General features: G+C 35.5%; 7 protein-coding genes and 5 long non-coding RNA genes across 17 annotated transcripts; 7 read left to right on the top strand and 5 right to left on the bottom strand.

The window, feature by feature from the left end:
- The first annotated feature begins 1,549 nt into the window (after positions 1–1,549).
- On the top strand, positions 1,550–5,299 carry LOC130591549 (uncharacterized). 2 transcript variants are annotated; one of them, XR_008969311.1, is made up of 3 exons: positions 1,550–2,075; positions 2,383–2,440; positions 5,049–5,299. It is a non-coding gene; the product is annotated as an uncharacterized LOC130591549 (long non-coding RNA). The 2 variants fall into 2 exon arrangements; XR_008969310.1 differs by having other exon boundaries at positions 1,552–1,741.
- A 913-nt stretch (positions 5,300–6,212) lies between these two features.
- On the top strand, positions 6,213–7,000 carry LOC130591675 (uncharacterized). The gene is made up of 2 exons (XM_057395351.1): positions 6,213–6,681; positions 6,771–7,000. Exons 1-2 carry the CDS (start codon positions 6,213–6,215, stop codon positions 6,998–7,000), a joined length of 699 nt encoding a protein of 232 aa, XP_057251334.1.
- Positions 7,001–10,145: 3,145 nt separating this feature from the next.
- On the top strand, positions 10,146–14,632 carry LOC125497363 (uncharacterized). Its single transcript, XR_007273994.2, has 4 exons — positions 10,146–10,415; positions 11,262–11,295; positions 11,833–11,890; positions 14,296–14,632. It is a non-coding gene; the product is annotated as an uncharacterized LOC125497363 (long non-coding RNA).
- A 3,482-nt stretch (positions 14,633–18,114) lies between these two features.
- On the top strand, positions 18,115–20,643 carry LOC104892396 (probable sugar phosphate/phosphate translocator At1g12500). The gene is made up of 2 exons (XM_010678320.4): positions 18,115–19,327; positions 19,818–20,643. Exons 1-2 carry the CDS (start codon positions 18,705–18,707, stop codon positions 20,281–20,283), a joined length of 1,089 nt encoding a protein of 362 aa, XP_010676622.1. The 5' UTR covers positions 18,115–18,704; the 3' UTR covers positions 20,284–20,643.
- A 14,228-nt stretch (positions 20,644–34,871) lies between these two features.
- LOC104883218 (uncharacterized) lies at positions 34,872–35,714 on the bottom strand. Its single transcript, XM_010667699.3, has one exon. It carries the CDS (start codon positions 35,712–35,714, stop codon positions 34,872–34,874), a length of 843 nt encoding a protein of 280 aa, XP_010666001.3.
- A 2,300-nt stretch (positions 35,715–38,014) lies between these two features.
- LOC104885200 (hypothetical protein) lies at positions 38,015–47,488 on the top strand. Of its 4 annotated transcripts, XM_048645102.2 has the most exons (9): positions 38,015–38,324; positions 38,433–40,133; positions 40,281–40,431; positions 40,535–40,682; positions 40,775–41,023; positions 41,614–43,518; positions 43,601–43,714; positions 46,941–47,078; positions 47,182–47,488. In XM_048645102.2, exons 2-6 carry the CDS (start codon positions 38,450–38,452, stop codon positions 41,866–41,868), a joined length of 2,487 nt encoding a protein of 828 aa, XP_048501059.1. In that variant the 5' UTR covers positions 38,015–38,324; positions 38,433–38,449; the 3' UTR covers positions 41,869–43,518; positions 43,601–43,714; positions 46,941–47,078; positions 47,182–47,488. The 4 variants fall into 4 exon arrangements, with proteins under 4 accessions (XP_048501059.1, XP_048501060.1, XP_057250895.1 ...); XM_048645103.2 differs by lacking the exon at positions 46,941–47,078; XM_048645104.2 differs by lacking the exons at positions 46,941–47,078; positions 47,182–47,488 and having other exon boundaries at positions 38,016–38,324; positions 38,433–38,732; positions 39,054–40,133; positions 43,601–43,926.
- Positions 47,489–48,473: 985 nt separating this feature from the next.
- Positions 48,474–49,610, top strand: LOC109134354 (uncharacterized). The gene is made up of 2 exons (XR_007274623.2): positions 48,474–48,869; positions 48,951–49,610. It is a non-coding gene; the product is annotated as an uncharacterized LOC109134354 (long non-coding RNA).
- Positions 49,611–50,005: 395 nt separating this feature from the next.
- LOC130589371 (uncharacterized) lies at positions 50,006–51,541 on the bottom strand. Its single transcript, XM_057394910.1, has 2 exons — positions 51,146–51,541; positions 50,006–51,043 (listed from the first exon to the last, which is right to left on the bottom strand). The coding sequence occupies exons 1-2, from the start codon at positions 51,341–51,343 to the stop codon at positions 50,816–50,818; spliced, it is 426 nt and encodes a 141-aa protein (XP_057250893.1). The 5' UTR covers positions 51,344–51,541; the 3' UTR covers positions 50,006–50,815.
- A 50-nt stretch (positions 51,542–51,591) lies between these two features.
- Positions 51,592–55,683, bottom strand: LOC109133877 (uncharacterized). The gene is made up of 3 exons (XR_008969681.1): positions 55,394–55,683; positions 52,331–52,644; positions 51,592–52,250 (listed from the first exon to the last, which is right to left on the bottom strand). It is a non-coding gene; the product is annotated as an uncharacterized LOC109133877 (long non-coding RNA).
- Positions 55,684–56,326: 643 nt separating this feature from the next.
- LOC104906878 (hypothetical protein) lies at positions 56,327–60,353 on the bottom strand. The gene is made up of 6 exons (XM_048645109.2): positions 60,072–60,353; positions 59,927–59,986; positions 58,741–59,067; positions 57,248–58,635; positions 56,919–57,150; positions 56,327–56,811 (listed from the first exon to the last, which is right to left on the bottom strand). The coding sequence occupies exons 4-6, from the start codon at positions 57,746–57,748 to the stop codon at positions 56,342–56,344; spliced, it is 1,203 nt and encodes a 400-aa protein (XP_048501066.1). The 5' UTR covers positions 57,749–58,635; positions 58,741–59,067; positions 59,927–59,986; positions 60,072–60,353; the 3' UTR covers positions 56,327–56,341.
- Positions 57,947–59,067, bottom strand: LOC125497952 (uncharacterized). The gene is made up of 2 exons (XM_057395350.1): positions 58,741–59,067; positions 57,947–58,603 (listed from the first exon to the last, which is right to left on the bottom strand). The coding sequence occupies exons 1-2, from the start codon at positions 59,065–59,067 to the stop codon at positions 57,947–57,949; spliced, it is 984 nt and encodes a 327-aa protein (XP_057251333.1).
- Positions 60,354–63,754: 3,401 nt separating the features above from the next.
- Positions 63,755–70,286, top strand: LOC104892395 (uncharacterized). 2 transcript variants are annotated; one of them, XR_008969309.1, is made up of 3 exons: positions 63,755–63,969; positions 67,434–67,743; positions 69,838–70,286. It is a non-coding gene; the product is annotated as an uncharacterized LOC104892395 (long non-coding RNA). The 2 variants fall into 2 exon arrangements; XR_789922.4 differs by having other exon boundaries at positions 63,763–63,969; positions 67,465–67,743.
- The last annotated feature ends 288 nt before the right edge of the window (positions 70,287–70,574 follow it).

Raw genomic sequence — 70,574 nt, 5'->3', positions numbered from 1 at the left:
TGCCTTCCTCCATGGTCATCTGCAGGAGACTGTTTATATGCATCAACCGCCTGGCTTCCGGGACTCTACTCATCCTGATTATGTCTGTCGGCTCTGGAAGTCTCTCTATGGCCTCAAACAAGCCCCCCGGGCTTTGTATCAGCGGTTTGCCACCTATCTCTCCTCCATTGGTTTTCATCACAGTCAGTTTGATCACTCTCTGTTCATATATCATAACGGTTCTGAGCTGGCTTATTTACTTCTATATGTGGATGATATTATTCTCACTGCCTCATCAGCCACCCTTCGTGCTGATATCATGTCTCGTCTCAATACTGAATTTGCTATGACTGATCTGGGACAGTTGAGCTATTTTCTTGGGATTTCTGTCACTAAATTTGCAGGTGGTCTATTTATCTCTTAACGCAAATATGCCAAGGAGATTCTTGCACGTGCTAATATGTCCTCCTGCAAACCATCAGCTACTCTATTGACACTCAGGCCAAACTCAGCACCTCATCTGGCCCTCCAGTAGCTGATCCTTCCCTTTATCGGAGTCTGGCAGGTGCTCTTCAGTACCTCACTTTCACGAGGCCTGACCTCTCATATGCAGTACAATAGATTTGCCTCTTTATGCATGATCCCAGGGAGCCTCATTATCATGCCCTCAAACGCATTATTCGTTATGTTCAGGGCACTCTTGATCTGGGTCTACATCTCTATGCTTCTACCTCCACTAGACTTGTCTCCTACCCTGATGCTGACTGGGGTGGTTGCCCCGACACTCGTCGCTCTACATCCGGCTACTGTGTCTTCCTTGGTGATAATCTGCTATCTTGGTCGTCTAAACGACAAGCTACTCTCTCTCGCTCCAGTGCCGAATCAGAATATCGAGGGGTAGCAAATGTTGTAGCCGAAACATGTTGGATCCGCAATCTTCTATTGGAACTGCATTGTCCCCTGCGCACATCTACCTTGGTTTACTGTGATAATGTCAGTGCGGTCTATCTTTCTGGGAATCCGGTCCAACATCAGCGCACTCAACATGTTGAGATGGACATACACTTTGTTCGTGAAATGGTTGCGCAAGGGCTCGTTCGCGTGCTCCATGTTCCTTCTCGCTACCAATATGCCGACATTTTTACCAAGGGTCTTCCCCGACCTCTCTTTGAGGATTTTCGCTCCAGTCTCAGCGTCCTCCCTTCTCCCGCTTCGACTACGGGGGTGTGATAGAATATGTGAATATTCTAGAGTAGTCTACTGTATAATATATTTGTATAATATGTTGTGTTAGTTTCCTATTTTATAGGATCTCTTGACTTATGTATATAAACTCTTGTGTATTGTATTTTGGGAGGTTAAGGAATGAATCATTTCTGTAATCCCCCATATTTTTAAGATATTTAATTAAATAGTTTTAATCATTTTAATTATTAAAGCTATTTAATTTCAGTATTTAAGAGCAGAAGGGTATTTTGGTCATTTTACCAAAAGAGTATTTGAGTATTCCACAAAGAAGTATTTTAGTATTTTCAAGAAAGTATTTTATTAATATTAGTAGGAAGATTATTTTGGAAATTTATCATCAAATGTATTTTGGCAATTTGATGAGTAAGGGCATTTTGGTCTTTTACCCCAAATTGACTACCACTATAAAAGGGGGAAACCCTAAGTTTTCCATCTTTCTCCATCATTTTCACTAGCCACCTTTTCAAAAGAAAGAGTAAGATGGGTTTTTGCTCTCAAATTCTTTCTTCCTCAAGTAAGTTTTCTTTAAGTAATTTCTTCAATAATTCTAGCTTCTAATCTAGTTTTGTTTTTCAAAATTATAGGAAGATCTTGCAAATATCAAAGGGAAGCAAAGAGATAATGATTTTTCTGAAATTTTTGGGGTTTTCTTCCATATTTTTCTCTCTCTTCTCGCCCCTCCCTTTGCTTGCGAATTCCGGCCACCACGGTGGTGCTTCGCCGGCGAGCTCCGTCGGGAGTAGCGGCCACTGCCGGCCAGCAGTAAGTGACCGGCGACTGGGCACGAGCGCCGCTGCCACCGTCGCGTCAGTGGTGGTGCGGGTGGTGCTTGTGGTGGCGCCGGTTGGGTTAGTTTTTGAGATTTGTGGTTTTGAACCACTTGTAAAAAAAAAAAGAAATTGTTATTATTATTTTAATAATTTACAGCAGTAATTTATTAAGTAAATTAGTAGTTTTTATGAAGTTTTAAGTATTAGTTTGTAGTGGGTTTTGCCTACTAGTAAAGGTTTTCAAGTTATGACTTTAAAATATTTTTTTTAAAGCATTTGTAAGAAAAATCAGCTTTATTAGTATATTTAAAATGCTGATTTTAATTATTAAGTAGCTTTGAATTGTTGTTGGAAGTACTAATTGATAGTACTTTATTGTTGGTAGGTTTCAAGAATAATTAAAGCCAGTCAAACTTTTGACTGTTGATTTTTGTGTAATCAAGGTACATACACTTTGACCTTGACTTTAGTAGTTTCAAATGATATATATATATTTTATTGAGCATGGGGAGTAAGGAGAGACTTATGCCTTGAAATTGTTTGAGTATATGTTGAGAACTTAGAAAGGGGATTAGGAATGGAACTTTTGAGTTATTCCTATATTTGAAAAGCATGTTGTTGATGTTAATTGCTTTTGAGCATGATTAAAGTTATTAAAGTTATTCTTGAAGCTAGGGCTTGCCTGAGAATATTTTATTGAGCATGGTCTCATTAGAAGTTATATATTTTATTGAGCATGGTCTCATTAGAAGTTATATATTTATTGAGCAAGGTCTCACAAGTTATCAAGTTATTGAGCAAGGTCTCATAAGTTAAAGTTATTGAGCAAGGTCTCACAAGTAGTTTAATCATTGAGCAATGACTCAATTGATTGGATCATGGATCCTTAAGAAAGTAAGAAAAGGACTCATGGATTCATTAAAGTAATAAGATGAGCAAGGTCTCAAAGAATTTAGAATTGAGTTAATTATGGTGTTTGTTGCATTCACTTGTTAAAGAAAGATAAGAAATTAATTTATGTGCTAGATGTATTATTGTGATTGTGTCTCACATAATGGGCTTTGGCAATAAAACTCTTGGGATCACTAGTACAGAAAAGGCAATTTGCGTCGGATGTGAGGCGCCTATTTGCGTCGGACTATGGTGCGACGCCAAAACCCTCGACGCAAATGACTCAAAAACGATCTGCGTCGTATGCGAAAACGACGCAGATTAGTTAACTATTTGCGTCGCACGTTGTATACGGTGCGACGCAAATGGCTACCCAGCCCAACAGCACCAAGCTCAAAGGGTAATGTGCGTCGCATATTGCCTAAGGTGCGACGCAGATGAGTGATTTGCGTCACACCTTGGGCTACGTGCGACGCAACTTGCAAATTTTTTTAAAAAAAAAAAATTTTTTTTTTAATTAAAAAAACTTGAAATGGTACAACAAACAGAGATCCAACAACTCAAAAACTTGAAATGGTACAACAACAGAGATCCAGAAATACTGATAATGAATTTGTACGAATCATACAACTAAAAAATCATTCAAACGAACAGAAATAAAAAATTCATATCAAAAATCATACAACAAATAAAATCATATCAAAAGTATACAATATACTGATGATGAATCTGTACGAATAGTAATGAATCTGTAATACAATATCTCAAAAATCATATCAAAAATAAAAAATTCAGATCTAACATACAACAAAAAAACGAAATTAAAAAACTAAACCTAAAAAAAACCATATCTAACAAACAGAAATTTCACTAAATATATTTAAAAAAAATTACAAATCGCGAAATGGAACGAACAAATTCGCCAAAAACCAGATCTCGTTCTTCTCAAATCTCGTTCTTCAATCTCATTCTTCAAATCTCTTTCTTCAAATCGCTAAAAATCAGATCTAACAGAAAGAAATCTCGTTCTTCAAATTTAAAAAATAAACATAAATATGACAAAACAAAGAAATTCAGAATAAAATTTGAACTAAAAAATACCTAAGAAAATAACGGATCTGATGTCGTTGGTGGTGTTTGCAGGCGGTGTTCGACGGAGATTTGGCTTTTGCAACAAAGAGAGAGAGACGGAGGTCGTGTTCGACGCGGTGTTCGACGGAGATTTGGATTTGGCTTTTGCAACGAAGAGAGAGAGACGGAGGTCGTGTTCGACGCGGTGTTCGACGGAGATTTGGATTTGGCTTTTGCAACGAAGAGAGAGAGACGGACGCGGTGTTCGACGCGGTGTTCGACGGAGATTTGGATTTGGCGTTCGTTCAGCACTCGAATTCGATGAAATGGATTTGGTGTTTGAGAAGAGAGAATTTAGAATTGAGTTAATTAAAGTAATAAGATGAGCAAGGTCTCAAAGAATTTAGAATTGAGTTAATTATGGTGTTTGTTGCATTCACTTGTTAAAGAAAGATAAGAAATTAATTTATGTGTTAGATGTATTATTGTGATTGTGTCTCACATAATGGGCTTTGGCAATAAAACTCTTGGGATGGATCCCCCATGAGTATTGAACATAAGGGGGGAGTTAGTGTGAAACTATACTCCTGCATATAGCTTAGCATGACGATGCTTAATGTTTTATTTTATCAAGCAAGTTTATGGAATTCCAATTATCAAGATCTTTGAGTGGACTGTGTCACTCGTATTCTTTATCTCTGAGATGTTGAGTCTAGAGGCTCACTCTCACCCTCGTTCATTACTAACAAGCTTAAATTTCTCGAGTCAAGTTATTTAAAGTTCATGGAACTTTAGTAAGAGGTGTGGGATCTCTTACACAAGTAATAGTAGCCCGTATGACTCCAAGAGGAGGACGTGCCCGTTCATTGCCAAATAATAATAAAAGAAAGTATTTAGTAAGTTCAGTTATATGCTTGTCGCATGTAGAGTCGTAAGAAGAGCAAGCCGAAGTGATTGAGGATTGCATGCATTATTATTCGCATTAGTTAGTTGTGTTATGTACTCAGCGTTGCTGATGTATGTGTTTCTTTGTTTCTTTTGGTTGTTGTTTTTCCTCAACAACCCTGTGATGATCCATTTGGTGAGCAGAGTTTAGAGAAGAAGTTGCAGGTACAAGTTCTTGATGTGCATGGAAATCATAAGCATCCGGATGGGAGTTTTAGTACACGAGTACTTTCTTATTTAAGTTATCTTGAATTTTATATTTGACTTTACTTGACCAATGGGGTCAAGGTTTGACTTTTGAAATGGGACTAGTATGGGATAGTCTCGGAGTTTGTAATTCATTTACATACTTTCTTATTTCCGTTGTATTAAAGTATTTTCAGTTTATTTTAAAAGACTTCCGCTGTATTATCTGATTAGCCTTACGTATTATCATGCGTGGCATAACAACTCCCGCAATTTCTCCTAGTTTATAAAAGGAGGAGTCGTGGGGGTGTTACAAAGTGGTATCAGAGCTCCAAGGTTTATATTACCTTATTTTACAAAAGTTTTCGAACTTAAAAGTATTTCAAAGTCGAATTGCAAAAAGGGAAGGGAATTGCATATGCATATGTATGTTGCGTCGCATTAGTCACTAAGTCTTTATGTGTCTTAGAGCATATGTACATTGCATCGCATTAGTCACTAAGTCTTTATGTGTCTTAGATTAGTAAGTGCTCTAAGTTCTAGTAGCACTTTTGATGTGTTTTATGTGACTAAGTGTTTGATTGCAACGTGATTGGCATTTTCTACTTGCATGGAGTCCAGTTTGGACTTAAAGGTGTAGTATGACTACAAAGTAGTGCTAGTTTTGCTTTAATCTACTACTCTAGTAAGAGAGTTAGTATAAAAATTCCTTAGATAGGAGATTGCGAATTAAATGTCAGCGTGGCATTTGCTTAGTATTTTGACCTATATTGAGGGTCAATAAGCGATTTTTGAGTCAAATTTTTTTTTCTTTGGCAGATCAATGGCCGATAGAAACGCTAGAATTGATGCTCAGTTGAGGAATTTGGTCCGAGTGACTACGAATTTAGCTAGAAGGGTCCTTCGAAGAAGAAGTCTGTTGATTGGTTTAAGAGGGTTAGTGATAGTAAACCGCCTTCTTATGATGGGAAGGGTGATCCTGTTAAGCTTGAGAACTGGGTTAGGGATTTCGAGAAGCTATTCGATGCTATCCAATGTCCAGATAATAGGAAAGTAGCTATAGCTGCATATTACCTCAAGGAGGAAGCTGACTTTTGGTGGTCGCAGCATAAGGAGACGTTAATGGCAAGGCCTGACTTTGATTGGAAGGCTTTCGGAGTAGCTATGAAGGAGAAATTTTATCCCAATTTCTTGAGGAGGCAAAAGGCCACTGAGTTTGATGAGTTGAAGCAAGGTGACATGACTGTGGAGCAGTACTATGAGAAGTTTGTAGGATTGATGAAGTTTGCTCCAGAGTTAGTACCTACTGAGGAAAGAAAGGCAATTAGGTTCGAGACTGGACTTAGTCTTGAGGTGAAGCTTGGGCTAGGAGGTTCAACTTTCAGGACCTTAGAGGAAGTGTATGATAGAGCTGCTCATTTAGGTTCCTATTTGAAACAAGCTGGAGTTGAGAGCTCAAACAACAAGAGGAAGGAGAATCCTAGTCAGAATTTCCAGAGGAACGACAAGAAGTTCAAGCCTCAAAATAACTTTCACCAAGGAGGACAATCTAATGGCCAAAGAAATGGAGGCCAATATCAACCACAGAAGGGTGGAAATTTCTAATAAGGGAAAGAAAGGAGACGAACGCGTGTATTTGCAAGAGGTGCCCATACAATCATCCTGGAAAGGATTGTGAAGGAAAGCTGGTGGAGTGTAACTATTGCCACAAATTGGGTCATCGAGAGTATGGGTGCTTCTCCAAGAATCCTGAGTTGAAGACCGACAAGGGCAAGAGCGGAAACCAGTTTGGTCAGGGTAATCGAAACCAGTCAGGAGGCAACAACTATCAAGGTGGGAACAAGCAAAATGGGAACAACAAGACTGTTTTGAGTGGAGCTGGGCCTAGTGTGCCTGCAGTGGCAAGTTGAATGTCATAAGTGCTGAGAAGCTGAGACGTCCAAGGACGTAGTTATGGGTAATGTTTCTATTAATTCCACTTTTGTTAAAGCTTTATTTGATTCAGGAGCCGAACGTTCATTTGTTTCAAAGTTAGTTGTTCAAAATATGGCTTAGGAAACCCTAGAGATGTTGAAATTCCTATTATGTTACCATCTGGGGAAGTAGTAACTTGCTCAAGAGTATATGAAAACGTCCTTGTGAGAATTGGGGATGTAGACTTTGAAACAACCTCATAGAGTTTCCATTGGAAGACTTGGAGATTATTTTAGGGATGGATTGGCTTAAGGAGTATAAAGCCGAGATTCTTTGTGGAGAACAAAAAGTGAGATTGAGGAATAAGAATGGGAAAAAGGTGACTTTCAAGACTAAACCACAAGAAGGTAGAATTAAGATCATTTCAGCCCTAAGTTTGGTAAAGCAAGTGCAGAAGGGAGCTCCGTTATTCTTGTGTAATGTGCAGAGGTTGGAAGAAGAGAAGCTTAAGATAGAGCATGTGAAAGTGGTGAATGAGTTTCCAGACGTATTTTCGGAAGATATACTGGGAATGCCACCTCAGAGGGAGTTAGAATTCACCATAGACTTAGTTCTTGGAACTGCCCCTATATCAAAAGCACCCTATAGAATGGCTCCAGCAGAGATGAAGGAGCTCAATAAGCAACTAGAGGAATTACTCGAGAAAGGGTACATTAGACCTAGTTATTCCCCATGGGGAGCGCCTGTTTTGTTCGTGAAGAAGAAGGATGGAAGCTTGAGGCTATGTATCGATTATAGAGATCTCAATAAGGTGACTATTAAGAATAAGTATCCGTTACCGAGGATTGATGACCTATTCGATCAATTAAGAGGAGCTGGAATATTTTCAAAGATAGACTTGAGGTCAGGGTATCACCAATTGCAGATTAGGGAGAAGGACATACCAAAGACTGCCTTTAGGACGAGGTATGGTCACTATGAGTTCACCGTGATGCCATTTGGTTTAACCAATGCACCAGCGATGTTTATGGACCTCATGAATAGAGTGTTTCGAGAGTATTTGGACAAATTTGTAGTCGTATTCATCGATGATATCCTTATCTATTCGAAGAACAAGGAGGAGCATGAAGAGCACTTGAGGTCAGTATTGTCTACACTTAGGGAGAATCAGCTTTACGCAAAGTTCTCGAATGTGAATTTTGGATGGAAGAAGTGGCATTTCTTGGCCACATTGTGTCAAGAAGGGAATTTCCGTAGATCCGTCGAAGATAACCGCAGTGAGCGAATGGCCTACAACCTAGGAATGTTACTGATATAAGGAGTTTCTTGGGTCTAGCTGGCTACTATAGACGTTTTGTGAAGGACTTTTCGAGGGTAGCTAAACCAATGACTAGTCTTATGAAGAAGGATACGAAGTTCATATGGACCGAGGAGTGTGAGAAAGCCTTTAAGAAGCTTAAGGAGTTGTTGACTACAGCTCCGATTTTGACGTTACCAGAGGAGAATGCTGAGTTGGAGGTATATAGTGACGCTTCGAAAAATGGTTTAGGGTGTGTATTGATGCAAAATCGAAAGGTTATAGCCTACGCTTCTAGGCAATTGAAACCGTACGAAGTGAATTACCCAACCCATGATCTAGAATTAGCCGCAATAGTGTTTGCTTTGAAGATTTGGCGACACTACTTATATGGAGTGAAGGTGAAGTTGTATACAGATCACAAGAGTCTGAAGTATTTGTATACTCAGAAAGATTTGAATATGAGCAGAGAAGATGGTTAGAGTTGGTGAATGACTATGACTTGAGATCTTATACCATGAAGGAAAGGCAAACGTCGTTGCCGACGCGTTAAGTCGTAAGTCTAGCCATAGTTTAAGTACTTTGGTACTTCCAGAGAAGTTGTGTGACGAGTTTAGGAAGCTCAACATTGAAGTTGTTGGGAGTAGTGGAGTGGAAGCATGCTTAAATGCCATTTCAATCCAGTCAGAATTGAATGAAGAAATTTTAAAGGCTCAAGAAGGGAATGAGGAAATGGAGAAGATAAAGAAGCTCATCGAGGAGAAAAAGACAAAGGAGTTTAGTATCCATGATGATGGAAGTGTCCGATTCAATGGAAGATGGTGCATACCGTCAGTTGCACCGAGTTGAAAGAAAAAGTGATGAAAGAAGGGCACAACACGACTTATTCTATCCACCCTGGAGGGGATAAATTATATAAGGACTTGAAGCTAATGTTCTGGTGGAACAATATGAAAAGAGAAGTAGCTGAATTTGTTGCTAGGTGTTTGACTTGTCAGAAGGTGAAGAGCGAACACAAGAGACCTCAAGGGACGATTCAACCGTTACCAGTGCCTGAGTGGAAATGGGATGACATAGCAATGGATTTCGTTGTAGGTCTTCCCTAAGACAGCGAAAGGATTCACCAAAGTGTGGGTGATGTAGATAGACTAACTAAGGTAGCAAAATTTGTTCCAATGAAGGACAATTGGTCGATGGAACAGTGTGGTAAAGTATATGTGGACCAAGTGGTGAGGCATCATGGAGTTCCTTCCACTATTGTGTCTGATAGAGATTCAAGATTCTTTCTCATTTTTGGGAGGCATTACAGAAAGCTTTTGGGACCGATGTGCTTAAGTACAGCTTTTCATCCAGCAACTGATGGTCAATCGGAAAGAACCATTCAGACTCTCGAGATATGTTGAGGGCGTGTGCCTTAGATTACCCTAAGACTTGGGATGAGATGTTGGCTTTAATAGAATTCTCATACAACAATAGCTACCATTCTAGCATTAAGATGGCTCCTTTTGAAGCTCTATACGGCCGGAAATGTCGTAGTCCATTGTGCTGGAACGATATTAGCGAGACGGTTACTTTGGGACCGCAAATGATTGAAGATACCGTGAATCAAGTAAGATATATTCGTGAGAAGATGAGGGCGGCCCAGGATCGTCAAAAGGCCTATGCAGATCAGAATAGAAGAGATAGCGAATATCAAGTAGGCGAGAAAGTCTTACTAAAGGTGTCACCTATGAAAGGGGTGATGCGTTTTGGGCAAAAAGGAAAGCTTAGCCCGAAGTTTATAGGTCCGTATGACATCATTGAAAGAATTGGAAGATTGGCTTATCGTTTACTTTGCCAAATAACTTGGGAAAGGTGCATAATGTGTTCCATGTATCCCAACTAAAGAGATATGTGCCCGATAAGTCTCACGTATTAGATCCCGAGATTATAGAAGTGGATGAGACGCTTTCTTTTGAAGAGAGACCAGTAAAGATCTTGGACTCTAAGGTGAGGAGTACAAGAAATAAAGATATAAAATACTCAAGGTTTTGTGGTCTAACCAGCGTACCGAAGAGGCTACCTGGGAGGCTGAAGACGAGATGAGAAAGAAGTATCCTGAGCTCTTCGACTAGGTGAGTTGAGTTCCGGGACGTAACTCCTTTAAGGGGGGTAGAGTGCGTGCGCGCATTTTGCTAGAAATTAGTAAGAATTTGTTGCATTTGTGCACTATTTTTAGAGTTTTCAAGGAAAAACTTTTCAAGCAAAGTAAGTATTTCATAGTTTGAATATTCAAGGCAAAAGTTTTATTCAGTAGCGTATTATTTGGCTACTTGTTTTATTCAGTAGCGTATTATTTGGCTACTTGTTTTACTCAGTAGCGTATTATTTGGCTACTTGTTTTACTTAGTAGCGTATTATTTGACTACTTCTTAAGAAAGAACTATTTTATTGCGTAATGCTCGTAAATTTTCAAATTTGAAAGTTGGATTAGAGAGGAGGGTTTTGTTAAGTTTCGGGACGAAACTTCTTTTCAGTATTTTTAAGATATTTAATTAAATAGTTTTAATCATTTTAATTATTAAAGCTATTTAATTTCAGTATTTAAGAGCAGAAGGGTATTTTGGTCATTTTACCAAAAGAGTATTTGAGTATTCCACAAAGAAGTATTTTAGTATTTTCAAGAAAGTATTTTATTAATATTAGTAGGAAGATTATTTTGGAAATTTATCATCAAATGTATTTTGGCAATTTGATGAGTAAGGACATTTTGGTCTTTTATCCCAAATTGACTACCACTATAAAAGGGGGGAAACCCTAAGTTTTCCATCTTTCTCCATCATTTTCACTAGCCACCTTTTCAAAAGAAAGAGTAAGATGGGTTTTTGCTCTCAAATTCTTTCTTCCTCAAATAAGTTTTCTTTAAGTAATTTCTTCAATAATTCTAGCTTCTAATCTAGTTTTGTTTTTCAAAATTATAGGAAGATCTTGCAAATATCAAAGGGAAGCAAAGAGGTAATGATTTTTCTGAAATTTTTGGGGTTTTCTTCCATATTTTTTCTCTCTTCTCGCCCCTCCCTTTGCTTGCGAATTCCGGCCACCACGGTGGTGCTTCGCCGGCGAGCTCCGTCGGGAGTAGCGGCCACTGCCGGCCAGCAGTAAGTGACCGGCGACTGGGCACGAGCGCCGCTGCCACCGTCGCGTCAGTGGTGGTGCGGGTGGTGCTTGTGGTGGCGCCGGTTGGGTTAGTTTTTGAGATTTGTGGTTTTGAACCACTTGTAAAAAAAAAAAGAAATTGTTATTATTATTTTAATAATTTACAGCAGTAATTTATTAAGTAAATTAGTAGTTTTTATGAAGTTTTAAGTATTAGTTTGTAGTGGGTTTTGCCTACTAGTAAAGGTTTTCAAGTTATGACTTTAAAATAGTTTTTTTTAAAGCATTTGTAAGAAAAATCAGCTTTATTAGTATATTTAAAATGCTGATTTTAATTATTAAGTAGCTTTGAATTGTTGTTGGAAGTACTAATTGATAGTACTTTATTGTTGGTAGGTTTCAAGAATAATTAAAGCCAGTCAAACTTTTGACTGTTGATTTTTGTGTAATCAAGGTACATACACTTTGACCTTGACTTTAGTAGTTTCAAATGATATATATATATTTTATTGAGCATGGGGAGTAAGGAGAGACTTATGCCTTGAAATTGTTTGAGTATATGTTGAGAACTTAGAAAGGGGATTAGGAATGGAACTTTTGAGTTATTCCTATATTTGAAAAGCATGTTGTTGATGTTAATTGCTTTTGAGCATGATTAAAGTTATTAAAGTTATTCTTGAAGCTAGGGCTTGCCTGAGAATATTTTATTGAGCATGGTCTCATTAGAAGTTATATATTTTATTGAGCATGGTCTCATTAGAAGTTATATATATTATTGAGCAAGGTCTCACAAGTTATCAAGTTATTGAGCAAGGTCTCATAAGTTAAAGTTATTGAGCAAGGTCTCACAAGTAGTTTAATCATTGAGCAATGACTCAATTGATTGGATCATGGATCCTTAAGAAAGTAAGAAAAGGACTCATGGATTCATTAAAGTAATAAGATGAGCAAGGTCTCAAAGAATTTAGAATTGAGTTAATTATGGTGTTTGTTGCATTCACTTGTTAAAGAAAGATAAGAAATTAATTTATGTGCTAGATGTATTATTGTGATTGTGTCTCACATAATGGGCTTTGGCAATAAAACTCTTGGGATCACTAGTACAGAAAAGGCAATTTGCGTCGGATGTGAGGCGCCTATTTGCGTCGGACTATGGTGCGACGCCAAAACCCTCGACGCAAATGACTCAAAAACGATCTGCGTCGTATGCGAAAACGACGCAGATTAGTTAACTATTTGCGTCGCACGTTGTATACGGTGCGACGCAAATGGCTACCCAGCCCAACAGCACCAAGCTCAAAGGGTAATGTGCGTCGCATATTGCCTAAGGTGCGACGCAGATGAGTGATTTGCGTCACACCTTGGGCTACGTGCGACGCAACTTGCAAATTTTTTTTAAAAAAAAAATTTTTTTTTTTAATTAAAAAAACTTGAAATGGTACAACAAACAGAGATCCAACAACTCAAAAACTTGAAATGGTACAACAACAGAGATCCAGAAATACTGATAATGAATTTGTACGAATCATACAACTAAAAAATCATTCAAACGAACAGAAATAAAAAATTCATATCAAAAATCATACAACAAATAAAATCATATCAAAAGTATACAATATACTGATGATGAATCTGTACGAATAGTGATGAATCTGTAATACAATATCTCAAAAATCATATCAAAAATAAAAAATTCAGATCTAACATACAACAAAAAAACGAAATTAAAAAACTAAACCTAAAAAAAACCATATCTAACAAACAGAAATTTCACTAAATATATTTAAAAAAAATTACAAATCGCGAAATGGAACGAACAAATTCGCCAAAAACCAGATCTCGTTCTTCTCAAATCTCGTTCTTCAATCTCATTCTTCAAATCTCTTTCTTCAAATCGCTAAAAACAGATCTAACAGAAAGAAATCTCGTTCTTCAAATTTAAAAAATAAACATAAATATGACAAAACAAAGAAATTCAGAATAAAATTTGAACTAAAAAATACCTGAGAAAATAACGGATCTGATGTCGTTGGTGGTGTTTGCAGGCGGTGTTCGACGGAGATTTGGCTTTTGCAACAAAGAGAGAGAGACGGAGGTCGTGTTCGACGCGGTGTTCGACGGAGATTTGGATTTGGCTTTTGCAACGAAGAGAGAGAGACGGAGGTCGTGTTCGACGCGGTGTTCGACGGAGATTTGGATTTGGCTTTTGCAACGAAGAGAGAGAGACGGACGCGGTGTTCGACGCGGTGTTCGACGGAGATTTGGATTTGGCGTTCGTTCAGCACTCGAATTCGATGAAATGGATCCCCCATGAGTATTGAACATAAGGGGGGAGTTAGTGTGAAACTATACTCCTGCATATAGCTTAGCATGACGATGCTTATGGTTTTATTTTATCAAGCAAGTTTATGGAATTCCAATTATCAAGATCTTTGAGTGGACTAGGTGTCACTCGTATTCTTTATCTTTGAGATGTTGAGTCTAGAGGCTCACTCTCACCCTCGTTCATTACTAACAAGCTTAAATTTCTCGAGTCAAGTTATTTAAAGTTCATGGAACTTTAGTAAGAGGTGTGGGATCTCTTACACAAGTAATAGTAGCCCGTATGACTCCAAGAGGAGGACGCTGCCCGTTCATTGCCAAATAATAATAAAAGAAAGGATTTAGTAAGTTCAGTTATATGCTTGTCGCATGTAGAGTCGTAAGAAGAGCAAGCCGAAGTGATTGAGGATTGCATGCATTATTATTCGCATTAGTTAGTTGTGTTATGTACTCAGCGTTGCTGATGTATGTGTTTCTTTGTTTCTTTTGGTTGTTGTTTTTCCTCAACAACCCTGTGATGATCCATTTGGTGAGCAGAGTTTAGAGAAGAAGTTTCAGGTACAAGTTCTTGATGTGCATGGAAATCATAAGCATCCGGATGGGAGTTTTAGTACACGAGTACTTTCTTATTTAAGTTATCTTGAATTTTATATTTGACTTTACTTGACCAATGGGGTCAAGGTTTGACTTTTGAATATGGGACTAGTATGGGATAGTCTCGGAATTTGTAATTCATTTACATACTTTCTTATTTCCGTTGTATTAAAGTATTTTCAGTTTATCTTAAAAGACTTCCGCTGTATTATCTGATTAGCCTTACGTATTATCATGCGTGGCATAACAACTCCCGCAATTTCTCCTAGTTTATAAAAGGAGGAGTCGTGGGGGTGTTACAATTTCCAATACAAAGATATTATACAGTAGACTACTCTAGAATATTCACATATTCTATCAGTTATTACACCTATAACTATTGCGTTTAATATTATTATTATTTTAATATTGCTAATTATTATTTTGCTAATACTTTTTTTCTATATGATTCGGCTAATTATATTGAAATGATGATTTAAGCCTAAGAAGTACACATTGCAATAATATTTTTCATTGTTTAAAGTACAAAATTTTTAATAGATGACAACAATAATACTATTAAAAATGACAACAATAATATTTGTCATTGTTGAAATGAAAAAAAAAAATGTTTTGATAGATGAATTACTAGGCAAAAACAAAAGTACTATCGAACTTTAACTAGTTTTTATAATTGATTAATTGTTATTGTATTTAATAACTTATTATTCTTAATAAATCATATTATTATAAATTTATTATTAATTAAAAAATATTATATTATATTATTATCACTATTATTAGTTATAATTTAATTCCTCATATCAGTGTATTGAGTACGGGTGCATATTAAATTTATTGTGACGACTGTACAAGTGTGGAGAATAATTGTGTTAACCTGAGTAGGTTAATCCTGACATTCAATATATATATAGCGTTTACAATACAAATCTAAGACTAGTAAAAGACCATTCTACCCTTTATAATATAATGTTACTCTAATACACCCCCTCAATCTTTAATGTTTATACTAGTTATTAGACCCGATAGATGCCCCTTGTTATTAATATTTTCATGTAAATAGAGTAGCATATAGTATTGCATAGTTCATTGGCTACACTAGGGGAAAAATAGAAAGGGCTGCGCAGGAAGGGCTGCGCTTTTTGTAAAAGCGCAGCCCTACATAGCAGAAGGGCTGCGCTTTTAGGAAAAGCGCAGCCCTTCCGTAGGTAAGAAGGCTGCGCTTTTAGGAAAAGCGCAGCCCTACTAAGTGAAGGGCTGCGCTTTTTAAAAAAAGTGCAGTTCTTCCTGAAAAAATTTGAAATAAAAAAGTTCGCGGGCTTCAAATATTAAGCGGGATTAGTCAAATATATTATCCCTCATTCTCTCTCCTCTCTCACGTCCCTCATTATTCCTTTCCTCCTTCTCTCTCATCCTCTCTTCTCTCTCAAAAACTCCCATAAACATTTGCGACAAAAACCCTGAAATGATTTGCACGAAACATGTCGACGGAGCTCGATTGCCTATTGTGATACCTTTTCGGAAGCGAAACGGGCCAACGATTCAAACTCACCGCTATGCTGTGATGTTTAGGCTTTTTAAGCCATCCGAGTTCGTTTAAGCCTCCAAATAGGCATTTTAAGTTTTTCCGAAATTTTTTTTCCCCTTAAATTATGTATTAGGGTTTTGTTTTATGTATTTAAACATTATTAGGTCAATGTTTGGAGGTAGTTCTTGTATTTTCAGATCTATAATGTTCTTGTATACTTCTCTTTGTTTATATATTTTGATTAAATGTTCGTGTATACTTCTCTTTGTTTTGATTAATGTTCTTGTATACTTCTCTTTGTTTATATATTTTGATTAATGTTCTTGTATACTTCTCTTAGTTTTGATTAATGTTCTTGTATTTTCAGATCTATAATTTCTTGTATTAGTTTTTATTCGTTTTTTTCATTTTCGTTTCATTCTTTTTTCTTTTTTTTTTGGGTTTAGTATTTTCATTTTCGTTTCGTTTCTCTTCTCTTCTGTTTAATTTCAGAAAATGTGAGATTATGAGTAAAAAAATGTCAAAAAAAAAAAATTATTTTTTTTTTGTAGGAAGGGTTGAGCTAGTTAGGAAAAAGCGCAGCCCTTCTAGCTCAGAAGGGCTGCGCTTTTTCCTAACTAGCGCAGCCCTTCTAAGCTAGAAGGGTTGCGCTTTTTCCTAACTAGCGCAGCCCTTCTAGCTTAAGGGTTGCGCTTTTCTAGTGCAGCCCTACTGCTACTGAAAGGGCTGCTGTCAAAAAGCGCAGCCCTACTGCTACTGAAAGGGCTGCTGTCAAAAACCGCAGCCCTACATGCCTTTTTCAGCGCAGCCCTTCTTCATTTTTCCACTAGTGTTAGTACTTTATTGTATTAACTTGATGTCACGTGGTTGAATCTTATATGGAGCATGTTTCTAATTTTCTTTAATGTATGTTGATGACACGGAAAGAAACAACTTAAGGGGCAGTGCCACGTGGCATGTAAACTTGCTCAAGAGCCCTTTTTTAATATATTTAGTTATTAGGCCCAGGCTATGCCCTGAGTAAGATGAAAATTTTATTTATTAATATAATACTTTATGATAATAACACTAAATACAACTTAACCTAGTGGCTAGTTAAGACTTTAGTATATGTAATTGAGGTCTCGGGATCAAACCCTATACTATGCAATTTCTAAAAATTTTTATTGATATGGATTACATGAACTAAAACTCCCTAGGGAGAACACCACGTGGCACAGTTTCTTGTTTATGCACACCTTTTAATATATTTGTATAGATATAGATATAATTCTCGTGAAGTTCTACTTCATCATCAGGGTAAAAGAACTTTTTAATTCAGCTCTACAAAGTTTTTTTTTTTTGCATTAATCTACCAAATTAAAACGATTATATGCATCCATTTCGGGTGCATTCTCTTCACCCGAATAATCCTGAACTGAAATTATTGGACATGATTGAACCTGATTGGAACTTAATGGACCTGATTGAAACTTATTGACCTGATTGGAACTTATTATACGTGATTAAAACTTATTAGACCTAAATTGACCCGATTGAAACTTATTTGACCTTATTTGAGAAAAAAAATTACTGAGTAATAATGCAAATATTACCTCTAATATACCACCCCTCGAAATTTGTTATGACATAATAATTATTAGAATTTATCCTTTCAGAAAATAATACTTATTAATTATCTGTTGTGATTAACATTTTAACAAAAAAAAATATTATTTATATGCTTGCATATATACAACTTTCACCACTAATGTATCTAATAGTCTTGCTTTGATTTCATAAAGCACTAGTATGAAATCAATTAATCACGTTTATATCTTTCATTGTTATTAGTAACGAAAAAACATGTTATCTCTAGCTATTATTTAAAGAAGAATTGCAAAATATTATAATTATGTTGATTATTATTGTTAACCTTATTTGACAATGATTATGATTTTTTTAATAGTAACATAATCAATTAATAGTAATATAAATAATAGGTAATAATGTAAATATAATACTATATAGTCATAGTGGTACTTTAATTAAAATTTAAATTTTATTGATCATTGATTATTTGGACCTTATTGGAACTTATGGATCTGATTAGACCTGATTGGAACTGATTGCACCCGATTGTACCCTATTGGACCTTATTGACCTGATTGGACCTGATTGAAACTTATCTTAACTGAACTGAACTGATTAGACCTGAAACTTAATTTTTTTTTAAGTCGAATAAAACGCGCCCAAAAGAAATCTAGAACTTTCCAACAAGTTACCCTCTTATCAAAGCTTCTATAATTTCCAACATTGTCTTCCATACTTCATGTTTGCTAACCAACAAGGAACTAGAAAATCTTAATTTCCAAAAATTATAAACTTATCACTAGCAAGTACTACTAGGCTACTAGCACCTAAAACTCATAGAAGGTCAAACTTCTCTCCTTGCCAAAATTAGAGTAATCTTATATTCTTCTTCCATGAAGTTTCAAACTACTCGTGCAAAATTACCTCAGACCAGCAGTGACTACTAGTAAAGACTAAACAGACAAAGACAGATCACACTCCAGTGTTTAGATCAGATCCATCCAACAATACACCATTTTATTAATAACCCATCATTTTAAAAACACCAACAAAAAATAATCCCAAAAAAGTCATCTTCACCTTCATCTACAAGCCTTCATCATCCCTCTTCACCGACACTCCATTCTTCTCCACAAACACCACCACCCCTTTATCCTCTTTCCCTTCTTTATTCTCTCTCCTCTCTCTCATCCAATCATATCTCTCCACCTCACCATTCTCCTCTTTTCTCTCTCTATCTCCTCCACCAATAATGGTGGCTGAACCTCCACAATGGACCACCCGCCGCAACAGCAACCCAAAATTCGACACTTCCTCGGATCAAATCCTCCTTGAAATCCCACAAACTCCGCCTTCGGAATCTCGTAACAATAACAATAACAATCTCAACCATATAATACACAACAACACAATTACATCCACTTCAATTATAACAGCTACTATTGTAGCAGCTTGGTACTCATCCAACATAGGCGTATTACTCCTTAACAAATACCTATTATCCATCTATGGTTATCGTTACCCTATCTTTCTTACGACACTTCACATGATCTCTTGCTCTTTTTACTCCTCTTTTGCAGTTCATTCCCTAAGATTAGTCCCTACACAATACATTCAGTCACGTAAACAACTTTTGAAAATTTTCTCACTGTCGTTAATCTTCTGTTTCTCCGTTGTTTGTGGGAACTCTTCTCTTCGTTACATCCCTGTCTCCTTCAATCAAGCTATTGGCGCTACTACCCCTTTCTTTACTGCGATATTCGCCTTCGTGATCACCTGCCATAGAGAATCTCCTATTGTCTACTTTTCTCTTCTACCGGTTGTCCTTGGGATCGTCATCGCCTCCAACAGCGAGCCGCTCTTCCACTTATTCGGGTGAGTTTCGTCTATTGTCAATTGGTTTTAGTATAGATAGATGAGTTACTCGTACTATTGCAAAATACACATTATAATTATTAGCTACATGAGTTACTCATACTGGCTTAAGATCACTTAAATGATAAGTTAAAAATTTTACCTTTTCACAATCAAGTGACTGAAATTTTGGAAAATCTTTTTCAAATTTTGACAACTAATTTTGCTAAAATAATTTATCAACTTAATCAACTAATTTTGCCAAACAGTTAAATTAATAACTTACCTTATCAGTTTCAACACCTTATCAATTTCAGCTTTATCTTATCAATTTCAATTAACTTCTCAGTTTCAGTTTATTTTCAGCTAGTAATGTCAAAAAGAGCCACTATTGTCAATTAGTTTTAGTATGAATGAATATCATTTGAGCTTGTATGTGGACGGAATACTCCTTCTTCATACCTGAACTTTAATCTGTAAGCTTTAATGGGTTTAACCTGAACATTAACAGGTTCTTCCTGTGTGCGGGGTCTACAGCAGGGAGAGCACTGAAATCTGTGGTACAAGGGATAATACTTACCTCGGAATCAGAGAAAATGAATTCTATGAATTTACTTATGTATATGGCACCAATGGCAGCTGGAATACTATTACCTTTTTCATTCTACTTTGAAGGGAATGTTGCGAGTATTACAATACAAAAGGCAAAAGAAGATTGGTTTATTGTGTTTCTATTAATTGGAAATGCTACGGTTGCGTATTTGGTTAACTTGACCAACTTCTTGGTGACAAAACATACAAGTCCACTGACGTTGCAAGTCTTGGGAAATGCGAAGGCGGCGGTGGCGGCGGTTGTATCGGTGTTGATTTTTAGAAATCCGGTGACGGTGATGGGAATGGTTGGATTTGGTGTTACTGTCATGGGTGTTGTGCTTTACACCCAAGCTAAAAGGAGATCTAAACTTACATCTCATTGATTGATTATTATTTTTTCTTTTGAGTAAATAAAAGATAGTACCAAAAACAAAACAAAAAAAATTGGGGAAAAATGGGTATATTTTTTATTTTTAAGTGGAGAAAATCAACTCCATTACTACAAGAAAAGAAAAAGAAAAAAAGTTGATTGTTTAATTGAATTTTGATTTGTATGATTATGAGTATTATATTGTGATTTTTCAGTTATACAAAGAGGGAAGGAAAGGGAAAGGGAGATTCGAAAATTCATTTGGTTGGCTTGTAATTGTATAGACCAATAGCAAAAGGATAATGTTAGCCAAAAAAAAGAAGAATGACAGTAATGTCTTATTCCCCTTTTTTGTTCTTTTAGTTATGTTTCATTTTTTTTGGTTGTTGTTCATACATTTTTTTTCCATCTTATGGTAAGATAAAGAGTTCCGTCAGATCGGCATCTATCACAGGTTAACCGGCCTGGATTTGTGGGCAGACACTTTGAGATTGAGGGAGATGGTGAGGCGAAATCCTCTCCCAAAAATCCCATAGTGGAATCGAACTCCCAAAAGGTTCTTTCCTTATCACTAGACCAAACTTAGCTTGGTTGTTGTTCATATATAAACATATTGTTTTTTTTTTTGCTTCTTCTTTGTATTATGGTTGTTTATAGTATTTGGTTGTTGAATTGCTATAAAATGGGAAATAATAATCATGAGGGAAAATCTAAGTTGCATTGACCTATATGATTCTAAATAAATCTATGCTATAAAATTGATTACGGCAATTTGTACTTAAATAAAACATTCTAAGTGGAATTGTATCAGCTACTCCATAAAAAGACTTTTAGGTCAAAAAAATTTAAAAGCTGTCAATTTTGTACTTATTTTTTTCGTCTTGAGGAAAATTAGATTTTTTTTTCATAGGTACTATTTTCATTTGTCTCTTAAAATGTTGTATTTATCTCATTATGCACTACAAATAGTTTATTTCATACTATTTTCATTTATTTCTCAAAATAATGTTGAACTTATCAATATTTTTGTATTTAAAATATTACAATTTCTATTAATTTCAATATTGAAAACTATTATACGAATATAACTTATGTACTGAAAGCTTGAAAATTAAAAAGAATGAATTATACGATTTCTACCCTAAATGAATCCAAACTAAGATGGTGTTTGGCATAGAAAAACTTGGTTTAGGAAACGGATTCAAATAAGCGTTTCCATTTCTAATTATTTGGTATGAGTGTTAAGTAACAAATGTTTTCGCAGGGAAACATAATCCCCCCCCCCCAATTTGTTACCCTTACCAAACTAGTGGAAACAAATCACGTTTCCTTCTTCTGTTCTTCAATCATAAACCTTTCAATTGTTTCTATTCCACTTAGGATACCAAATAACTATTAAAGGTAATAATTATTTTTTCATTTCCCCTCCTTATTCAAATCTTTTTCATTTCGCTTTCTTTAATCATACCAAACGCTCCTAAACCTACCTATCTCATACGATTTTTACCTTCTTAACAAATATATATGCTGAAATAAAGTTACTTTTATTAGTTTCAAATTATAATTTAGGACCCTACATAACGGCCCATGCTTTACAAATTTGTTATCCACTTTATTCCCTAGTCCCTACTATTTCTGCCATTATGAGCCCACCTAACAAAAGGAAATTTTTAGCATGTGAATATATGATAGATAATTAGATATAACGAGGTTCATTTATTTGGGGCCTGTGGCCATGTGGCATCTGGCAAGTTGAATAAATGTGATTGGCCAGAGCAAGTGATAGCAGATGCTCAGACTTTTGTTAGGTGGAAATTTCACATAGTAACCAGAATATATCTTGTTAAAGAAGTAGTAATTTTTAAATCCCTTTATGCAATAAAAGGAGTTCATGAAAAAGTGGAAACATAGGATATGTAATACTATTTTTTTTTTTTTTTTTTGATAAGGAGAACACACTTAGACTAATCCCCTAATCCGGGGGCCAGCCTAAAACATCCTTTCGGATGATGAGGGAAAAATCCAAACAATATGGCGGGAACCAGTACAATAAGGAGGGGTAGGCATGAGCCTTTCTAGCCATGAAGTCAGCAGCCGTGTTAGCTTCGCGGAAGCAGTGCCGGAACTGACAGTCCTGAAACCATCGTGAAGCCACACCTGCATCTTTCACAATGTTAGAAATTTCCCACGGAATACGCCAATCATTCTTCATAGAATTAATAACAACTAAATTGTCTCCTTCAATAATAATATTAGAAATGCCAAGAGAAATAGCTCATTTAACTCCTTCTCTAAGAGCCCAAGCTTCAGCTTGCAAGATAGAAATATGGGGCCCCAAAGACTTGGCACCAGCTAGGAGAACCTCCCCAGAATTATTACGAATAACAAAACCTAAAGAAGCATTCCCATTACTACTTTTAGAGCCATCGAAATTAATCTTGCAGTAATTAGAAGGAGGGGGGGACCAAACAAGATTTTGGCCGGATCTAGTTAACTTGGACATAGGCTTTTTTATGATAGGAGTGGAAACTCCATTTCCATTTCCATCATCCATATCAGTCTTCAACCATTGCTCAAAAAAGTTCTTAATCATAATACTAACACGCCGAGGAGAAAACCCCTCATCATTGAAGATAACTTTATTTCTAATGAACCAAATAAACCACCAAATAAAAGCAGACTTAGCTATGGTATCCTCAGAAAGAGAAGAATGACAAACCTCAATCCAGTAACGGAAAGAAAAGGAACTAGAGAAATTAATATTACCAGGGAGGGAAGGCCAAGAAGCACTATCATGAAGGCAGGAGAACACCTGTAAAGTAAACGGACACTCAAAACAGAGGTGAGTCATAGTCTCCGAAGCATTACAACAAAGAACACACTGCTGAGGAACAAAAACTTTGCATTTTTCAAGTCTATCCTTAGTAGGGAGACCATCATGACAGGCTTTCCAAAGGAACATTTTAATTTTCGGCGGGACATGAAGCTTCCAAATCCAATCAAATTCCACCTTCTCAAAATTTGGATTGAAAGCTCCCTGGGCTAAAAGGGAACCAGACTTAACGGAGTATTCTCCATCCGCCGTCAACCCCCAGACAAGAGAGTCTGGCTGAGGAGATGACGGCACAAAAATAGAAGAGATCCTGACAACAATATGTGAAGGTACTACAGTTTCAAGCTTGGAACAATCCCACCCCCCAAACTCATTAATAAAATCACTTACTATAGCACCTTCTGACCCTGGAAGGGGACTAACCACCATACTAATGGGATATTGAAAAACCCAATTATCCTCCCAAAATCTAATATCTCTACCATTCCCAACCTGCCACCTTAGACCCTTTTTAAACAGAGGTCGGAGGGACATAAGCTTTCTCCATTGCCAAGACGCTACTGGAGAAACATTATGAGAGAGTATATCACTAGATTTACTATACTTTCTTTTAACTAGACTAACCCAAAGATTATCTTTCTGTTTGAGAATTTTCCAAAGCAACTTCATTTGCAAAGCTACATTATTGACTTCAGCTTTTCTTATACCCAATCCCCCAAATTGTTTAGGAAGACAAATTTTATCCCATCCAATCAAATTAGCAGTTTTATTTAACTGGTCTTTATTCCAAAAGAAGTTCCTATAAGACTTATCTAAATTAGAAAGAATAGTCTTTGGCAAATAAAAACTTTGCATTTGATAGTTGGCTTTGGTAGCCAAGTTCGCTTGAATAAGAACCGTTCTACCAGCTTGGGAAAGAGAGTTGGCTTTCCATTTAGGTAACTGGTTGGTAACCTTATTGCAAACTTTCCCAAAAGTTTCCTTTGTAACTCGAGAATCTATAATTGGGCAACCCAAATACTCCCCTAAATTATTTGTTTCAGCCATACCAAGTAACGAAGCAAAATTAACTTTAGTCTCATCAGACACATTCGGAGAACACTGAAAGGCAGATTTATGAAAATTTACAAGCTGGCCAGACATAGAACAATATTTATCCAGAATTAGCTTAATAGTAGAACAACTAGTATCAGAGGCTCGCGCAAAAATCATAGTGTCATCAGCAAAGGTAAGGAAAGGAATACGAACACCAGATTTACCTATAGAAACACCAATTAATTTATCTCTTTGAGCATTAGCTGCTGACAGTTGCCTAGCAAGAAGTTCAGCACACAGAATGAAGAGATAAGGTGAGAGCGGATCACCTTGACGGATTCCTCTGGATGGGGTAAACCGATCACCGGGAATGCCATTGACTAACACCGAAAAAGAAGGAGTTGTGATGCAACTCCGAATCCAGGCAACCCATTGAGAGCAGAACCCCAACTTTCTCATAGTGACGAAAATATAGTCCCATTCTAATCTATCATAAGCTTTCTCCATATCAAGTTTGAGTGCAATCCACCCCTCAGATCCAGATTTTTTACTAAAAGAGTGGAAGACCTCATGAGCAATTAAAATATTGTCTTGAATAAGACGTTCTGGAACAAAGGCCCCTTGAAGAGGGTGAATAATTTTTCCTAACACAGATTTTAATCTATTAGTCATTACCTTTGAAATCACCTTATAAATTGTTGAACACAAACTTATAGGTCTAAAATGATTTGAACTAGAAGGATTATCTATTTTAGGGATTAGAGTAAGAAATGTGTGATTTATTTCTTTCAATATATTTCCTGAATGAAAAAAGGCTTTTACCGCTCTAATGATAGAATTACCCACTAGTGTCCAATATTTCTGAAAGAAAAAAGGAGGAAAACCGTCAGGACCAGGGGATTTGTCAGGAGCTAAATCAAAGACAGCTTCTTTAATTTCCTCAGCAGAGACTACTGCTATTAGCGAGGCATTATCTTCATCAGAGATTATAGGAGAGAGAAGATCAAAATCAACACCTTCATCAAATCCACAATTTGGATTTGAAATAAATCTCTTGCAAAATTCCTTTGTAATTTCACTAGAAATAATAGCCGGAGAAGAGATAATTTGATCCATCTCCGTAGTAAAGGTTTTAATTTGATTCTTATTACGCCTAATGGTAGCATGAGTATGATAATATCTTGTGTTTGCATCCCCAAGATGGAGATAATTAGTCTTGCTTTTTTGTTTCCAATAATCATGACTGTATGATAATAATTTTTCTCTTTTTAATACTATGTATGTTCCTAAGTTTTTGCGATTCTTCCACGACCTGTGCAGTGTAGTAGTATTACTGTATTAGTAATAGTAGCATATATATTTATGGTTAAAAAGCCAATGTTTGTGTTCATTTTGTCGGCAATGTAATATAATTGTTATTAGTTGCATTGTACAAGTATTAGAATTGACGTTAACGTCATGGCGGACAAATGGACAATAGTCAATGACTCAATGGAGTAGTGCCTACAAATAGTATAGTATACTCCATGCCAAAATCTATATCTATACTATAGCAGTTAAAAGCCTAGTAGTTTTTAAAATACAAATTTAAAAGAACATGTATCGCTCTTTCTTTCGTTAGAGACACACTTTGCTTTGTATCAATCAAGCAAGACTTGGCCTAGTGGTAAAGATTTGGTCTCATGACTTTAAAGTCATGGAATCAAATCCCACTAAGGACTACTCTTTGGGTGAGGTTTCCCTTACCATCATTCCTTCCTCTAAGGAGTCTGGCCTGCAAACCTGGCTCGTTATACTTGTGCAAGGTGCTAATTCAATAAGATATTTCATCTTACTAACTTAAAAAAAACTTTGCTTTGTATCAAAATCATTTGATTAATTTATACATTTACACTATTAAATCTATACAAATATATTAAAAGGCGTACAAAAACAAGAAACTGTGCCACGTGGCACTCTCCCTATGGAGTTTTTGTTCATGTAATACATGTACAATAAAAAAGATTAAGAAATTGCATAGTATAGGGCTTGATCTCAAGACCTCAAGTACAATACTAAAGTTCTAACCACTAGGCTAAGTTGTACTTAGTGTTACTATCATAACGTATTATATTAATAAATGAATTTTTTTTTATCCGGGGCATAGCCCGGGTCTAATAGCTAGTTGCTTCCTTAAAATGCGTGCAAATTGAAATGTTGAAGTTAATTTATTAGAGAGGGAGTATAATAAATTTCACATCAGGGAAAATAGTGGAGACGTAAGGTGAGAAAAAGAAGTGAAGTGCATATTTGTAAAGCAAATAGAAAATAATTTGGTTTCTCATGGGCCCAAGACAATCCTTCCATGTTTATATAAGTGCATCTATACTTAATTTATGGAGAATTAATTTTCCACCAATTATGAAACCTTATTTTTCTCTCATTGCCCACGACCCTTAAATTGTCAATTTCAAGATTCAAAGCTCCAAAGTCCACAAGATAGTACGATACACATAGATAGATGGTAAATTCTCACAATTACTTGATTTTTCTTAAAACTTAAAAATGTCTTGATCAACAACTATTAAAGGGTAGCATACAGCATTATGAGCTCAAGCACTCAACAAAATGATATCGTCATAGTATAGGCATATGCTGATGGATTGGTGTGGTTAGTGAAAAGATATGTGACAGAAAGAGTCACGAGACAATGACTACATAAACCATTTCTTCATCTACATGGACCACGATATAGTCTTATAGACTTTTAAGTTTCACAGAAAACCAGTAAAACATCATGTAAAATGTTGCAAGGGCATATTTTTTCTTAATCTGGACTAAACGAGAACAAAAATTTGTACTAGAACCAATAGAGAGACCATTCTAGTAATTTACGGAGTAGCAAGCATCAAAACCTCCTCTGTTTCAAAATATTTGCAACACATGCTTTCTTAGGAAATTTCGAATAATAGCAAAATAATGTTTTGTTCTCTATCTCTAACTTGATGGTGCGTTGTTCGTGCCGACTTTTTCCTCCAACGATTTAGTTCCATGCAGTAACCATACATATTAGAGTTGCAATAACCATACATATTGCAATTATTTTGAAAAGGAGGTTACATAGAAAATATACATAAAAATCAATAAATTATTAGGCTCATATAGCTTGTGACCTATTTCTATGCTCACTAAAAGGAACAAACATTTTCAAGTTATCAGCTCACTAACTCCTCCATTTCACAACAAAAACCCTAATTGGCAAACGAGCTCACTAATTATTAAGATTTGATGATAAAGCTAAAAAAAGACAATCTGTTACATACTTACATTATATTACAATCATGAACACACCAGACAATACCACTCCATAATACATCACTATCAAGATAAAAAAAAAATATGTTTGCTAGATGTGAGAGTTTCTTCTCATCCAACATCCCGAAAATGAAAGGAACTTTTTATTTGATTACACTAGTAGAATAAATGCTTATTGTTGCGGTCATTAAGTGGCCTATTGCGGCGGTTTTAACCGCGCAGCAATTAAGGGGGTCGCAACCCCCTTCCTCTGCCAACCCATCCCCTCTCCCCCGTGATTTCCCCAGCCCCGATCCCCGTGGCAGTGAAGGAGGAGAGAAAAGCACGGCACGGGAGCAGCGTTGATGCGAGCAAGGTGGTACGCCTGGTGGTCGAGCGATGGAGCAGCAGCATAAACCGAAGAGGGAGGAAAGCAGGAGCAATGGTGGTGCTGAGGAGAAAACATCACGTTGTCGAGAAGATGGGCCAGAGGCAGGCTGACGGGGGAGGGGGGTTGCGGCGGAGGGGAGGGGGCGGGGGAGCGGTGCTGCGGCGGTGGGGGAGGGGGAGAGGTGAGGGATGGGGTGGGGTGGGGGGCTGATGTAGGGGAGGGGGTGGGTTAGGATTTAGATTTTAGGGTTAGGTTAGGGATTAGGGTTTAAATTAGGGTTAGTGAATAATGATGGCAAAATCATAAATAAAGCAAACGGCAACCTAACGTCCGTTAGAAAAAGGTTATATGGTGCACGGTTTTGAAAACTCAGGGGTATATGGTGAATATCTGAAACATTGAGGGTATATGGTGAATTTCGCGATTTGTCAGGGGTATTTGGTGAAAAAACCGGTTATATTTTTATTTAACAAACTACTCGAAAATTCAACAAAAATAGTAATGGAGGATGGTGGGAGGAGAAAAAGAAATTTCTGAGGTTTAGAATGTCACAAATGGACGATGGTGGGAGAAACGAGAGAAAACTGAAGAGAGAGGGAGAAAAAGTTAATGGCGTTAGGGTTGCGTCAAGAGTAGGGTATTTTGAGCACAAACATAAACTTCAGATAGTTTGGAAATGTGAGGGATAATTTGAAAGTTACGCCAAACCTCAAGGGTACCTCAGGAATTTTTCCTAAAATAAAATAGTACCCGACTTTCTATAAATCTTCACAACATGACATACTGATAATTTTCGAATGGTGTTGTTCTTCTGCCTGATGATGGTCATGCCTAGGGATGGCAATCCAATCCGAATCCGACCCTAGTCCGCTCCGATCCGAAGGAAAAAATCCGAGTTGACTCCGACAAAAAAGTAATCCGACTCCGACTCCGTTTGAAAAATCCGACTCCGAGTCGGAGGAGGGTCGGAGTTGGATCTCATAAAATAATCCGACATCCGAATCCGACTCCGACTTTGAGTCAATCAATCCTTTTTTCTTATTTATGTAATGTATTATTTATGTATAATCTGACTTCGACTTTCAGCCAGTTGTATTATGTAGGCTTTTCCCACAGAAAAATGATTAAACAATTGGAAGAAAGATAAGTCGGATCAGGTTCGGAGTCGGATGTTCGGATTTTAAGTCGGATGTCCGGATTTTAAGTCAGGTCGGATCTCGGAGTCGGATGTTCGGATTTTAGGTCGGGTCGGATCTCGGAGTCGGACTCGGATTTAAAATCCGACTTTCTGTAGGGTCGGAGTCGGATTATGCATATATAATCCGGTCCAAGTCCGACCCGTTGCCATTCCTAGTCATGCCTAATAATGTCGTAAATTTTCGATCTCATTTCATACAGATCCATGTAATAGTCTAAATTGTTCGATGGTTAATACAAGAGTGAAACAAACTCACTTGCTTCTCCTTCATACTATATCAATTACTATTATTTATATTTTTACAATGTATCAATTGCAATATTTTACAATATCATGTTAACATAAAATATATTTCTAAGTAATAATAAACTACATTCGTCTCATAATACAATACTTGTTTCTTTTTTTATACGGTTACCAAAACTGACTTTTGACCTTCGATATCTTCAATTTCTTATTAATAAAAAATTTCAAAAATGGATATTATGAAACTAAACATTGAGTCGAATCTAACAAGATCCCACATTAGTATATTTTCTTGTACTTCCTCCGTTTTTTTTTAGATGTTACACTTTCCTAAAATTGCATGGTTTTAAATAGATGTTACACTTTTTAAAATTTCCTTATTTAGTAACTTTTGCCTTGGGAAATGTCCATATTACCCTTACTAACTACCCATTTAAAAATTAAAACACTCTTAATCTATCCTATTAAATCCCTACCTAATCTAATCAGATTTTAACCATTCCCACCAAAATTAAAACCCCCCACTACCTATTCATCTTCCCCAGATCATTAACTACATTCAACCCCCTTCCCCAACTGATTCATCCCCCCATTAAAGATCTTCCCCAGTTCCCAACCCTCCCATTCCCTAACCCTAAAACTTCGACCTTCTCTCTCTCTAAAACTTCATCTTCTCTCTCTCCACTTCCATTTCTCCTCTTCTGATCTTCTCTTCCTCTCTCTACTGAACTTCATTTTCTCTCTCTAGATTTCTTCACTTCCTCTTCAAATCTCCCCTTAAAACTTTCGATTTCTCCATTCTTCTCTTGAAACTTTCGATTTCTCTTCAAATCTCCCCTCAAAAGTTCTTGAACAAAACCCTAGAAAAATGCCGAAGAATTTTGTGCCTGACCTCCAACCCCTTGTTGATGCCTTGTTCCAAACTGACGATGCTGATGAGTCTGACTCTATTCGCGAGTTGATGCTTGCATTGCAGACTGGGTCTCCTTGGCCAAGGATGTAATATCCCAAATTTTTATAATTATTTTATAAAATTTATTTTGTTATAATAAGATTTTATTCTGAAAAATAGAGTAAAATCATAATAAATCAGATTTTTTTATGAAACTGTTTTACTTATTAAATTAGATTTTTATGGTTTTAAAAAAAAAAAAAAATTTCGAAATCAGAATTTTTTTTTTAAATCAGAATTTTTTTCCGTTCAAAAGAAAGATAGAGAGAAAAGAAAATTCTGAAATTTTTAAATACTTATCTTTTAGTGAAACCCTAGATTTACATACATATATATATCCCCAAACACCCAAAAAAATTCTCACGCAATTCACTTTCTTCATCTCTTTGGTAAGTTCTAAATTTCAGATCTAGAATCACCATTGTTGTGTTTCGAAGGTTTCAACCAGAAAAAAAAAATATTGTTTTAAAACCCGATACCGAGACTCCGACGACTTGACCGGAATCCAGCACGGGTCTTCTTCTTCTTTCTTCTTCCTTCTTCTTTCTCTTTCTTCTTCCTTTCTCTTTCTTCACCTTTCTTTTCGCGTGCTGTGGGATGTTTTGATGCCCAGGTTTTGATTTTTTTTTTAAACAAAAAAAAAAGAAAAAGAAAGTGGTACATGTGCAGCAAGTTCACGTGGGTTGTGACTTGCTGTATGCTGCCACATGAAAGTTTTTCAAAAAAAAAAAAAAAAAAAATAATAATTCTTTTCCCTTTCACAAATCACAATGTGAGCATGGCACTTTTTTTGGTTTCAAGTATAAAGTTTTAGATTTTTTTTTCGTTTCTTTTCAACCTTCTTATTATTAATCTTGTAATTTTGATTAATTATTTGCGGGATATTATATCAAGTGACTAACTTTAGGTAATATTATTTGTTGTAGACGGAAACTTCGTAGGAGGCGAATTTTAGTTGATATTGCTATACTTGGGACGCGTGCAAGGTAATTCACATTGTCCATCAACAACTAGAATCCCGTTAGGAATTGTATGTGCTATGTGTAATACATGTGGTTATGTGATTCTATGTTTATGTTAGATGTATATTATGTGACAGGAATCGTATAGTACTTTCTATGACTAAAATAATAATTATTATTATTATTATTATTATTATTATTATTATTATTGCTATAGTACTATTATCCCTGCGTATAATATATATGTATCTACTGGTATTGCTGTTATGAATCTGGATTTTTAATGTACCTAATTATACCATCGTATTAAAATTATATTAACATTGGTAATGTAACTTACGGGGTAAAATTAATGAGTTAATGATGTTTCGAACGGTATAAGTTGATATGGTGACTCTTTGAGGCTCTAATGATGGATGTATTGGTTACTACGAATTATGGACGTTATAATCGTAATTATATTAAGTGGTTAAATTGTGAAAATTATTTATTGAACTGAAGATGTTCCTGCTAATGTTAATGTGATGTTTGATGTGTCACAACTATTAAAATATATTAATCACGTAAAGTGGAAATAATATTGAGGGAATTATCCTGTGGACTTGGATCCTCCATAGGTGATGAACAGTACTTGATTTTTATTCTGTTACAACTCTTTATTGTCTTCCTCCTAATACTATTGGTGCGCATTGCGGATACCCATTAGATTAGTGAGGGGTGTGCACACTAGGGACGTTCTGCAAAACGATATTGGCAATTGCTCTTAATTTATTGGGTGACGACCCATGTTGAAGTAGGTGGTTACTGGGATTAGTCCCGGCCTACTGACGTTCAATTCCCTTCTAATAAATAAAATTGTTGTGTATGACTCATATAAACTTGAATAATTGAAATGGTTAATCATATTATATACTTGTCTGTATTATGTTATACTTGTCTGCATTGTATTATATTTGTATGTATGTTATAAAAATTATTTTTAAAATATAACTATTATTATTATTATTATTTTACGGGATGGAGTTGTAATTACTTAGCTTTCGCTAATTTTTGTGTTTTTGTTTTTCTTTGCTCTTTTCCTATTTATATTGTGCAGGTTGGTGAAAGGGACTACGTTGCAGGAATGAGTGAATTTATAGTTTTTAAGTTCACCTAGTTTAATAACAGTACTGTCATTTGAGATTGTTTAGTTTTGGTTTGGTTTAAATTAGACAACTTAGTTTGGTTATTTTGATACTTTGGTTTGTGAGTTAAATTTTTATTTCTAATAATTAGCCTTGCATTTATTTTGAACAATAGATGCGGCGGTAACACCCTAAAAGTTTGGTCAGATATTTTAATGAAAAGTGAATATTTTATAAAGTTTTAGAACCAAAGTTTTGGGGTGTTACAAAGGAGGCTCTATGACAGTGGAGATGCAAAGCACTTGCTTCGCTCTTATGCCTTCAAGGCTTTGGGTGTGGTGGTTGATGAGTTTTATCAGGTAACGGGGTTACCAAGGGAATTCCGTCCCTCTTCTTCTTCCAACCCTAAAAAAATGAGTCCCCAAGTTAAGAAGATCTTTGACCCCAGACCTATTTCACAGAGGTTGAGGCCTAGATCTAGGGTTGAGGAAGAAGGGGATGGGGGAAAAGGTAAGGAAATTCTCCGTTCTACCCATGAGATTGTTTGTGCTTTAAAGGCTCCGTGTTTTTACACTGTTGGGAAGAATGGTAAAGTTCAAGAGGTGAAGGAGAATGAGAAGGATAAGGGGAAGGAGAAGGAGAAGGACATTGTGGGGTGTCAGAGGAAGGACAGATGTCAGTGTTTGGGTTGTGCTTCTAAGTCCTTCAACGTCTACGACGATGAAGGCACTGTTTATGCTATGTATGTTGAGTCTGATGGGGGTTTTAAGGTTTTCGATGTGGTTGAAGAACTGCTGGATGATGAGGAGGCTGAGGATGGTGAGGGTGAGCTTGAAATTCCAATGAGTCCCTGCACTTCATCAGAACTTGATCCTGATACTCATTGCTTCCTTATCAGGAGAAAGGAGAGTACTTTGACTCCCTGAGGTTCTATCATACTAACTCTTTTTATTGCCTTCTGTTTTTCGTTGCCTTTTAGTTAATTTGAGTCCCTGAAATTCCTATTGGTTTGCTGTTGCCTATTATTGGTTGCCTATGATATTATTTTGGTTGGATTGTGTTTTTGGATGCCTATAAACTGTTGCTTGGGGTCTGATTTGGGGTTGCCTATAAATCTGTTGGTTGGGTTCTGTTTTTGGTTGGCTTATGTTTTTGGTTGGATTGTGTATATGGTTGGCTATGAATATGTTATGGTTGGATTGTGTATTTGGTTGCCTATGAAAATGGTGGTTGGTTTTTTTTTGGTTGGCTTATGTTTTTGGTTGGATTGTGTATATGGTTGGCTATGAATATTTTATGGTTGGATTGTGTATTTGGTTGCCTATGAAAATGGTGGTTGGGTTCTGTTTTTGGTTGGCTTATGTTTTTGGTTGGATTGTGTATATGGTTGGCTATGAATATTTTATGGTTGGATTGTGTATTTGGTTGCCTATGAAAATGGTGGTTGGGTTCTGCTTTTGGTATGCTTCTGTTTTAGGTTGGATTTTGTATTTTGGTTGCCTGTTTTTGGTTGCCTTGTGTATTTGGTTGGGTATGAATATTTTTTGGTTGGAATGTGTATTTGGTTGCCTATGCATATTTTGGTTTGCTGTTTTTGGTTGCCTATGAAAGTGTTGGTTGGGTTCTGATTTTGGTAGGCTTCTGTTTTTGGTTGGATTGTGTATTTGGTTGCCTATGAATATTTTGGTTGGCTGTTTTTGGTTGCCTATGAAAGTGTTGGTTGGGTTCTGATTTAGGTAGGCTTCTGTTTTTGGTTGGATTGTGGATTTTGGTTGGCTGTTTTTGGTTGCCTTGTGTATGTGGTTGGCATGTATATTTGGGAAGCCTATGGGTGTTGGTTTGGATAGGAGGTTTGAGGATGAACAAATGGCTAATGATGTACTTCTGTTTTTGGTTGCCTTCTGTTTTTTGGTTGCCTTCTGTTTTTGGGTGCTGAGTTAAGTTAAGTCCCCCACTGTTTACACAATGAGTCCCTCTTGCTTCCCTCCTTGAGTCCCAAATGTATTTTAAAAAGTAAAATCCAAATGATGAAGGGACTCATACATTGGGCTTGAAGAGCAATAGATGATTTGCTCCTTATTGGTGTTAAACCAATAAGTTGAGGTTTTAAATCATCCATTGCTTCCTCAATGAGCCATTGAATTAACCCTGATGGATTTTAAAAACACACACCTTAATTTAAACTTGTTGACATGCAAAAGAATAAAAATAACCATAATTGCTTCACTTCATTAAATGCTTGCATCACTGCTTATACAAACCAGTCCTTGAACATGTACAAAATACTCTAATAACTAAACAAGAACCCCCAAAAAACTTTCTGGTTTGCTTAGAAGTGTTGCTTCATGTTGTCCATAATCTTTAACAAAAAGTAGATCATGTGTATTTGTGCAAGTAGATCCTTCATCTTCTTCTATACTAGATATATACCAAAAAGTTGCTCCCCATTCTTTTCCTTCATACACAGTGTAGTTATGTTCAAAAAAAAACTTGCCACATCTTCTGCCCATTCTACTCTTGATGTGCATCTAAGTAGTCAAATGCTTCTCCTACATTCACAAACCTCTCATTCAAGTATGTAACTGCCTCATCTATCACAGCTTGGTCCACTGTTACATTTTCTGGAAGTAATCCCAATCTCTAACTTTCTCTTTGCATGGTGTGGATTCTTGAAATTGTTCCCCCCTTTGCACTTTAGTATTTCTACCATAACATATTGTAATTGCAACCAAGTGAACTTCAAAACTTCTGGGTCAAAGAAATCATAACAGTCCTGCACTCTTAAAATCAGTTCATCTAGGTTCTTAGGAAATGATTGATATTGTAGTGCCTGAATTGCTCTAAAAAACCCCAAGTCTAGCACATTTAAGTCAGGGGACTGAGCTGGTTGATTGATGAGTTGGATATTGAATCTATTCTGACTTGCTGCTGCAATAAATTGTGGGTCTGATGCATGAATGTGAGGTCTAGCATTGTCTTGTTGTATGTAGATTTCTTTGGACACACCTTCTGGCCAATTCCTCATTATGGCAGGTATGATAGTGTTAACTATCATATCCCTCATAACTGGTAGTGTAACACTTTCAATTGCCTTTGTCAACATAGTACCTGCCCTTCTGTTTTTTGTTGAATACTTAGCTCTTGCATACTCAACAAAAGGGTAGATACCAAATTTCCCATCATGTATCATCCTTCCCTCACTGTCCTTAATAGGTCTAGATGTGGCACACATGAACATGGCTTTTATCTTAAACCTCTTGGACTGACAGCAACTATAAGGGTCATCTTCAGCAGGAAGCAAATAAAACCTTCTCATATCTGGACTTAAATAAAACCATTTCTCATCTATGTGAACAACATTTTGCATGTCAACAAATTTAGGTGGTTGTGTCCTTGTTGCTGGTAATATGTGTTGTAACACCCACTTCATTCTTTGAATCTTATGATCTTCAGTCAGTTTTGGGTGGGCTGCTAGTGTGACTTCTCAGCTTGCCCCGTTTCAATAGACTGTAAACAGAGGAGGGGGGATTTTAAGATATCCAGCAAATGACCTTATACTTGTCCTCAGATTAAGTGGGACTGACTGAAGCCATTTGTCATCATATACTTTAAGCTTCCTACCACATCTTCCTGCTTTTTTGTTTCTCACATCTATGGCATGCCCAGCTTCTCTCTGTTTTTTGACATCTTTCCATATCCTATCTAATGTCATCCTACTTATGCCATATTTTTTTGCTATTTCTGTTTTTAAACCCCATGCAAATTTACCATTTATTTCAGAGGTAAGTAGGTCATCAACCAACATTCTTCTTTTTGTTAAAGTTAAATGTGGTTTTTGGGTTGTTGAACTTACATTGTGTTCTATTTCTGTGTTTTGTTGTTCTGGGTTACCTTGGTGATTTGGTTGCTCTGATTCACTGCCATCTGCTGCTGCTGTACCTCCATCATCATCATCCTCTGTGTCATCTTCACTGTTGTAATGTGTCCACATCTCATGCATCAGCAACTCATCCTCCATGCCTTCTATTTCCAGCAGCTCTTGAAGGCCAAAGTCCCCTCCCTCCTCTGCTGACCCCATGTGATTAAGCTGAAGATGATTTTTTGAAGACTGAAGTTTGAAGTTTTTTGTGGGAAACTTCAGTTTTGAACTTAGTAGAAATTTTTTTGTAATTAATCCTGTGCAATGTGTGTGCAGTGAATTGTGGGTCTAATCTGATTTTTTGTAACAAAACTAAACCATGGTGCTTAACAATATTTTCTCTCTCCTCATTTTGGAAAATAAGCCCCCATTTAATGTTGGGGGTTTATATAGAGGATAGAGTATGGTTATGGTATGCTAAAAGTAACTTTGAAATTGGGTAATTTTAATTTTTTGCAAATTTTCATCTTTGTGAAATATTGGAGGGAAAACAAATTGGTGCCAAAAAAAATTGGCTCCCCCACTTTTCTCTCTCCTCAGCCGCCTAGAATTGGGAGGGAACCAACTAGTGGTCCCTCTTTTCTCTCTCCTCCTTTCCCTTAAACCCCCATGTGCAATGGTCCCCACCCCTTTAATCCTTTATACTTATTCTCTCCTAATCACTCCTCCAATTTTTGCCTAGAAAACCACAATTTTTGAAAGTGTAACATATAAAAAAAAACGGAGGAAGTATATATTAATGAGAATATTTGGTCAATTTTTTTTAAAATTTAACCTATTAAAAATAAAAAAGTACTATATTATGGGACGAATATAAAAGATAAAATTAACATATTTAAATCATTTTGTAGATATAGAACAATAATTGAATTTCAGTAATTTTGTTACATATTAGTCATTGAAAGATCAAACCTGCCATATTTTATTTTATCCGGTTGAAACAAATTCTACTTGAATTCAAGACGGTCATAAACAAATCAGACTTGATCGGGTATCAACTAAGTCTAATCAGGTTTTGGATTGGGTTACGGTCGGGTTTGGATCTTGAATTACTGTGTTCAATCTGTAACATTTTTGAATACATGTCGATGTGGTCAGGCCAGAATATGAGCTGTACTAATGACAGCCAGATCAAGTCAATCTCGAATCGAGTTTTGATAAGATATGAGGATTGATCCTCACATATCAAACCAGGTTCAGATCAGGTCAGTATCAAGTTCATATATTGATGAGTAGGGGTGAAAGTTATTCGGATAAAATCCAAAATCCAATCCAATCCAAATTAGTAATTCGGATCGGATTCGAATTGTGTTCGGATTGGATTCGGATTGAGAATTTTTGAAAAATTGAATTTTCGGATCGGATTGGATTAAGGGTAATTGGATCCAAAAATCCAATATAACCAAATAGTAATATGCCTTGTATTATGTATCTGAATTGAGCTTAAGTGCTTAACTGATTTTTTATTATAAAAAAACTACTTGATAGTCCAATACACATAGAACTTCAATCATTCCCCTAAAGCACTAACTCCACTTAATTCCTCATTTCCTAAATCTACTAGGTTGTTGTTGTGCTTAATTTATTTTATCGAAAAATTAAAGTTTTAAAAAAATCGGATTTTCGGATCAGATCCAATCTAGAGTATGAAATTTCGGATTGGATTGGATCGGATTCAAACCCTAATTGGTTTGAATTCGGATTGAAAAATTGAAATCCAAATTTTATTCGGATCGGATTGGATTAGGCCCTAATCCAAACCGCACCCCGAACTTTCACCCCTATTGATGAGGTATGTTTTGTTACACCATTAGGAAAGGATAGCCGATAGGCGATAGCAAGAGAAAAGGAAAAAAAAAAAACTCTTCCAATCCGTAGAAGCTACACACAATTAACAATTTGTGCGCTAAGAAGCCTCTATTTCAAGGAAAATTCCATCTCTATCTACCTACAGTCTAATAGTATAAATTCGTTATTTTCGTATTGATGATTGAGCGAAAAACACAAAGAAAGTTGAATCTTTTCTTGAATTTAAGAACATAAAGAAGATTGAGCGAAAAAGAAATTGAAGATCTTTTCTTCGACGACACCAGAAAGTTCAATCTTCCAAAAAGATTCAAGGTTAGTCTTAAACAAATTATACTATTCTAAGTTTTAATTTCAAATTTTGTAGCGTACACATTATCATCTGAGCAAGAATTCACAAAAAAAAAAATTCGACAATTGCAGTTTGTAACAATAATTAAATGGCAAAGCAAGCTCCAACACTGTTTATTGAAGACTGGCTTAGAACCAGTACTTCAATCAACAACAACAACAACAACAACAACAATAACAACAACAAGAACAACGTTGCTAGTTTATCAGCTCAAATGATAATTCAAGCATGGGGGGCTCTGAGAGATTGTGTGCAAAAGGGTGCATTTGATCAGCGCCACCACCATTTTCTGAAAACCCTTGTTGATGCAAAGGCCACATTATACGTGGCTGATCCACAAGCGAAACTACTCATTTCAATGCTTAATTCTAGTAACATTTCTGTTCCTCATGATTCATATCCGTTGATTCTTAGACTTGTTTATATATGGGTACGAAAATCGTCGAAACCGTCGTTAGTGTTGCTGGATTCAGCAGTGGAGGTTGTTGTTCATATTTTGTCTGACCAGTTTGATGTTAATAAAAGCACATGTTTGTTTGTGGAAGGTGTTCTTCTTGTTGGTGCTTTTTGTTTTGTACCGTCTATGAGTGAGAAGGCGAAAACTGCTTGTTTGAATGTTGTTTGTAGAATGTTAGAGGAACAATATAAGTTGATTGGTTCTGTTGGTGAATTTGTTCCTGATGTACTTGCAGGAATTGGGTATGCTTTATGTTCTTCAGGAGAGTTTCATTTTGTTAGGTTGTTAGAGTTTTTGCTAGGAAATTGGGTTGATGTAGAGGTTGGTTATGATGTTTCTCATGGACTGATGATTCTGCATCTAGTAGAATGGGTTGTGTTCAGACTTGTTAGTTCTAGTGGTTCGAAGAAAATTGCGATTTTTAGTAGTGATGTTTTGGAAAACCCCAAGGCAAATTTTGCAGTGTTTGGTGTTCTCATGGCCGCTGCTGGAGTCTTAAGAGCGTCTAATAGAGCTGTAAAGCAAGGAGAGAGGCTGAATGTTGTGTCTGGATTAAGAATTTCTGCAGAGGCTCGAATAGAAGCTATAGCATCAAACCTCATCTTGAACATAGGGGATCATAGTAACATTATTATTGAAGACGGTGAAGTCAAATTTCTACTTCATTGCCTCTCATTGGCTGCATCTCGAAGTGGCGGTATGAATTCTACTAGAGGACCGCTGTTATTGTCACTTGCTTTAGCCTTGCTGATTGAAGTTTTTCCCTTGAGAAGATTTTATATTATGATCCTGGGGTCTCCAACAGGCAATTTGGGGGGTTTAAATCCTGTCTGTGTGAAGGAACATCAAGACAGCATTCTCTTCAAGGAAGCGGGGGCAGCAACTGGTATTCTCTGTAATCTTTATGCATCTGCAAATGATGATGACAAGTGTAAGGTTGAGAATTTAGTTTGGAGTTTCTGTCATGACATCTACCTTGGCCATAGACAGATAGCTTTGGTGCTGCAAGGCAAGTCAGACCAATTGCTTAATGATTTGGAGAGAATAGCTGAATCGGCTTTCCTGATGGTGGTAGTCTTTGCATTAGCTGTCACCAAAGACCGACTGACTTCCAAATTTTCGAGGAAGATACAGATGGATTGCTCTGTTAAAATTCTGGTCTCGTTTTCCTGCATGGAGTATTTTCGGCGCATTCGACTTCCGGAATACGTGGAGGCAATCAGGAGCGCAGCTATGAATGTCCAAGAAAACGAGGTTGCCTGTGTCTGTTTTGTTGAATCCTTGCCTTCTTATGTTGATCTGACAAACCCTCAAGGTATGATTCGTGATAATCTTCTATTTTAACTCTCTGTAAACAAATATGACCAACAGTTCAAAACAATGCTCTCCTTTTCTAAAAGGGCCAAGTATTATCATGTAGATAAATCAATGATTGTTTAATTTTGGGCCTTTGGCCTTTTAGAATTTTGTCGTGTGCAGAATGGGAACTATGTATGGTCTAAAGATGAAGTGCAGACTGCGAGGATCTTGTTCTACCTGCGAGTAATTCCGACTTGCATCAGCTTTTTGCCTAGCTATGTGTTCCGAAAAGTGGTGGCTGCCCCAATGTATTTGTATCCTGAACCTCATGTTTAATATAAGAGATAACCTTTAACTCAACTAGTCAACTGATATATAATAATTATGAGTCTAGATTTTCTTATCAAATACTTCTAGATATATGTGGCACCCAAACAACAAAGTAGCTCGTGCCTCACATTCAGTATTCTCGGCTTTTATAACTTCTGAAATGGAATCTGATGAGGATGAGAGGATCTTGTTGAAGGAGCAGCTTGTTTTCTATTACATGAAAAGGTCCCTTGAGGTACAACATTGCTAGTAAGACAAATAGTGACTTCACGAGTTTGAATTATTTTAAGACATAGGTTTACTATTAACTATATCTTGAATATGTAGGCTTATCCCGGTGTAACACCATTTGATGGTGTGGTTTCTGGTGTCTCTGCCTTGGTTCGACATCTTCCTGCTGGGAGTCCATCCATATATTTTTGCGTGCACAGTCTAGTTGAGAAGGCAAATGGACTGTGCAGAGAAGTCATGAATCTTAAAGATTCTGAATTGTGGAAGAACTGGCAAGGAGATTCAGAGCCCTGCAAGAAAATTATAGAGCTGCTTATGCAGCTCATATCTTTGGTGGACATACAGGTAAGTGAAATTTAGTGTTTCTTTATAGTATAAACTACTGATAGAGTTGAAAGTAAGGTACATTATGAATGCATAAATGTGGTATTAGGGAACACACTTTTTTATAAAGAAATACTTCCTATGTCTGTTTATAAATGCAACACTTGCCTTTGCTCGGTCCCTAATGCACACCTTTGAATTTTTGATCAATATTCTCTTTAATTGTTATGTGAAGTTACATCTTGGAATGATGAATCTGGTGAAAGCTGCCACTGCCTGTTAGCCTCATTGACATCCCTGGTGCACTGTGTTGAAAAAATTGTAACTAGATTACACATGTTAATTATTTTTTTATACATTACTTCGTAAACAATGCAGTTGAAGTTTGTATATTTTGACACACCAAATAACAAGTATTGCACTTATTGGAAAAAACGGAGGGAGTAATAAGGAGGAAAGGACTTGATACAAAAGAACATCAAAATCGGGCTGAGATGTACTCTTTGCAATTTTGATATATCGTTATTACAGCTGCAAACCTTTTTCTGGCTTCTTTGATCATGGTATGTTTTTATGATCAATTTCATGATTCCTTTGTCATATTCACCCAGGTCCTACCAGAAATGATGAAGCTGTTGGCACAGCTAATTATCCAATTACCAAAAGATGGCCAGAATATGGTACTCAATGAATTGTATGCCCTTGTTGCAGAATCTGACGATGTAATTAGAAAACCTACGTTAGTTTCATGGCTGCAGTCATTATCTTTCCTCTGTTCTCAAGCCACTGCTGCAAATGAAACATGCACAGATGAACAAAGAAGTGAAAATTCACTCAGCTTGCAAAATGTTATGGCACGGTTGTGATTGATTGAGGTACCCTTTTCCATGTGCATTGTATTTTCTCTGTTTGTGATTGCAGTCACTATTTCGGGAATGGATCATCCTGTTCATACTCAAACAATTGCATTGCAATGATACCCTGTAAGATAAGCAGTATTACTCGGGTCATAAACTTTACAATTAGTAGTGTACTTTCGCTTAATGCGGGCCTGTGTTCAAAGTAACTCAGCTATGTGACTCAAGCATGGTTGCTTCTAATAATGAGCTAAAATGATGCCCAAGAGGCCAACATAGCGCACATGGTAGAGAGCTGCCCTCTGGCTAGGAGTTGGCAAACTGCTCTAATAACGTGACAAATTGGTATCATGGAATTAAAATAAGATGTAAAATTGAGTCACTGCACATAGTCTTACATCATGTCATTTGGAAAATAGTTCCCTTGGAGATATAAGTTTTTCTTCGGAGACGTCTAACAATTTGTCATATGCGTGAATATGACATATATGAATAAGTTATGACCGCCTCATGAAAAGTATTCAAGGAGAATCACCTGGCGATGCCATGTAAAATCACATTGTTGTTTCATGTGTGGCTCCAGTTCATAGCAAAGTTTTGGCCAGAAGATTTCTGCGTAATTTGCAGCAGACCCCTATGGTATTTATTGTATTTTAGTTTGATAGGTAGATAAATATGGGTTTCAAAATAAGTGCAACAATTTGGAAATAATTGCAACATTTCTATATTTGGCTGATGGGTTCTCTCTCCTCATGATATGGGTCCCTCCTATCTTTTTGTGCTGTGTCTTGTATTACTAAGTGTTGCGATTTATTCCTCTTTATCAACTGCAAAGAAAAGTAAGGACTTCAATTCAAGGGATCTGCCACCAGGACCACCCCTTTACCAATTGTTGGGAGTCTCTTCAGCCTCAGTACCAGGCCACTTATCTCCTTGTCCGAACTTGCCAATAAGTATGGCCTTCTGATGATGCTGCAGCTTGGCCAAGTTCAAAGAGGGATAATTTCTCAGCTACTATGGCCAGAGAAGCCCTTTAAAAGAACAATTTCTCCTGTGCTAACCGCTTCATTTATTATGCAACTCGTGTACTCAATTACGGAATGACCATGTATATTCAGTTGGCTGGTTGCCAGTGGCATGTCAGTGCGAATGCAACACCCAGGTCTTCTCAACTGGCAAACTGGATGCAAGCCAAAGCGTTCGGAGAAACAAGGTCCCCGATATCCTTTCCGTTGTTAAGAAGAGCAGCGAAGGTGGTGTTGAAATTGATACAGGTCAAGCAACATTCACCACTTTCCTCAATTTGTTATCGAGCACTCTTTTGCAGTGGATTTGGGGGACCCAGATCTGACTTTGCTAATGAAGTACGAGATACTATAAGAGATGTTTTGGAAGAACTCGAGAAGTCCAACTTAGCCGACTGTTTCCCATCTTGCAAAAAATAGACGCACTAGTTATCAGGCGGCATACAAGTAATAATTTTCGAAAGATGATAGATCTATTCAGTGTCATGATTGATCAACGATTGCAAGGCAAGAAGCCATTGAGCTCAATACAGTCCCTGACGACGTATTAGATGCATTGCTCGCATCAACTCATGAGAAAAATGCCGAAGACAGAAGTTCTTGATGCTTCAAAAATCTCCTTGTCATATTATTGGTACTCATCTGCTATTTGTGCTTAAGACAGTTTCCTTATCCTACACCCTGAAGGGCTAAATCTTTAAGACTGTTTGCTGCAGGACCTATTATCTACTGGAACTGACACAACATCGATCACCCTTGAATGGGCAATGACGGAACTACTGCACAACCCAGGAGAGTTGAAGAAAGCACAATCCTAGGGAAGAAATCAGGTTAGAGAACATGACATCCCTCGCCTCCCATACTTGCAACCAGTTATTAAGAAAACATTGTGACTGCACTCTGCACCCACCAGCACCATTTCTTGTGCCTAGAAAGGTTGACACAGATGTAAAGCTCGTTGACATTACTGTACTAGCAAACACACTATTGTGTGTTAATGTATTGGCTAATAAAAGAGATCATAACTCGACATCCTAAAAAATATTGCAGTTCCCGTCTCGAAAATTGTGTTTTCCTTGGGATCAAAAAACTTATAGCCCCTAGATCGTTTTGAATAACCAATAAAGTAGCTGCTTGTAGTCCTGGGGTCCAATTTCTTCTCATGTGGCCTATAAGGCCGTGCTTCAACTGGACAACCCCACACACGAAAGTGCTTTAGAGTAGGTTTTCTTCATGTCCAAAGCTCATAAGGTGTTTTAGCAGCTGCTTTAGTTGTTACTCGATTTAGAATGTAAGCTGCAGTCTTTAATGCCTCATCCCAGAGTGATTCAGGTAAGATAGAATGACAAATCATACTTCTTACCATATCTTTAAGCATCCTGTTTCGCCTTTTAGCTACACCATTCATTTTAGGTGAACCTGGCATGGTGTATTAAGGGACGATCCCATATTCCTTTAGGTATTTGGCAAAAGATCATGGACGTTGTTCACCTGAACCGTCATACCTACCGTAATATTAACCAACACGGTCGTATTTGACTTTCTTAATGCGTTTGTTGAGTTGATTTTCAACTTCAGCCTTATATGATTTGAACACATCCAAGACTTGAGATTTTTCATGTATAAGAAATAAATAGATATTTAGAGTAATCGTCTATGAATGACACAAAATATTGTTGACCATTCCATGAAGGAGTATGAAATGGTCTACAAATATCACTGTGTATGAGTTCTAAGACATTCGTAGCTCTATATTAACCCAATCTCTTATGTTTGGTTTGGTTTCCTTTAATGCACTCAACACAAACATTAAAATTTGCCAAAAAAATGGCATCAAGTATCCCATCAGAAACAAGTCGTTCAACTCTATTTTTAGAGATGTGTCCTAATCGCTTGTGCCATCATGCTCCTGATAGTGCATTATCAATCTTTCGCTTAATACCTCGGGATTCAACATTCAAATTTTCGTGATAGGAAATTATTGTATCAAGCATATAAAGATTGTCATAAACCATAAATGAACTAGTTTCTACCAAATTTGAATTCAAAGACAAAGTAACTTGATAGTTACCAAAATAACAATAATAACCCAACTTGTCCAAATAGGAAATAAAGATCAAATTCCGCCTAAAAGACGGTACAATAAAAGTGTTTTTAAATCCAAATAGAAGCCAGAAGACAATAATAATCTAAAATGCTCAATTGCTTTAACCTCCACCAACTTGCCATCTCCCACATAGATGTATCTCTCAACATCACTTGGCTTGCAGTGGTTTAGACAACCCTGCATTAAAACACTGGTGTTAGTAGTTGCATCGAAATCTAACCACCATGTGTTTATAGGTACTGAAGCTAAATTGTTCTCAGAACAAACCAAAGTAAGAATCATACCCTTTTTAACCTTCGAGGCTTGATATTTGGTACAATCCTTCTTCATATTCCCAGGCTTATTACAAAAGAAACATGTGGTTTCACCTTCCTTTTGTTTTTTTTTTTTTTGTATTGAGCCTTTAGCAGCTTCATTCTTATAAGCAACATTTCCCCTCTTTTTGCCCTTTTCTTTAGAGGTGCTTGCCAAGTGAGCACTTTCAGTCGTGTTTTGTTTCAACCTCTCTTCCTCTTGAACATAAAATGAAATGAGCTTGTTAAGAGACCACTTCTCCTTTTGGCAGTTGTAACAGACCTGAAATGATTCAAAAAAAAAATTTGGAAGAGAGTTCAAAACCAAATGCACGAGAATATCTTCCAAAATCTCGATCTTTAGAACCTTGAGCCTTGAAACAATATGAGACATTTCCATGATGTACTCCTTGTATTTTCTGTCTTTATACTCTTTGGATGTCCGAGCTGCTCAATAGCATGCTTATTTCCGCCTTAGCGCTTTTTGCAAAGCGCTTTTCAATTTCGGCAAGGAAATCCTTGGCACTAGTAACCTCATCGGATATTGCAACCCTAAATATTTCTCGAATGCCACGCTTTATGATTATAAGACCTATGCGATTCGAGCAATCCCACTTCTCATAATATTTTTTCTCATCAAGAGAACTAGAGTTCGTAAGAGAAGGAGGGTATACTTTTAAAGCAAGGTCTAGATCCATGCTGTCCAAAATTATCTAAATATTTTCCTATCATTCCTTAAAGTTAGTGCAACATAAAGGACTGAAATAAGGTAGTAAATTTAGCTTTCAAAAGAACAAGACAAATAAATATATATACTCACAATAACTTGAAATTTAATCATACTAGAATTCAAAAAATAAAATAACCCATCACAAGATACCAAATGCACCATTAATATCTTTGGATAAAAATATTAACTGCTAGAGGTAACATTGTTGTAATGAACAAACACTAACAATAATATATATATATATAGGAATAGGATCTTGTGAAAACACCCATTAAAATGAAAACTGAAAACAGAAGATCTGGAGCGTTGATTTTGATCGTACGGTTTATATCTCAATTCCCTCTCACCCACTCTAACACTCCCTCTCACTCATCAAACTCCACCCCACTCTCTCTCCTCTAAAGATCAACCCAGCGAATTTGTCCATCAATGGCAGAAAAGATGGCAGTCGTCAATGTCAGTCGCTTAACCCTTCCATTTTTTTTCTCTCTCCTCCATCAATGGCAGAAAAGATTTGCATCTCTACTTATCTCTTTACTCCTCTGCGAGCTTAGATCAATTCCTAAAATGGCGAAAAATAGTAGATGAAATTGGTGATGTTTCGTTCGGATTTTTATCATCTTCTCTTTCTTTTGTGGAATTTTTTCAGAGTTTTGTCATCAATTCATCATCAAATTCATCATTTCCTCTAATTTTAGGGTTCTTCTTCTTGATTTTTTTCCTATATTCTGATATCTGTGTATTCTTTCTCGATTTTTCTTTTTTAACTTTTCATATTTCATTGTTTTGAACTATCTCTGTTTTGATTATTGATTGAGGTTGAATAATTTTAAATTTCTCTGTTTTCTGGTTTGAGAGTTATGTGATTTGATGAGTAATTGTTGATTTTATGATAATTTTGAGCTCATTTTGTTCATCATTTTCAGATCTTCAACTGAATTTTTGAATCTAGTAATTTTCGATCGAAATTGCGAAGAGATCTTCATTTTAGTTGCCAAAGTGAAATTTCATTAACATATATTTAGCTCAGTTCAATGGATTCAATCATCCGGATAAATTAATCGGTAAAAATGCTAATGAAATTTCATTTTATTTTTATTATTATTCTTTTGAGCTCTGGTAGCTGAATTTTATTAGTTAAAATTGAGTAATGAGTTATTAATGCAGATTCGACTGACATTGACGACATTGGAAGAGTTGACAGTAATTGAAAAGATCAAAAGAAGCAACGCATTTGCGATACGAAGTTTACGGAATTTGCAGGAAGAAATTCAAGAAGAAAACACTCATAAATCTCGCTCTCACCGGAAACTCGGCGATTTTTAGTCTCACATGTTTTCAAGGAGCTCACCGTCAAAATCTGGCACGTATACACAGTCCTGGTAGAAATTTTCGCCATTTTAAATTTATTTTTCCGATTATTTTGTTCTTTTATTTGCTGTCAAGAAGAAGAAAAAAAATATTTGATGCCTAATGTAATTTGATACTGGATATAATAGGCAGTATTGTTATTACTTGCCAAAGTATTGTGATTAGTTGCTGTTTTAAAGCTATTTGTTACCCCCCTCTCACTAACATATATTTCAAGGTAAAAAGTTACCTTAAAAGTGGTAATAGTTACTCTTATAATAAATAAAGTTACCGTTGAAATATATAAACTATCCTTAATATAATAAAGTTACCCCAAAACTGATAAAAGTTACCCTAAAAGTGTTAAAAGTTACCCTAAAGGGGTTAAAAGTTACTTTGTTTTCAGTTTTCAGCCTAAGAGTGGTTTTCAGCGGATCTTTCCCCTATATATATATATATAGGCAAGATCACATGAGAATGCTCCTTAGATGAGAAATGAGAATGAATCTCAACCACACAATTGGTTTAGAGTTACAACACTTATTCATTAGAGTTATATCTCTCTATAACACTTATATATATATATATATATATATATATATATATATATATATATATATATATATATATAATAATTTAGTTGATGGTGATGATGATGTCGTATTAGTTGTTTGTGCTCAAATTAGTTGTGTAACTATGCTCAATTTTTTGATGATGTTAATTTGGAAATTGATGTGTTATAGAATGGTTGTTGATCTATAGGTTGAATTCATGTGCTTGGTAGTATTGTGATCTATAGGTTGTTTTGCGGTTTACTGATTTGGAGCTTATATGAATGGAGTTAATAGTCTAAATTGCCTTTAAATTGCCTATTAGATCAATGTACTTGCTCTGCTTGATTTTTTCGAAGTTTGAATGTGGTTTATCAACTTTTGATGCCCTCATATTGAGTATAATTGAGTTGAAGCCATCTTGAGTCCCTGCATACCTAAGGAGCCTTGACAAGTATTCATAGGGTCTCCTTGTCTCAAACCTTGTTTCCCTTGAAAGAAACATTAAATTAGGTAGCATTATTCAGCCAAAAAGAAAAATAAACAGTTTGTAATATCTGTTTGCAGCGGTTTTATATGCTATATTTCATAAATTAACATGATTTCAAGCTGTTTCTGTATGATATTAATGAATTCAGAATCATGGAGCTTACCTGTCCATGCGGAAATGGTATTTTAATCAAGAATGTAACAACAAAAGGCCCTAATGTGACCCGTCCTTATTACAAATGCCCCGGTTCACAGAAGGCAAGTTTTATATACTTCAATATATTGTTTTTTTCTATATATATATTTTAATGTTATATCTTAATCAATGTTATGTGACAGGGAAATAACATCCCAGATTGTAAGTTCTATTCATTCGAGGATGAACTAAAGCAGTGTCCCTGTGGACGTGGCTTTTGCCGCACCGCCTTTATAAGAAAAGAAAAATTTTGGTGCTGCTGCGTTCAGGTGAGAATTTTTAATGGCTGATAGTTGTAACTATGTTGCTTTATAGTCTATCATGTACGATAACAATATTTGTATGGGCAGGGACTTGGTGATTGCGGATTCATGATGAGGATCACATCAACCTGGCAACTGCCGAGGGATTGGAACTCGAACCCTCAATCTTCCTCGGCAGCGTCTCAATCTTCCTCGGCAGCGTCTCAATCTCCCTCGGCACAATTTCAACAATTTCAGTCTCCCTCGACACAATTTCAATATCCCTCGGCACAGGTTCAATCTCCCTCGGGACAGTGGCACAGTTTCACTCCTTCTGCTACGTTTCAATCTTCCTCGGCGCAGTTTCAATCTCCTTCCAGCCCTTTGATGCACACTCCCTTGGCTCAGGCTCAGTCCTCTCCTCCCATTACCCAAGATAGGTCTCGGTCTCCTCCCAGCCAAGTTGTGCTGCTTACACAATCTCTCAAAGTAGCTCAATCAAGTGTTGCTGCCTATCTTAATCTTATTGAAACATGAACTAATTTCCACGGACTTATTATTCCAGATGGCAAATACAGTAGACAGTACAAGCAATTACAGCATGGAGCGCCAATATAAAACTTCCGGCCGTCTCATTAACCTGATTTCTATTGTAGAAGAATTGCGTAGTACTTCTGAGGCTTTTCTCAATCATTGCTTAGAGTTAGGGGGGTTATTCAACTTTTTGTCCCTTCCTAAATCCCCAATTCATTCTCCTTTTTTGTTAGAGTTGATGAGCTATTACAATCCTAGCTCAAACACCTTCAATATTCGAGGGCAGTACGTGCTAGGAATAACACTTGAAGACGTGTTATTCCTAGCACGAATTAGGATTGACGGCACAGCCGTACTTGTGAAAGATTATAGCAATAAACATTGCTTTGACATATTCGGAGAGGAGATAGATGATTTTGAGAAGTTGTATGATATCATATATGACAATAGTTTGGATTGGAAGAAGCGTAAGGCAGCACTGTTAATGGTAATAGTGCAATGCATTATTATGCCAACTTCCGATGGGAAAAAATACTATGCTGCACTTTTTGAGTGTTTAAGGGATCCTGATGAGATATCGGGAAAGTATGCGTGGGGGGCGGGCATGCTTGCTTTCTTGCAGTATCATATGGAGAAGTTGTACAACAATCCAAGGACCCTCCTCCCGTGTACAACATGGTTTTACAACAATCCAAATTCTTAAAAAAAAACCCCGCTCATCAGCTGGGCGAGAACCTAACACTCGGATGTCGATTACGCTCGCCTCTCCGAGGACCCTCCTCCCGTGTATAATTCCGACGCTGACGTGGACGGTGACGAGAAGGAGAAGGAGGACGATCACGAGCACGAGAAGGAGAAGGAGGACGATCACGAGCACAACGAGAAGGAGGACGATCATTGTTATCAGCGTAATCATCAACACACACTCTTTTAGCCCACAACATAAGCTCGCGCTTATATGACTCGTAATAATCGTGCTTGTTACTGCCACGATTATCCACAAATGTTAGAGGATGATCAAATATAGCGAGCTTGTCCCTATCCATGAACCGGTCAAGCTCGAAGCCTCCAAATTGTTTTGTAACACAATGTGGTTTATGATTAACCACATAATTGCTACAAAAAATGGGGCCGAGTCTTGTTATGAATTTTTTATCTTCTTTTAGCTCATCTGGAAGCACCCATTTGGTATAGGGTGTCCAGGAAATTTGCTATCAATAAAACATCAAATACAACATCAAAACCAAAAAAAAAATTCAAGTGTATGAACCTTAACATAGTGACACAAAAACAACATATAGATGGACAAAACTCGTTCAAACTTATTCTGCCAGGGACTTCAGCACACTTGCTTCAGCTTAATTAAACTTCAAAATCAGATCAGAATCGATTTATGGTTGTCAATATAAAGAATGACACACATATACATACATACTGCTTTATTTACCAATACATACCTCATCTTTAAGATTATCAAAAACAGACTTCATCTTCGTGCGGCAACCCGCCCTCCGGTCATAGCCGAGTGTGGAATTTAGAAGAAGCTTATCAAGTATCCATTTCATTGGAAATGGATGTTGTTCCAATTCTCCTGCCTCAATCTCCTCCCTCACTGAGCCGAGGCCTAAAGAATCCCACAACGTCGGGATTCGAACCAAGAAGAAACACTGTACAATAAGCAATCACAATCACATTAATTTTTAAATAATAAATATAATAAAATAAAGATTGATCAAATAAAAAAAAAGAAAGAAGAAGGAGATTCTTACCAGCACAAGCCATATACAGCCACAAAATTTAACTGAAGCATTCAACTTCTCCATATGATACTGCAAGAAAGCAAGCATGCCCGCCCCCCACGCATACTTTCCCGATGTCTCATCAGGATCCCTTAAACACTCAAAAAGTGCAGCATAGTATTTTTTCCCATCGGAAGTTGGCATAATAATGCATTGCACTATTACCATTAACAGTGCTGCCTTACGCTTCTTCCAATCCAAACTATTGTCATATATGATATCATACAACTTCTCAAAATCATCTATCTCCTCTCCGAATATGTCAAAGCAATGTTTATTGCTATAATCTTTCACAAGTACAGCTGTGCCGTCAATCCTAATTCGTGCTAGGAATAACACGTCTTCAAGTGTTATTCCTAGCACGTACTGCCCTCGAATATTGAAGTGTTTGAGCTGGATTGTAATAGCTCATCAACTCTAACAAAAAAGGAGAAGGAATTGGGGATTTAGGAAGGGACAAAAAGTTGAATAACCCCCTAACTCTAAGCAATGACTGAGAAAAGCCTCAGAAGTACTACGCAATTCTTCTACAATAGAAATCAGGTTAATGAGACGGCCGGAAGTTTTATATTGGCGCTCCATGCTGTAATTGCTTGTACTGTCTACTGTATTTGCCATCTGGAATAATAAGTCCGTGGAAATTAGTTCATGTTTTCAATAAGATTAAGATAGGCAGCAACACTTGATTGAGCTACTTTGAGAGATTGTGTAAGCAGCACAACTTGGCTGGGAGGAGACCGAGACCTATCTTGGGTAATGGGAGGAGAGGACTGAGGCTGAGCCAAGGGAGTGTGCATCAAAGGGCTGGAAGGAGATTGAAACTGCGCCGAGGAAGATTGAAACGTAGCAGAAGGAGTGAAACTGTGCCACTGTCCGAGGGAGATTGAACCTGTGCCGAGGGATATTGAAATTGTGTCGAGGGAGACTGAAATTGTTGAAATTGTGCCGAGGGAGATTGAGACGCTGCCGAGGAAGATTGAGACGCTGCCGAGGAAGATTGAGGGTTCGAGTTCCAATCCCTCGGCAGTTGCCAGGTTGATGTGATCCTCATCATGAATCCGCAATCACCAAGTCCCTGCCCATACAAATATGTTATCGTACATGATAGACTATAAAGCAACATAGTTACAACTATCAGCCATTAAAAATTCTCACCTGAACGCAGCAGCACCAAAATTTTTCTTTTCTTATAAAGGCGGTGCGGCAAAAGCCACGTCCACAGGGACACTGCTTTAGTTCATCCTCGAATGAATAGAACTTACAATCTGGGATGTTATTTCCCTGTCACATAACATTGATTAAGATATAACATTAAAATATATATATAGAAAAAAACAATATATTGAAGTATATAAAACTTGCCTTCTGTGAACCGGGATTTGTAATAAGGACGGGTCACATTAGGGCCTTTTGTTGTTACATTCTTGATTAAAATACCATTTCCGCATGGACAGGTAAGCTCCATGATTCTGAATTCATTAATATCATACAGAAACAGCTTGAAATCATGTTAATCAATGAAATATAGCATATAAAACCGCTGCAAACAGATATTACAAACTGTTTATTTTTCTTTTTGGCTGAATAATGCTACCTAATTTAATGTTTCTTTCAAGGGAAACAAGGTTTGAGACAAGGAGACCCTATGAATACTTGTCAAGGCTCCTTAGGTATGCAGGTACTCAAGATGGCTTCAACTCAATTATACTCAATATGAGGGCATCAAAAGTTGATAAACCACATTCAAACTTCGAAAAAATCAAGCAGAGCAAGTCATTGATCTAATAGGCAATTTAAAGGCAATTTAGACTATTAACTCCATTCATATAAGCTCCAAATCAGTAAACCGCAAAAAACCTATAGATCACAATACTACCAAGCACATGAATTCAACCTATAGATCAACAACCATTCTATAACACATCAATTTCCAAATTAACATCATCAAAAAATTGAGCATAGTTACACAACTAATTTGAGCACAAACAACTAATACGACATCATCATCACCATCAACTAAATTATATATATATATATATATATATGTATATATATATATATGTATATATATATATATGTATATATATATATATGTATATATTATGTATATATATATATATATATATGTTATATATATGTATATATATGTATATATATATGTATATATATATATATATGTATATATATATATGTATATATATATATGTATATATATATATGTATATCCACTAGTGTCCTTATAACTGTTAGATGTTTATCATCACAAGTATATATATAATCTGGCCTTATATTTACCTTCCTTTGGACCGGCAATACTCGCATAGATATACATACACCTAACATATAACATTTTTTATGAGCAATTTACACAATAAAGATCACTTTGGTGATATTTTGTTAATTAACCCAATCGAAAATATTATACTTCTATTATTTGAAGTTTTCTATAGTATAAAATCTCTACAACAAACCATATGTATTACTTCCTCTGTATAAATTAAATGCAACAATTTCTAAAATATAGTTGTTTCAAATTAAATGCAACAATTTTCATCTTCTCATTTTTGGTATGATTTTTACCCCTTAAATTACCAAAATATCCTTATTAAAAAACTAAAATACATATTATACTACCCAAATCAAATTAATTACAAACCTAATTACAATTAATTAAACCTAAATATAACCCCTCCCTCCTTCAATACCACCTTCACTCCATCATCCACCACCATTTATCTCTCCTCTCCATCTCCATCTCCATCCTCCTGTCATCACCATTGTTCTCTCCACCATCGGCGACCACCACCACCATCATCATCACCTTCGATCTCCTCCACCCACCACCACCATCACCACCTTCTATCTTTGATCTCCTCCACCACCGATCCAAATCCACCACCAGCAATCGAAATCCATCCGAAATCCACCGAAAACCTCCACCACCAGTCGAAATCCATCGAAAACCTCCTTTCTCGTCCTTCGTTCTCTCTCCTGCCAAAATCCACCACCAGTTCTCTAACCTCCAGCCGAATTTACCACTAGATCTCTTTCTCTCTCTTCGATTTGTTTCTCTCTTAGGGTTTTGACGGTGGTGGTGGTTTAGTTTCGGTCGTGTTGGTTTAGTTCGGTGGTTTAGTTTTGGTGGGATTTCGAATTTCGATGATGGTGGTTTAGTTTCAGTGGTGTTGGTTTAGTTTCGATGGTTTAGTTTTGGTGGTGGTGGTTTAATTTCGGAGGTTTAGTTTTGGTGGTGGTGGTTTAGTTTCAGTGGTGGTGGCAGTATGTGGTGGTCGCATCTCGGTGGTGGTGGCAGTATGTGGTGGTGGTACTTGGTAGTGGTTAATTATACTAAACACTTGCCCTTACCTTTGTTAATCTTACGTTAAGAAATTTTGCCTAAGAGTTTGTGTCGAAGAATTTGTTGCAATTAATTTGATACAAAAGAAGTATAATAAATTGTAGAGCCTTGTAACTTTGATATGTTCGAAATATAATCTTCACATATCCAATTAAAAAAATATAGCTTAGGAAAGTACCGACATGTAATAAGAAACAAAATAAAAACAAAACTAATCTTTCACTCATCCAAAGTACAGCAATGTATTGGTACTTTTACCAAAAAGGATAAAATAAACGGACCCACAAATCACTAAGCAAAGAAACTTGTTGTACTTGTGCCACCAAAAAAACGAGAAATTAGTTTAAAAACTAGTGGGGCCCACGAAAACTATAACTTGCGTTGCAGTACACCAAATCAAAAAAGTCGGATGAGGAATTTCAAATACAATCAGAAGAACATATTTACCCCTCATAAATCATACCATATCGAATTTACCCCTCATACCATATCGAATTTCCAACAGCATGTCATTTATACTCAATAAATATGAAAACCATGTATCTGAAACAGGTGCTCAAAAATAACATCTCTCATCCGAAATATATTAGAAAATGATAATTAACACCATAGAACAACAAACAACTGAACAAAAAAAAAAATAGAACAATAGTAAACAAACTAATCGCTCCAACAAAAAACTGAAATACAAAAAAATGCGAAAAATAAAAATTCACGCTTTTCACAATTAAGACTCTAACACATTTTTTGAATCTAACATGGTCGGCTTTGATACCAACTGAAGGAGATTATTGATCATAAAAACATATAACCATGTAAATCCGTGAAAGGTATAAATTTGAATTGGTTGGAAAACTTACATTAAGTTTCCATGGCAGGCTGGCAGCGATGAGAGAAGTTCTTCAACTACGTCTCTCCTAATTCCCAATGCTCTATTATGACTTTTCGGTATATTATTTTCTGATTTTTGATGATGCTCTCTTGAGTCTTCATAGATGGAATTTAAGGACCCAAAAATTGTAACGGTTGAGAGCTTATGAGCATCCTTACTAGATACACCTTATTCACTCAATATAACATAATCTCAATATAACTGGGGCCGACCATAATAAACCTCAATTACTTGCTTTTATATCTACACGTTATCAAATTAGTGATAAACCCAAAAGAAATCTATGTGCCACAAATCTCAATTACTTTCCCTTATTCACTCAATCTCTATTATATAAGCCAAGGGAGGAGGTGTGGTGTCCTCTTTTGAAGTGACTAAGGGCCTGTTCGGCAAAAGTAGCTGTTGGGTAGCTGTTGGCTGTTGGAGTAGCTGTTAGCTGTCCGGGTAGCTGTTAGCTGTCGGCTAGTAGCTGTTAGCTCTTAGCTGTGAAAGTAGCTGTTTACAATATAAGTGTTCGGTAAAAGTAGCTGTTATTCTTATATATGATAAAAATAACATATTTTTTAATTATAATATTCATTATAATTATATAATTAATTACTATATGGTTAAATCAAATGTTTATATTATGAACACAATGCATTATTTTACTTTTCATAACAAATAAATTTTAGTTGGATTTTACAACTCTGAATATAGTATTCAAATGTATACACTTTATAATAACTAAAACCATCTTGTAATGAATAAAATATGAAAAAATAATATTATTTCGAATAATTCAATAATGTTGTCTAGCTCTCTAAAATTAGGATTGTGAAACACTAAAATAATAAAATGGCATTCATATGCATTAACTAAAAAGCAAAAATAGTTTTCATCAGGAACACATTCTACAAAAATAATATCCTTTACATTAATTTACTTGGCTACGTTTAGCTCGCCATAAAGATTCCGCTATCTTATCACGAATAATCTGCATTTCAGTAGAGTTTCCCGTTCTAATTCCACCATCTGAAGTAACATGAACATCAGGAAGCTCCGACGAGGGTATAAAATCAGGATACTCCTCTAAAACTCTAAAAAGGGGGTCATTAGGTGAATTTATTCTAATATAATTATGCAATGCAAATGTAGCAACCATAATTTGTATTTGTGTCTCAACATTATATTGTGGCATGTTAGTAAGTACTTTCCACCTCTGCTTCAGGACTCCAAAACATCTCTCAATGCAACTTCGAAGAGATGAGTGCCAGCGATTAAAAGTTTCTCGATCATCTCGTGGAGGTGTGTGTTTAAATTGTTCTAGATGGTACCTTGTTTTGGGATATGGTACCAAATAACCCTTTCGATCTGGATACCCTTTATCAGCCAAGTAGTACTTACCTACATGAAAATTTGAAAAAATAATTTATTAGCATGTAACACATACTATATTCCCAAATTTGTAAAATTATATTTGAAACATAAAAATGATTTGTAAATAAAAATACCTTCAGGTGGCTTAGGAAAATTTAATTCTGGAGTTTCAATCGCATGAAGAAAAACCCGAGTATCATGTGCTGAACCTTCCCAACCCGCCGATACAAATGTAAAACACATATCAAAATCACATACAGCCATTACATTAAATGTAGGAATTCCTTTCCTTCCTCTATAAGGCATTTGTTGATCCTCAGGTATACATGCTGTTATATGTGTACCATCTATACATCCAATACAATCCTGTAGGAATATCATATAAATCCCATATTAGACATATATAAACATTACAGTTTTATACATATATAGGACACAAATAGAAACCTTAAATAAAATGTACCTTAAAAAATGGCATATATCTTTTATCTTGAGCTATTTTTGCAGGCACACTTGTGAAATCGGGATCATAAGGCTTTATAATATCATGTGCAAGACTCTTCACCTTTCGACAAGAAATTGAATTAAGAACTTCATGAATTGCTCTACTAATAGAATCACCAGAACGTTGAAAACGCTCACCAAGAACTCTATTTGAGGCACCTTGAGCAATTGCGTACAAAAATATGCCGACTTTCTCGAAAATAGACATGTTATTACTAGCTTTCAACCCATAATTTAATGATAAGTCCTTACATAATCTCAAAAATAATTGAGGCTCCATCCTAAATGCATTGACACATCGAATAGGGTGACCATTTATCACTTCTTTCATCCACATCTCCCCCGTTAAAATTGAAGTCATGCAAGGTTCCTTGTAAATGTACTTATAATAATATGTAATTATTAGAGACATTGTGTACGCTATTGCAATACACATTTTGCGTTTTCTCTCGACATTCATATTATGTTGAACCTGTCAATTATGAAGCAAACCACAATTATATGCACCATAAACAAAGATTTTAGTAAATTCATATGAAATATAAATTCAACTACATCCTCAAAAGAAAAAAATACAAGAAACTTATTATCCATACACTTCAAACACAATAAAAACATGTAAAAGCAAATAAGAAATTAGTCTTAAACTAAAGAAGCTTCAATGCTTGTTTTTCTCATTAAGCAAGTATTGCAACCACTTAATCCTAGTTTCATCATCCTCCATACTAAAGAAGACTTCCCTACTACTAGGATCCTGAATTACAGTAGTAGCATAAAACCACAAATCACTACATTTTTCTAATTCGTAATTTTCTACCATACGATTAAGCATTTTCATTGCTACAGGGATTGTGGACATAGATGGATCAATGCTATCAATAGAGCTGCTTTGACTCATAAGTTTGACACATTGTGACATTTCGCTTATTTCCTTAGCCAACATCGCAGATCCAGCAGACTGCCTTCTTGCACGCTTCAATGGTACACTATTCTGCTTTGTCATAGGTTGCTTCTTAGAAGAATGCATGTCATTATCTGCACCTTTACTAACTACTTGTGAACCACCTCCTCGATTACCTGAGGTGGCACCATTTCTTGCTTGTTCCACAAAATTTCGAAAAAAGTTCCCTTCATCTAATAATTCAGTTGTAAAATCATCAACTCTACGATTTTCTACAAACTCTTCCTCAGTATTTTCATTCCCTACTGTAAGGTCTTCAATGTGGTCCATTGAAGGTACATAAACATTTTCACCCGTTGCATACGAGTCTCCAAATAATTTATCCCAATTAGTTTCAAGAGTTGAGTTGACACCCTGTGTCGAAACTTTTTAATATCTGGATTTTCCTACAAAAATAAACAATACTTGTATTAAATTCCACTAATTGTTATCCCAGTGTTGTTGAAAATTATATTACTAAAAATCATTATGGATAATAAATATTAACGCACCTTTATTTTTCTTTGCCACCACTCATCTGATGCATCAATTTTTCCAGAATTTGGATCCCACCCGAGACCAGTTTCCGAAGATTTTAATTTAGTCCAATTACGCCAATCTCTTCTCATTGCATCATATTTATGCTTGCAACTACTCAAGTTACTAAATGGACGGCCAATTTTTTTTTCCACGTCTATTTGGATTTCCTTCCACTTGAAACATTGTGATCGACCATTGTCTTTAATGAATTGAAGGCATACTTCACATAGGATGATAGTGTCCTTATCAGTCCACTTAAATACCTCTTTCGTCCCTTCTTTATTACTAGATGAAGCCATCTACGTATTTAACATAACCATGAAGAATTAATAATAGAAACAAAGCAAAATTATCAATTCATGCGAAATTATCAACTCAAAACTAGCAAAAAAAAGAGTTCCACCTAATGTCCACTACGTTGCATCCAGAATGAGCTTAACTATTTTAAAAGAATTATGTGGCATAAATTAGTCCCAGAAAGTACACCACTTCACTCACTCAAACAATGAGTCACAAGCCTCAAGTAAATATCCTTAATCTGAAGCAGTGGCTTTCTTTCTCAAATAAGAGTACAGAAACTGAAACTCATCCTATTGCAACAAGCCCGTTCTAGCTATTTGTTGCCAAATTCAACAAATCACTAATTATAAACAAAAAGGAAGAGAAAGAAGACATAATGAAAAGAAATTGAACAGAAACGAAAAAACAAAGCTTTTGGCTATAATCAATCTCTACACGATTAGGATTTGAGGAGAACAGCTTCACATAAGATTAAATATATATTACAAGAGAATACAGATTATAGACATACTGCTTTGGTTAAATTTGCGGGAAGCGGCAATCATTGCTTCTTGTGAAATTATCAAATCAAATTGAGCTCAAGTGAAACACCTAAAACAAAAAACCCGAAATCCCCACAACTAAAACCCAATCAAACCCATTTTTTTCAATTCAACTATTAAAATCATACTCAATTAACAACCAATCAAACCAAAACCATATGAACCCCCCCAAAAAAACAAAAAAAACCTACAAACTTACAGTAGGATTAAGAAAGGTAAAAAAAATTGGAGGTGAGAGAAAAAATAAGAGTGTAATGGAGAGAGAAAGAAATCCTAAGTCAAAGGATGTAAACTAAGGGAAAGATAAATCACATACCTTTGTTTCAGGCGATTGAATTGCTTGTGATAATTATCAACACAATTGCAAATGGAAGAACTGCACAATACAAAAAAAAAAAAAATTAAAAAACTCAATCATACAATTAAATAAAATGGGTGAGAACGATGAATTATAGATTTACCTGATGAAGAAATATGTGGATGTTACTGTTGATTCCCATAAAACTTATAGAAACCCAGTATAACAGAAAATTTGGAAAAAACAGAATATGCGTGATATGAGGCAGTATATAATTCTGTTAATCCCAATTTTTCATCCATAAAAAGTGGGATTTTTTCCAAAGATATTGTTCAATTAAGGTTTTAGAATCAGCTATGGAGGTGTGGAGATGAGAACTAGTCTTCCTCGATTATTCCTGAATTGTAGCCTTTTTTTTTCTTTGGAAAAATAAGAAAAAACAGTAGAACGCTATTTGTGAAACTGAACGCTATATTTTATAACGTTTGTGAAAAGCTAGTGAAAAGCTACTTGAAACACTAACCACTACATCAATCTCTAGCATGCCAAACACATAATTAGTGTTTTGACTAAGTCAAAAAACTAAAAGCTACTCCAAAAGCTGTCGCCGAACACGCCCTTAAGTCAAAAAACTAAAAGCTACTCCAAAAGATGTCGCCGAACACGCCCTAAAATACCCTTAATGATCTAATTAATGGAATGAAAAATATTACATAAGCAAATCATTTAAAAATTCTCATTCCAACTTGCCATTTAAAACAAGTTTAAAATGGTATATATGCATCAAATACTTCAATCAAAAATTAAATGGACAAAATATTTATACCTTATAAAAAAGATGGCATACATAACGTGCGCATGAAAAGTCGGAACATTCACTACCTTTGATACTCTTTAATTCAGTTAAACCAACTCATTATTTTTGTTCTTTCTGTTCAATATTCATTCACAAAAAATTAATGTTAACAATCACTCACAACCTTTTTATTTTTTTACATTAGCGAATTAATATATCTAAATTCATCTAACTGTTGAATTTTTCACATTTAAGTTTGATCATAAATAAAGTACGAATGGAGTATCTAATAGAATAACAAATTTTAAAATTAACGCACGCATCGCGTGCATATGAAGGCTAGTATAACATAATAAACCTTATGAGCATCCTTACTAGATACACATTGGGGTCTTAACCGCAATCTAATAAAATCACTTGAATGCAAATATTAATAATTCGACTCGTCACCGAATTAGTGATATTGCTCTGATATCTACACGTTAATTATTTCATGACAATTACTTTAAGTAAAGTTAAATTATTTATGGATCACTTTAATTGGCTTATTTATATAATGATTATCACATTTTAATAGTAACATGTGTGGCCCTATAATTTTATTCTAACAACCATAACTACATTAAACTCTTATACAAGTTCATGCTCATTTCGCTTTTTACTCCATACGGCCCGTTTGGTAGTCGTTAATAAATTGCGGTAATGGGAATGAATTTTAAGTGTAATTTTATTAGGAAAGCACCCTTAAAATCTCCATGGGGAGCCATTTTTTCTCCATAGACAAGCAATCTCACCCCTAAACTTGTGTTTTTGTCTCCAAGGGGAAGCAATTTTCATTACCACTCATTACCACCCTACAAGGTGGTATTGGATGGGAATAAAAATTCAAGAAGGAAAGTGGACACTTTAGGATAAATTAGCATTACCATGGTAATGGACAATGATATTTTTCACAAATTTACATACAAATTCATTCCCATTACCACCATTTATAACCAACTACCAAACGGGCCGATAAAACATTTTTGCTTTTGAAATGGGAAAGGAAAACAGGGAAGAATACCTAAAACGTTTTAAAGATGATAAGTTGGTTACCATGCTTTTTGTTAGTACTATTTATTTGTGTCTTAAGTCTTAACCTATACGAGTGGTTATCGGAAAACTGTGTGGTGGAAATGGATTGACAACTTTTCGGGGTTTGAGGGTAAGTGAAATAACATTTATTGAGGAAATTTAAGTCTCTTACAGTAGGAAAAATCAGGAAAACTATGATGTTGCGACTTGCGAGTGAGACTCTTTTGGAATCGAAAGTGATGTATATAATATTAATAGACTATTAACTACTGCTCAATTATTGAGGAAGTGATTACAATCATAGTGAACTTGTTATTGTTAATTAATACTTTTGTTATCTAATTATAAGGGCATTAGAGACTTTTTAGTACTTCATCCCTTTCATTATAGTTAAACTAGCATTTTTTGTATGTTATGCGTGCGTGTCATATTAACGTTCTTTTTTATTAGTTAGTTATTCATTAGTATTAAATCAATGTTTAGTTGGTTTTCTTAGTTATTTGTTCATCATTATTCAAATATAGTATCGAGAGAATGAAATACAAAAACAAAAAAAGCTTGTGCTAAAATAAATTGGAAGAATTTATGGTTTAGGTTCATTGGTTCAATCATTGAATATTAATAAAGTGGAAGAGCTTGATTTATAGAATAGAGATTACTAAACTAATAATCAGCATTTAGGTTAAAATATTACTAAGTATAATTATTACTATGAAATTTATTTATTTATTTTAATTGTGCCAATCGAGTTATATAGTCAATTTAATTTTCTTATCAGAGTTTCCACTCATATGTAAGAAGAGAAAATCATTCTCCTTACTTTAATATTTAATTGAAATTTCGAATCTAATTCCACAACTTGTTCAATATATATGACAAGTAAGAAAAGAAAAAATTAAATTAGATATATGACAATTTAAATTCATTAAGGATATATCCTACATTTTGTATGGAGATATCATCTTAGGGCATGTTCTCCCCAGCTTATTTTCAGTTCAACTCAGCTCAGTTTAGCTCAGTTCAATTAAGTTCAGTTCAGTTCAGCTTAGCTCCATTCTTTTATAACCATTTTGTTAAATATTATTACTATGTTGGTCTAATTTATTTTACTAATTATTCTTCTTATTATTATTATTAATTTTCATATCATTATTATTAAGTATTATTATTATTTCTATATATTATTTTGTCTATTATAGCTTTACTCATTATTATTACTATTATTATTAGGAGGAATATGGTTTAGGTCAAAAGCACAAATAAACTCACTTTTTTAGCCCATAAACCAATCAAATCGCGTCAAAACGGGTTATGATGCAATTTTGCGCGGTCCGACCCAATCATTATTTTTATTACTAAATATTATTATATTATTAAATCTAATTATTAAAATAGTATTATTAATTTACTTCTTAAATATCATTGTATAATCATCATCAAGTATTAATATATTAATACAAATAATATAAAATAATTATTATTAATTATCATTATTATCATTAATTATGATTATTATTAATAATAATTTATGATTATTAATATTATTTATTTATAACTATCATTTAAAAATATCCAAAAATACTATTATTATTATTCATTATTATTCCTTATCATTATAATAATTATTTAATATTCATATTATTATTGTTTAAATATTAATTATATATTTATTACATTCAATCTAATTCAATTCAGTTTAATTCTATTCAGTTCAGTTCAGCTGTTTTATGCTAAAGAGAACATGCCCTTAATCCCCCTTCACTTATATAATTGAGATTTTGTATATATCGATACTATTCAATTACCCACTTCAATAGCCGTTTATGACTAATTTACGAGAAATACTTCATAATTACGTGGAATCCTGTCTATCACACTTCATGTTTTATACAAATGCATAACTAATGATACTAATACTCACTTTTACCATAAAAAGATAAAACGTCCATTTACTGAAAAAGATGAAGTTTGCTATTTTAAGTCTCTTCAACCGTATGTCCGTACATAAAATTTAAGAGTTTTCTTTTGGTGAAAGACTTAAGAGTTTGCCAACTCTAAATAAATACAGCACAGACACTAGTTAGTTGTTTGCATTGAATTGGAGGAGAGTGGATAGCAACAAACTCAAATAGTCTCCTGTAATTCCACCTTTCCAAAAACTGAAGACAAAAAAGGAAGCTTCAACCCTCAGGTACTATTTTCTGTCATCCTTTTCCATTTTACTCCATAAACGTTGAATCTAGAGCTACTTAATTAAGTCGTTTATGAGCTTTTTAAGTCTCTTGTATAAAAGAAAAAAAGAAAAAACATTGTCTACCCATCGAGTAAACTATCCATGTTAATAAAGACTTGTGCTAGGGTTGTGAATTGTGATAATTTAAAATCAACTCAATATATCAGTAGTGGTTGTCTACCTAATGAGTAGGTGTAACAATGTCCGTGTCTAAAATGACATGCATGTCCTTGATGGGTTTGGGTTGGCTTGTTTTGAGAGAAGCCTAAACTTTCACGTTTTTACTCTTATCTTTATATACATATAAAGCTATAAATTCCTAATGAAATTAACTTTGATAATCTCAACTTTTACCCACCTTTTCTAATAGTATTAGTTTTTAGTATAATTTAGAATAATTCCAAGTGTTTAGGGTCTTCTTAAAATTACTATATAGTTGATTTTTATAATTCCTATATATATATAATATATCATGGGATCAATATGGATTAACGAAGACAAGAAAGATAATAGTTTGAATGATAATGAGAATGTCCCCCTCTAATTTCGAATAACTTAATAATGAGATTGATTTGAGAAGATATATGAAAATTGGAATTATAAATATCAATTTTTCATACATTAATTTCATACTGGCATATTATAAATACAACTTAATATTAAATCACAAATCTTGATAAGCATCAAAGTTCTGAATCTGGAAAAGGTATTAACTTGGCTTTTCAAATATCGAGCTCGATAAGTCAATAGAGCATTAGAGCATGTCGATTGAATGGATTAGAGTATATATACTTCCTCCGTTTTTTTTTAAATGTTACACTTTTTATTTTAGGAAGCTTTAAATTAGATCTTACATTATAGGTAATAACTTGATTAACTTCTCTTTTTACGCAAAATAACCTTTTTTTTTTTCTCTATCTCTCTCCTCTCCAAAAGTTACCTAAGAGTCTGTGATTTGAAAAAGTGTAACATGTAAAAAAAAAAAAAGAATTATGAAAAAAATAGGGAAGAGAATGGAAAAAAGGGAGAGAGAAAGATTAATGATAGGGCTGGAAATCAGGTCGGGTTGGGTCGATTTCAGGTTGACCTGATTTATATTTCAGGTCACTTACCCTTGACCCAAACCCGACCTGATTTATATTTCAGGTCGAAAACCTCAACCCAAACCCGACCTTATATTTTTCGGGTTGACCCGAAACCAACCCAAAATGACCTGAAACAAAAATTTAAATATCTAATGATAAAAACTAGCAACTTAATTCAGAAATGTGTTGTACATGTAATATGTTTAAGTTTCAACATTCAAAGCCGGAATTTTCAGGTTGAAGTGAGTTGGACTTGGCCCAATATTATAACCTAACCGGCTAAGGGCTAACCTAACATAATATAAGTTATTTTTAAATCAGGTCATTTCGGGTTACTTTCAGGTTCAAAAGGTCAACCTGAACCTAACCCATTATATTTTCAGGTCGGGTAGGGTCGACCCAATTTTTTTTTCAGGTCAAAAATCTCAACCCAAACCCGAAATTTTCAGGTCGGGTTATCAGATTGGGTCAATTTTTGCCAGCCGTAATTAATGGATCATAAGAATGATCCAAAGAGAAAGAAAAAAAAGGAGATCATGGGATACACGTCATATATATATATTTGCTAAGTTCTCCACGTGGGCATGGGCCTACTTAGCTTGTTAATTAGCTCATCGAATGGAGGATTGATGCTTTAATTAAGTGGTTATCATTTCTTTTCTTTTCTTTTTTGAGGGTTAAGTGGTTATCATTTCTTCATATTGTATAACGTTGCAATGGTAAAAATGGTAAAATGATTCTCAACAATTAATTCTTTTTTAAAAAATACACCAACAACATTTCTTTTTTATAAAAAATGTAACCTAATTCTATATGTATTAGGGTTGTATAAAGACCATGGTCACGCCAGAATTTGGATCGGACCGGACTGATCCACAAAAAATCAAGATTATGGGTTCTCGATCTAGTCAGATTCAAACTCGGAAAACTCTTGTCCATAGCGGTGGATCGGAATTTCTGTTTTTGAGTAAAAAAATTTTAAAGATTAAAAAAAAGTTTAAAAATTAGAAAGTTAAAAACCTACTATGTATTACCTTTAGGATTATTGTTGTTAAAATTGTTAATTTTTTTAGTATCGATGCATAAAAAAATTCATGTTATGGTCCAACCTATCACGGTCCGATCCGGACCTCGGTGCACACCACTATTAATGTATGTGTAATTGTTATTGTTTAAAGCAATATTTCGTTATTTATATATTTTGTGATTACATACTTAACCAATTTGAAATTTGATTAATTTTTAAATTATCATATTGCTTAATCGATATGAATAAAAATAATTTTAGCTAATATTATTATTTACAAACATATAAATTATTACACTCTATCATCTTTAATCAATTCTTAAATAATCCATAATAACTAAAAATATGGGTGGAGAAGAAATTAAGGAGAGATAATATATGGTAGGGATCCGGTAAAAAGTAAAAAAATAATGTGAAGATAAAAGTTTTTGTAGATTCCAAACTATAAATAAAAAATAAAAGGAAAATGAAAAAAGTGATAAAGTCCTTTTACATCTTTTTCTTCCAATTAAAAATTTAAAACGAGTAGTCTTGGTAAAATAAAAAAAAATATATTCCATCAAATTCATAAGAAATCATAAATAAAATATTCCATCAAATTCATAAGAAATCATTAAAACTAATGATAGATCATGTGTGAGCCGAAAAATAGAGAGAGTATTAAAATAATTGATAATCAAAAATTTTGGACCAGCCACTAGGTTTGCTCTTATAATTAAGCTTATATATCTTGATACATAATCTAATTTTATTTTACCTTTTAAATTAATCATCACACGGTAATGTTTTAATATGTATCAATCACTACATTAATTTGATTCTTATGTGAAACTTTGTATTCCCTCTTGTCTTTTAATTTAATGATGGTCCTAAACTCCTAACTCTTATTCTCCTTTCTTTACTCTCTCCAATTTATATTAGCTTTACCCATTTCTCTTTTTAAGTTGTCATTTATAAATTTACCCGTTTAATATTTATTCTTCCCTTCTAAAACCCACAAACTAATTATTTCACGTAAAACTTTGTATCTAGAAAACGAGTAGACTAATAAAAATTAGGAGGAGTAATTTTAAGATTTTAGTTGAGTTAGTAAGTAGAGTAGTTTTGCTTTTTACTCCTAACATATCAAATAAGAAAAAAGTACGTAAAAGTTAAAATATAGGGACCATATAACGATAAAAGGATAGATATTATATGGGCTGTATTTTGTGGACAAACTAACATGATAGATGAGGACATGAGGTTGATCTTACATAGAAATAGGGAGTAATTTTGATGATTGGTCTTTAATTTACAAGTTGAACTTACAGCACTATTTTGGTAATATGACGCATGCCACAGAGTATTCACCTGGACCACCCAATAATGGATGAAGACAAGAGCGAATCATCTACTTGCAATGACGAGAATTTCTCAACCACATCTCAATCTCATGATGAGCAAGTTCCAGAGATTGAAGCTCGATATTTAGATGACAGTATCTTAATTAATATTTACTGTCAGATGCAAAAGGATACTTTAAGCAAACTTTTCAACAATATTCAAAGTTCTAATCTCACCATAACTAACGTTAATGCTTGCCCGGTCGGCAAATATTTTGATATAACCATTAAGGCTCAGGTACTTTATTATTAACCTATATACTTCTAAGTCCGAACTCTTTTTTTTTAATTTTGAGTACTATTTGTTTCCTTTTTTGGTTATCTACTCCGCGCATAATATAATGCTTGTATTTCATTTTGGGTGTGCTAAAATGTTATTCTTGTTTCTACTCCCTCCGTCCCAAAATATACTCTCACTAATATATTTAAAAAACATACTCATTTTGGATCTTGTTAGATTCGTCATAATGTGTATATTTATAATATTAACTTTTTGTATTTTTTACTAATATGAAACAGAAGATAATGTAGGTCAAACGTACATCTTGAAGATTTTGCAAAAAGAAATAGGAATTATATTTTGGGACAGATGGAGTATTTTTTTGATTTCACAATTTCCCTTGATTTGCCCAGTAGACCATGCAATGCAACCATCATTTATTTGCTCCTCGAAAATATTGTTTTTCTTTGTTTATTGAACCTACAGGTTGAATAAGTCATATATTTAATGCTTTTTCACCCATTATTCACCATTCTTTCTCCTAAAATCTACTTTTTTTTTCCCACAACATTAATTGTTTATCATTCATGTTCCAGTTACCTTAATTCTCGTAAAAAATGAGAAACAAGCACTATATTATGGGACGGAAGGGGTAATACACTTTTTAAATTGGATATAAATAGAGGTAATAATATTATTTTAAGTGGGAGTACTCATCTGATTTTTCTCATTTAGAATATTATGTTAGCAAAATTGGCCGTGTTTATTAATTTTTACATAAGAAAAAATAGAGATTTATTAGAAATTGAGTACTCCCTCAAGCTCTTCCTACTTCATATTTTCATCCACTCCATGAAAATCTTCCTTATTTTTGTTATATCTAGTTTGTACATATATCTCCTTAATCTTCTTAATTGGTAATTTTCTCCATTTTAGAATATAAAAATATGCAAAAGTTAGTACAGTTGGTGCAATTTTCTTATCGGTTTTTTCACCAAATACCCCCAACAAATCAAAAAATTCACAATATACCCTCAATGTTTCAACAATTCACCGTATACCCTTGAGTTTTCGAAAACGTGCACCAGATACCCTTTTCTTAACTTCCGTTAACCCACCGTTAGCTTTATTTACGTTTTTGTCATTATTAAACCCTAACCCTAATCTAACCTAACCCTAATCCTAATTCAACCCTAATCCTTCCCCTAAACCCTAACCCTAACCCTACCTCTTTAGCAGCCCCACCCCTCCCCTCCACCCCACCCCACCCCAGCCCCTACCCTTCCCCCTCCCCCACTGCCGGCCTCCCCCATCGTCGGCCTCCCCCACCGCTGGCCTCCCCCACTGCCGGCCTTCCCCACTGCCTGCGCGTCTGTCACCGCCGGCTTCCCCTCACCCATTCCCCGCTGATTTCCCCGGCGATTTCCCAGCCCCTACCCTCACCGCCGATTCCCAGCCACCGACTTCCCAACCCCTTCGATTTCCCAACCCCAATTTTACAACCCTTCGAAAAATCCCACCCCTCCCCCTCGAACGCAAAACCCCCACCCCATCAATTTTCCCGCTCGCCGGAGCTTTACTTCCTCGCGTTGTGTCGCTGCTTTGCTGCTTCGCCGGAGATTTTACAACCCTTCAAGAAATTGACGGCGAGGGAGTAGGGGAGGGGCTGCAAGGCTTGCGACGGTAGAGGCGGTGGAGGGGGAGGGGAGAGGGAGCGTGCTGCGGCGGTGGGGGAGGGGGAGGGGTGGGGGCTGGTGTAGGGGAGGGGGGCTGGTGTAGGGGAGTGGGTGGGTTAGGGTTTGGATTTTAGGGTTAGGTTTAGATGTTAGGGATTAGGATTTAAATTAGGGTTAGTGAATAATGATGGCAAAATTTTAAATAAAGCAAACGGCAGCCTAACGTCCGTTAGAAAAAGGGTATATGGTGCACAAAAATGAAAAGTCAGGGGTATATAGTGAATTGTTAAAACATTGAGGGTATATTGTGAATTTTTTAATTTGTCGGGGGTATTTGGTGAAATAATCGTTTTCTTATTATATTATCCTATATTTTGTACTCTCTTGTTGTGACTAAAGTAATATCTATATACAATTATCCTCCGATTATTTGCAGATGGAGTCTAGTTTCAATATGAAGAAACAGGAGTTCGTGAAACTTCTTCATTCATGCTTCGAGTAGCTACATTTGTCGTTATCTGGCTGCCAATCTATTATCAATTTATCATGTTAATGAAGCTTAGCTAGACGCACGCTAGTAATTTGTCTACTTTCAATTATCGTCATGCACTTATAAAGAACTTGCACCTTAGAAACTTTTACCCTCTTTATTTTAAGAGGGATTAATCATAAACTCGTTAAGGTTTCAAGCTGAGTTGAGTTCGAGCAGAGCCAAATCGAGTCGAGTTTTGACCGAGCGTTGATCGATTCGAAATCGAGTTACTCGACTCGATTAGCTACTCCTAGTGGTATCATTATCTTTATTTTATGCCAGTTGTGTAACTTTAAACAATGGGTAACCGATAATGGTGGCAAGTTTATATATACTTTATCTGTTTGTTTTTACTTGTAACTGTTGGACTTTTACGCTTGTCAATGCATAACATCAATCATAATATCTTTGAGTACCGATATTTAAGAATTATGAAAAGTAGATATTCGAAAATATACGTTTAATTACAAATCTAACAAGATCCTACATGAATATGTTTTTCCTTAATTATAAATCACCAAAGATGAACTAAGTAGATCAGAGTTAATGAATAGAGTAAAAGTCAAAACCATTGCAAGTAAAAAGAAACAGAAAAATTATATATTAAGTATGAAGTATCATGTTAATATTCACTGTAAGCT

This window comes from Beta vulgaris, chromosome 5 (genome assembly GCF_026745355.1).
Source record: "Beta vulgaris subsp. vulgaris cultivar EL10 chromosome 5, EL10.2, whole genome shotgun sequence".
Taxonomy (NCBI): Eukaryota; Viridiplantae; Streptophyta; class Magnoliopsida; order Caryophyllales; family Amaranthaceae; genus Beta; species Beta vulgaris.
The sequence above is the reverse complement of the archived record's forward strand: the minus strand, read 5'-3'. Positions and strand labels throughout refer to the sequence as shown.

Bases quoted from the DNA above. Each gene is read 5' to 3' on its own strand.
- LOC125497952 (XM_057395350.1), bottom strand. From the start codon at position 59,067: ATGGCTTCATCTAGTAATAAAGAAGGGACGAAAGAGGTATTTAAGTGG. The intron at 58,604-58,740 runs GTGCGTTAATAT...GTTTCGACACAG, and splicing joins GGTGGCAAAGAAAAATAAAG to GGTGTCAACTCAACTCTTGA.
- LOC130591675 (XM_057395351.1), top strand. From the start codon at position 6,213: ATGGCAAGGCCTGACTTTGATTGGAAGGCTTTCGGAGTAGCTATGAAG. The intron at 6,682-6,770 runs GTGGAAATTTCT...AGGATTGTGAAG, and splicing joins CCAATATCAACCACAGAAGG to GAAAGCTGGTGGAGTGTAAC.
- LOC104892396 (XM_010678320.4), top strand. From the start codon at position 18,705: ATGGTGGCTGAACCTCCACAATGGACCACCCGCCGCAACAGCAACCCA. The intron at 19,328-19,817 runs GTGAGTTTCGTC...GAACATTAACAG, and splicing joins CCGCTCTTCCACTTATTCGG to GTTCTTCCTGTGTGCGGGGT.
- LOC104885200 (XM_048645103.2), top strand. From the start codon at position 38,450: ATGGCAAAGCAAGCTCCAACACTGTTTATTGAAGACTGGCTTAGAACC. The intron at 40,432-40,534 runs GTATCCTGAACC...AAATACTTCTAG, and splicing joins GTGGCTGCCCCAATGTATTT to ATATATGTGGCACCCAAACA. The intron at 40,683-40,774 runs GTACAACATTGC...TTGAATATGTAG, and splicing joins ACATGAAAAGGTCCCTTGAG to GCTTATCCCGGTGTAACACC.
- LOC104906878 (XM_048645109.2), bottom strand. From the start codon at position 57,748: ATGAATGTCGAGAGAAAACGCAAAATGTGTATTGCAATAGCGTACACA. The intron at 57,151-57,247 runs GTACATTTTATT...ATATTCCTACAG, and splicing joins GATATATGCCATTTTTTAAG to GATTGTATTGGATGTATAGA. The intron at 56,812-56,918 runs GTATTTTTATTT...ATTTTCATGTAG, and splicing joins TTTTCCTAAGCCACCTGAAG to GTAAGTACTACTTGGCTGAT.
- LOC104883218 (XM_010667699.3), bottom strand. From the start codon at position 35,714: ATGAAGTGGGTGTTACAACACATATTACCAGCAACAAGGACACAACCA.
- LOC130589371 (XM_057394910.1), bottom strand. From the start codon at position 51,343: ATGGTAATAGTGCAATGCATTATTATGCCAACTTCCGATGGGAAAAAA. The intron at 51,044-51,145 runs GTAAGAATCTCC...CTTATTGTACAG, and splicing joins GCTGTATATGGCTTGTGCTG to TGTTTCTTCTTGGTTCGAAT.